This window comes from Arachis stenosperma, chromosome 7 (genome assembly GCF_014773155.1).
Source record: "Arachis stenosperma cultivar V10309 chromosome 7, arast.V10309.gnm1.PFL2, whole genome shotgun sequence".
NCBI classification, from domain to species: Eukaryota; Viridiplantae; Streptophyta; class Magnoliopsida; order Fabales; family Fabaceae; genus Arachis; species Arachis stenosperma.
Window position 1 is genome coordinate 5,178,401 of NC_080383.1, and position 65,405 is coordinate 5,243,805.

The 65,405-nt window shown below is 28.3% G+C and overlaps 4 protein-coding genes across 5 annotated transcripts; all 4 read left to right on the plus strand.

Moving 5' to 3' along the window:
• The first annotated feature begins 3,723 nt into the window (after positions 1-3,723).
• On the plus strand, positions 3,724-6,257 carry LOC130940202 (protein LATERAL ROOT PRIMORDIUM 1). The gene is given in 3 exon segments (XM_057868272.1): positions 3,724-4,750; positions 4,753-5,443; positions 5,832-6,257. Coding segments are annotated over 3 exon segments (1,185 nt in total). The 5' UTR covers positions 3,724-4,654; the 3' UTR covers positions 6,230-6,257.
• An 8,173-nt stretch (positions 6,258-14,430) lies between these two features.
• On the plus strand, positions 14,431-16,983 carry LOC130941382 (uncharacterized). 2 transcript variants are annotated; one of them, XM_057869861.1, is made up of 4 exons: positions 14,431-14,591; positions 14,886-15,043; positions 15,332-15,436; positions 16,000-16,839. In XM_057869861.1, exons 1-4 carry the CDS (start codon positions 14,541-14,543, stop codon positions 16,454-16,456), a joined length of 771 nt encoding a protein of 256 aa, XP_057725844.1. In that variant the 5' UTR covers positions 14,431-14,540; the 3' UTR covers positions 16,457-16,839. The 2 variants fall into 2 exon arrangements, with proteins under 2 accessions (XP_057725844.1, XP_057725843.1); XM_057869860.1 differs by having other exon boundaries at positions 14,441-14,591; positions 14,838-15,043; positions 16,000-16,983.
• Positions 16,984-22,519: 5,536 nt separating this feature from the next.
• On the plus strand, positions 22,520-24,426 carry LOC130940564 (uncharacterized). Its single transcript, XM_057868736.1, has 2 exons — positions 22,520-22,743; positions 22,972-24,426. The coding sequence occupies exon 2, from the start codon at positions 22,973-22,975 to the stop codon at positions 24,323-24,325; it is 1,353 nt and encodes a 450-aa protein (XP_057724719.1). The 5' UTR covers positions 22,520-22,743; position 22,972; the 3' UTR covers positions 24,326-24,426.
• Positions 24,427-49,936: 25,510 nt separating this feature from the next.
• LOC130939261 (AT-hook motif nuclear-localized protein 17-like) lies at positions 49,937-50,878 on the plus strand. The gene has a single exon (XM_057867379.1). The coding sequence runs from the start codon at positions 49,937-49,939 to the stop codon at positions 50,876-50,878; it is 942 nt and encodes a 313-aa protein (XP_057723362.1).
• The last annotated feature ends 14,527 nt before the right edge of the window (positions 50,879-65,405 follow it).

Sequence of the window (65,405 nt, forward strand, 5' to 3'; positions counted from 1 at the left end):
TCTTCGCGCACGTAGATTTCTTCTTCTTCTTCTTTCGTTATAATCATCACCAACAACACCAACATTTTGCTCGATTAAGTGGAGATGCTCATTTTGATTCACTTGACTGTTAATGTATTTAGTTGAGTCTTTGTGCATGCAGAAATACTTTTCTTATTGATTGAATTCTTATCACGTTTATTCACCATATGATTGGTGTTCGGTTCAATGGCATTGACCATTTCGGTTAACCTAATTGTACTCAGTGAACGAAACATAATCTATTAAAACGTGATAAACATTCAATCAGTAAGAAAAATATTTCTGCATGCACAAGGACTCAATTGAATACATTAACAATCAAGTGAATCAAAATGAGCAACTCCACTTAACTGAGCAAAATATTGGTGTTGTTGATGATGATTATAACGAAAGAAGAAGGAGAAGAAGAAGAAGAAGAAGAAGAGGAGGAGAAATAATATTCTTGTTGATTGAAAGTTGATCACCATTTATTCACCACATGAACATTGTTCGGTTCGATGGCCTTTGTGATTTTGATTCATCGGATGAATGGTGTTCGGTTTGGTGGTCTCCTTTTACTTTGTTCAGTGTATAAGATTATTGTGATAGTATGTAGTAATCATTCTCTAACTGTCTCAACGTAAGAACCTCATTCAACTGATTTGAAGTTGAATTATTCATTGTTTCCATTCAGAAGTGTAGATCGAAGAAGAAGAATGACGGAGCTTATTACGTTGAATTCAATACAGATCAATAATAAAGAATGCGAGTAGAGAAGAAAAACGCGAACAGAGAAGAACGACGAATTTTATTAGGTTGAAGAAGAAGAAGAAGAACGAAAACGCGAGAAGAGAAGATAATGTATGCATATATTTGAAAGAAGAAAAAGAAAAAGAAGAAGCGCACGGGAGAAGAAGAAGATAAAATGTGTGTTTTCACTCCTCATTAATGGACATAACTCTATTTGAGTTTGTGCCAACTTGGTTACATGATTACATAGATGTGTAGCGCGCCCACCAATTAAATAGCTTAGATATTATGTATATTGTCAAGTAATATTTTACAACATTAATTTTTGACAAAAGTTATTAGTGAAAACAAATATAATTAATTTGCAAATTTTAAAAAATCAATTTATTAATAAATCTATCCCAAACAAATTTAAGAAATATTTATTTTTTTAAAATTAATTTAACTATTAACCTAATGAACAAATGTGTGAAAATTGGTTTAAGAATGAAGAAGTTAGAAAGTAGTATGAGAGAATGAGAAGTACAGAAATTGAAAAAAAGAAAAAGAAAAAGAAAAGGAAAAACAGAGATGATCAGAAGTGGAAGATTAATGTGTTCAAAACGAGATCTGACAAAGACAATCTAAAGAGAAGAATTCATAGATATGGGTTGGAAGTTCTACTATCTTAGGAAAAAGAGGAAAAGATATGGATGACACCTTCGATCATAGACTGCAGTATATAGCTGAATGCTACTTAACACATTCAAATCCAATTCCCCCTAATTACATCACTGCCACTCAGCGTTTCTTTCCACGCGCCTAACTATACCCTTCCATGCATGCTATTCGTATTCAAACATTTAGAGTGTGTTTGGGATTCACGTTGAGAAAGAGAGAAGCTCGTTTGAGCGTCTTGAACGTTCCACTTTTATGTTTGGCAATCTTTTAGAACTCTCAACCTAAAAGTGCTTATACCTCTAAACGTACGTTTATCAGAAGCAAAAATTTCAAGTTTATGCGTTCAGGTTAGAAAAGTTTGGTTATCATTAAGAAATTAGATGATAATTTTTTCCTTTTCTACCAATTTTATCCTTTGTTTTCTTCTATAAAAAAAATGCAAGTAACCATATAACTTTTACAATAGTTCTTTATGTATGTTTTTCGTTCCAATTTTTTTTCATGCAAATTTATTTCAATCACGGTCCAGATAAAAAAAATTATTATTTTTTATTTATATAAATTCTTTTTTCTATTCTTTATTGTACTATATTTATGTTGTGTATAAATTTTTTTATTTTTTATTTGGTTTTATTTGTATGAATTTTATTTACTTTTTATTATATTTTTTTATATAATATATGTTGTTGATCGTAATTATTATATACGATGTTTGCATGTTTTTTTTCGTTTTTATTGTACTTCTGACTGTACTTTATTTTCGTCTTTATTATATACTAATTATAAATAACAAAAGAGTCATAAATAATAAAAATTTATAGTCTAAAATGATACTAAATTAAAGAGTACTAACGGTACTAAAAAATTGATAGAACATTTTCTTTTTCTTTGACATTATAAAATGTATAATACTATCTTTCATATTTTTATTTTTTATTATATTTATTTTTTTATGATAAATATTTTTATATTATCTTTTAATGTTCTGTTTTTTCATGTATATTATTATTTTTAATTGTTTTCTAGTTCATATGAATTTTTTTTTATATGAATTTTTTATGATATCTCGTATTATTTTTATGTATTTTATTAGTGTTTTCATGTCTCTTAATAAGATCTATTCAAATATCTAAAGTAAAATAATAGAATAATATAAAAAATTATTTAAATTGATGTCTCTTTTAGTAATTTTTCATCTAAAAGTGATTTTGAGTAGTATAATCCAAACAACATTTATTTTACTATAATCCATTTTGATATAAAGATTGCCAAACATAAATCACGTTAACACAAACTTACTTTTCATCAAAAGCAAGTTTGCAAAATCAATTTTATACAAACTATAGTTTGCAAACTGTAATCCAAACACACACTTAATCCATTTAACCCTACCTTTTTAAACTTTAGTTTTTTTTTTTGTAATAGTTTTTAAAAATAAAATAACAAATAAATTTTTGACAATTTGCTTTTTAAATAGATTAATTCAAAAAAAATATTATAAAATATTACAGAATAATAAATATAAAAAAATTAGTTTAAAATAAAATTTTTATCTTAATCATAAAAATTAATTTAAAAATAGTGTATTTATTCTTAAAAAAATTTATTGATATTTCTTTCAAAAACTAATTTATTTAAAATATAAATTTTTAGAAATTTATTTATCATTTTACTCATTTTTTGAACTTAATTTAAAACGAGATTATTTACCTAAAGATTATTAATATTTATTTTAAATAATATTATGAAATTAGTATAATTTATTATTTTTAATTAGTAATTAATTTTTTAAAAAATATTTGTTAAAAGATAGTGTTAAATTATTAGTTAAAAATATTAGTAAGCATAAATTAAAATTGTTGATATATTAATTTTTTATTTATTATTAAATATTTTTTATTAAATTATCATCTAATAGTCACAAAAAAATAATATATTATCTAATGATTTTTAATTAAGTTGATACCTTAAATTATTTTATATTTTTATTTTTGATAGCAAATTAATTTTAAAAAATATTACCATTATTTTGATGCATTATAGATTTGAATTTTTATTCCCAAAATTTTATAAAAAACAAAAAATAATAAAAAAATATAATGTAATTATTTTAAATTCAAAAGATAAAAATACGAACTAAATAGTAAATACACCTAGCAATGACCTAAGATTACAAGTGTTAGTAGGAATATTGATTACGAGTGAAGAAGGAAGGACGCGCGGTGGTGAAGTATACGCGCCGAGCCCACAAGTAATGAGTGGCGCCATGTGAGTGTTTGAGGCTTGAGAGAAAGAGAGTCCATAAAACTACAAAAACAAGAGAACAAAACTCTTTATGCCCTTCTTCCCCTTCTTCACTACACACACCACCAATAACAACCACTCTTATTTGTTCTCTTCTTTTTTCTCTCTTCTTCTTCATTTTCATATTCTGCTACCTATCTAGACTTCTACTTTTACTCCTACGCCTATAATTGGAGAGAGAGAGAGAGAGAGAGAGATTCAAGTGTGCTGTTTGTGTTTGTGTGAGTGAAAGCTGAAAAGTTTTGAGAGCGAGACATAAATAAATACAAAGAAGAAGAAGAAGAAGGAGGAGGGTGTTGATGGTGATGGTAACGGTATGATGAAGTTGAAGCTGAAGTTGAAGAGCTAAGAAAGAGAGAGAAAAGAAAAGAAAAAGGGTGTGGGTGTGTTGTGTTGACAGAGTAAGAAAGAAGGAAAGAAAGGTCGTTATTGCATTTTCTCTCTCTTTTAGAATTAAATATATTAAAATTGAATTGGCTGAGAGTTGAAAAAAGCCAAAGTGAGAGTAGTAGTAGTAGCCACAATTGCAGCAGAAGCAGAAGCAGAAGCAGAAGCAGCAGCAGCAGCAGCATCAGAACCCCAAACAGAACCAACAGAAGAACCTGCACATTCAGAACCTAACCTTGTTCCTCCTTCTCTCTTTCCCCTCCTTCCTTCCTTCTTTCCTTCTCTTACCGGAGAACCATAACAATATCCATTCACACACACAGACATTTACACAAACACGTAACCTGCATATATAAATATAAAGAGAGAAAGAGAGAGAGGCTTATCAGTTGTGGCTACTACAAGGAGGTTGCCATCAGATTCTGGAGCCTTCGCAGACTGGTCAGCCCCTTCTTCCTCCGCCAGAGTTGCTGCTCCCGTCGACGACCTCTCTCTCGGTTTCAATGCGGGACCCCCTACCACCGCCGGACCCACCGCCGCCGCACCTCAAGGAATGTGGCCTTCCAGGTCCCTCAACTACGGCCTCGCGCCTCCCGACATGCCTCCAGGAATGGTTGGACTCCGCGACGTCTTCGTCGTCGCTCCGGCCTCCTCCTTCCACACCACCACCACCACCACAACGATGCCGTCTTGTCCTCCTCCGATCTTCACCATCTCAGCAACAATTCCTCCAACAATCCCGCAACTGCACTCGGCGTTGGAGTTGGAGTCGGTGTCATCCCTCTCCTCACCGCAACGCCGTGTCTCGATCAGGAAAATATTCTCACCGGAAGAGCCAGAACCGCCGCCTCTGGAGGTACTACCGGCGGCGGAATTCAATTCTGGCAGGAACAACAACCGCATCATCATCAGTACCTGAAGAAGCAGGGTTTTATAGACCACAATATCGGAGCCAATTTGGTTCCCGGTGGAGGCAGCGGAAGCGGCAGCGGCGATGGCGGTGCTTCCAACAGCGGCGGTGGAACAACCACGTGTCAAGATTGCGGGAACCAAGCGAAGAAGGATTGTGCACATAGGAGGTGCAGAACTTGCTGCAAGAGTAGGGGTTTTGATTGCCCTACTCATGTGAAGAGCACGTGGGTTCCAGCTGCGCGCCGGAGGGAGCGCCAGCTCATCACTGGCACGACTCCGTCGACGGCCGCTGCGGTTGCCGGTTCCAGCGGTTCAACTTCCGGCGCCAAGAAACCTCGGTTGATTTCTTCACAGACAACAACAAATTCTCACACTTCAACTTCCAACACCACTCCTCCTAGAAGCTTCGACACTTCTTCTAGCCATCAAGGTTTCTCTTCTTCCTTCCTTCGCTTTTTAATTTCATGGCGGGATTATTAACCCAACTATGTTAGATATTAGGGATCTAATACCATGAATTTGCAACACCAAACTATGCATAACTTCATGCAATGATAACCTACTTTTTATTGCGGTGTTTACTGCTACGAAAACATTACGAAGTTGATACTGTGAAGTATGAACCATTAATGGTTGACATGTTTGACCGAATCGTCTTCGTGGAAGTAACTGCTTTTTGTTATACCTTTGTTGTTACGGTGAGATCGTACCAGTGCTAAAAATGCTAAAGCATTAGGGTCAAGTTAGTATTAGTACTTTTTATTTGTATGTTTATGATGAACGAAAGTTTGAGGTTGGAGTATGGTTTGGAATTACAGATGCGAGTTTCAAGGAGAAATTGCCTGGTCAAATAAGAGCACCAGCAGTGTTCAAGTGTGTGAGAGTCACGTCAGTGGACGATGAACAAGATGAGTATGCATATCAAGCCGTTGTGAAGATCGGTGGCCGTGTCTTCAAAGGCTTTCTCTATGATCAAGGCCATCAGAATCATAGTAATAGAGATAGCAATAATAGTAATAATAATGTGTATCCTAATCTTTCTGAGCTCCATTTAGGTGGTGGCGGCGGTGGTGGCAGCGGCGGTGGTGGTAGAAATGGGGTTTCATCATCCTCCCCAATGCTTGATCCTTCTGATGTTTATGCAGCTTCAGGTGGTGGTAGTGGTGGTGTTGGGGGGTTACTGGGAGGTTCAACCTATGGTAATCCAATAAATTGATTATATATATTATGAACTTTGTTGTGTCTTTCTTTTTTGTTTTCATTTCTAAGTGCAAAATATTAGTATATGGCACTTAAAAAAAAAGGGGCTTAATTTAACTTTATTTTATTGTAGTCTCTAATTCAATTCTCTTTCTTCTTTTGCTTATTAGATATTATTCTCAAGAAAGAGTTTGGGGATTGGGTGGTATTATTATTAGTCTGATCTATTGATTTTTCTTTCTTTCTTTGTAGGCTTTGTATTTTTTTTAATCTCCCTTTTTTCTTTCCACCTATGTCACTCTTTCTTGCATCATCATCTTCTTCCACTTTTAGTTATTTTGGTTTCTATTCTTTCTCTCTTCACCCTTTTAATTTGTCATTTCATGAGATGATCTATGTCTTAAAAGATATATGGTTGATGTACCAAATTAACCTGAAAGTAGGAACCAAAAAAAAAAAAAAGAAAAGGAGCATTGATGATTAATCTTGTTTTAACTAGTCTCTACTACTAGTTATTCAATCTTAAATTATCATTATTATCATCATAACATTATTTTACTCCTTTCTGAAACTAATTAATAGGGCCTTTGTTTTTTTTACTTTACTATATTTATTATTTGCTTTTGTTTTCCTTAGTTTTGTCATAGGTGAAATCTACAGTGTGTAATACCCATGGCCATAACCATATAGTATTATCTACAATGTTAAATAAATGCATGTGACAATGATGAAGTCTTAAATCATAGTATTTTATGCTTATTGTTTATTTCTTCTTCCAGCAGAATGCACTAATTAATATCTTTACCATGTTCATTGTTCTCTTCTCTGTATATTATTCTAATAATATATTATTATATTGTGACCTTAGCAATAATATATAGCATATAGTATTGAATTATTTAAAAAGTTTATAGAGTTCTACTACTATTTGATGTAGGGGTTTTAGTTTTACTAATAGTTGGGTAGTGCTTTAGACTTAGAGCATGAGAAGTAGTTGTAACGTCACCATCATATATGGCTGTCGTTTTCGGGGTCTATAGTTTATAGGGTCTTCACATCTATCTCTGATCCGTAAGCAACCTGCAAAAGTTTCTGCATTCATCAAGACACCGTGTACCCTTAACTTGTTTCTTTATTTGATTCACACATTTTTACTCTTCATCTTCATCTCTATTTAAATCTTCTAATGTGTACTATCTAACATTACATTGATGAAGATATCTTTGGTATTAACTATTAAGTGATAATGATATTACATGTATTCAAGATTAGTGTTATATTTTATATTAATACAACTAAGAGTGTCTAGTTTTTCTTTTCAAGAATAAGTATGTGATTACGATACTATTTTAAGAGGTTGTTAAGGTGTCTTTGATTTGCATGTTCATTTTTTTTTAATTTTGTTTTCTAGTATTTTGTGAAAAAAAAATAGAAGAAAAAAATGAAAACAAGTGGTGAAAATAGAAAATGAGTTTTTTTTTTTCTGTTTTAACAGTTCTTTTTCCAGTAAAAGATTCTAAAAATAGAAAATGAAAATGCAAAATAAATAAGTTTTTGAATAGTTTTCTAAGCTGTGATGTCCTTTGCCTCTTTCTAGTGTCAACTATTTCTTCATTATTTAAAAAGGGTTAGTGTGTATTATTTCTAGACATATAACCATTCATCTTGCTTGCGAGGGGCATGATTTGATTTTTTTTTTCTTTTCTCTGATTCATGCCTCTTTTGCTGCATTAGTTTTGTGTTTCATGATGCTTTGCTTTAACCAGCAATGTGTGTGCTGCTTTCTTTTAGAAATATGGCCATAATACCACATTTAAAATAATACCACTACTTTTTTGTAAACTATATATATTATTATCAGTTATCATGTGTTTTTGTGTATGTTGATTATCATAGATGTTGCTTGGTATTGGAATACATGTTCATTATTTCATCATATCATCAGGATCATGTATTGATGGATTGGCTAATCAGCCTTTTGATATTGTTTATTTCCGAGGAAGCTGCAGATTATGCGTGTCACTTATTAATTTTTGGCTAGATTCTTGGTTGCCATTTCTGACCATAATACTTAAACAAATATTGATGGGATATTGGTCTCAATCCATTGCATGTTTTTTGTCATCTTTTCCTGCACATGCCAACCCCATTCCTTTGTCTGAACATCCCTTTTTATTTTAAAAATATACTTTTGTTGCAATTGTGTAATTAATTGCTATACCGTTTTGTCTATTTCTGCTTCCTTTTGCTTGTCTTGTATTTGGTATACATACAAGTAACCATTGCTTTGGATTACTTGTGCATGTTATTTTTTAGTATGTTATTGTTTGGATTAGTATTGTCTCAAAGAAATCTCCGTGTAAAGAGTCTCACGGTAAACAAGATACATGATAGGACTTAATGGTATTGTTTGATCCATATAGGCGATTCCAACAAACGGGTTAAGACTTTGTTATTGTTGTTAGTACCTGTCTCAAGACAGAATCAAAATGTTTACCCTAAGACAAAATTCGTTAGGAAAATGTTTATCTTATTTCTATCTCTTGTTTGAATACTCATTCTAAGATGTTGATTTAGAAAAATGTTAGAAGTTGTGTCTTTATCCTTTGTTACTATATTTTAGCCTTTTTTCCCGGGGGAATTTGTCAGAATTGTTGTCTCATATAATTAGTGTTGAACTGTCCCACACTACCTATCATGTCAACCATAAAGTAGTCTTTATTACAATACATGTACATTGTTTGGATTATCAATTATCATGTTTCTTTTGTACAGGTAAATATTAGTAGTGTTGCATAGGAAAACTGAATGGTGTTGTTTTGTGCTATAGATCAAATAATATTTTTATCATGGAGATAACTGATAATGTGTGTGGGACAGAGGTTATTTTGGGTGCATATGATAAAAAAATAAACTGTGATTGTTTCAACTCCTTCGTTTGTTTTATTCTACAATTTGTGAAATGATTGGATCGTATGCTTGTGTATGCATTGAGGCCCTTCCTTTGTACTTTGGTGTTTTTTGTTGTTTGAGGAAGAACAATATATTACAAACAACACATGGTTGGTTTAATAATGGTGGTGGTGCTTGTCTCACTGGTGGGTACACTCCATTTTTGAGAGTTGATTAATTGATTTCAATTAATTAATTTACACGTGAATTTCATGTCATTAATTAATTTGCTTTGGTGTTAGCATTTTGCAAGTATGTTGTTGGTTATTATAATTTCTGGTTCAAATTGTTTTACTTTTTCTATTTGAAAATTCAGATGTATTTTCTTGTGTATGCATGCAAATTTCTGCCGTGGATTCCATTGCAGTTTGAAACTCTGATTTTTCTATTAATGTTTAGCAATGTTTATGGTGATTGTATCAAAGCTTTTAGAGCAAGGGCTCTGGAGATTTATGTGTTGTGTACACTTGCAAAAGAGATTGCTGAGTGAGATATAATTATTTACATAAGAATTAGGATGTATATATACAAAGCCTCTGATTAGGGTACTCAGCAGAATTCTAAGATCCAATATGAACACTTAGGAATGGTCATAGACAAAGGTTTGGTACTAGTTTTTGAAACTTAAATCAGTTATTTATTGGGATCAAGCTTACCTTTAAACTCTGAATTGTTGAAGATATTTTAAGGTCTTGCCTTCCCTGTGTTTTATAGGTTGCCTGTTGTGCATAAATTACACCCTCCATTTTTTTTTTGTTTTTTACGGTATCCACATAACTAATAAAATTTGAAGCACCAAGATTTTTCAACAAACTCTAAGGTGTTTAATCTGTCAGGTTGGGGAATACGGATGAAAACCCTCTCTCTCTTTAATTATGTCGTTTTCCACATTATAAAACAATCAATATTCAATGGACTATACAAATAAAATCATAAGGTAGCAACATTTTCCAATGGGTTATATCATTCCAAGTCTGTACCATTGTAAGAGAATTCATCATTGACATGATATCTGTTTTGAACAAAATTTGCTTATCATTTCAGCAGTATCAACCATCTTAATGAATGTCTTGTGAGCATTATTAGGTCCATTGTCCACAAAAAATAAAATATAACAGGTTTGTTTCAACATCAAAATCAAAAGTTTTCACCATTTTCCAAAGCTATATATTTATATTCCTCAAATGGCCATGTGCTATCATATCCGGGCATAGTGTCATTTCCTCCATATAAGGTACCCTAGAAAATTATATAATAATAGGGGTAGATAGTTACCTAAAAACAATAGAGCTATTTTCCTAGCTAATTTTTTCTTTGTCCCTTAAATTCCATTACCAAATGTTCACATGGCATCAATCTCCATGCCACTAACTTGTACAAAGAAGAAAAACAAGTGGAAGAGTTTGAATTTTGTTAATGGGAGACAAACTTTCTTTTTGAAGAAGTCATCATATAAACATGGCATATGATGTTTTAATTTTTGGAGAAAATTAAAATATAGTTACAATATTGGAAAGAATAATAAAAGAGGGTTATAGACTTGTAGGGGAATGGGTCTTGTACTGTCAAGAACCAATAATTAGTTAATGAAAGTGGTAGGGTAGGAATATAGGGATGTGAATTAAATAAATGATAGAGGGCACAATACAAGAATGTTTGGTTATTACATGATTGACAATGCTACTAGCTAGCAACGTTTTTACAATTTTTTGTTAAAAAAAAATCATGTTATGTGTGCAAAAATAATTAACTATTAAATTAATTATTTGTATAAAATATATATTATTAGAAATAACTTAAATAATGTATATATTTATACATAAATATATAATAGTTGATTGATGACTAATTTTCACTATTGGTATGAGGTTGCTTTAGAGGTATAATATATAAATACTTTTTATTTTTTATATTGTATATGCTTAAAAAGTTTGAATTAAGAATCTTTGCTATAATGAGTTGATTAGTGTGAAAAATTTAAAACTTTTTTTAAAACAAATAAAAAAAATTTACACAATTATGTCACTAAATATATTGGAGGCACTTATAGATGCTTTTGATTGAAATAGAAAGTAGTAATACCTTATTCATGCAAAACTACTATTTCCACAAACAAAAATATTGATAGACATAGAAATTAGAATCATAGCCTGTGTGGAACCAACTTCCAAATTTTATAAAGTTGTATGGGTGTTTAGGTGATCAAAATAGTGAAAGATATTGCATTCATATTTAACTTCTTCACTTTTTTTTTCCCTACTATAAATGTTATTTTACTTTTTCTGTAGCTATGCCATGTTTTATTCGATAGGATTATTTGTTCATCCATCTTTAAAGCATATATGTATTTGTATTTAAGATTATTTTCTTCTTAGATTTTTATGTACCTTTTATTATGTTTATTGACTTGATCGTCGGAGTTTCTCTTATATTCGTTGGTCGACAAGTTCGAAAAGAACTCTCCAATTGTTAGGTTTTTGCAGCCTAATGTTTGGTAACATATTCTAGTTAGTTTTTCTATTTTAAAATCCTTTAGGTTAAATGCAAAATAAGCCATAGCAGAGTCAATGGTGAAGGTCTCAAATCTATGATTTAATAAATGCACTGAAGTTCAAGGTTAAGAGAAATATTTATATTCAATAACTCTTTGAATTTTCATAATTATTTGAGTTTGATACTTATATTATTTGCTTGATTCAATTTGTGCATAATTTTGTTAATTTTGTTGCAACTCATCACTTGTAATATGCCTTTTTTTTTTTACGGGTTTTTACGATTTTTTCACGACATCTTTCAACTTAGTAGGTCAAGGATTAATTCGTTACAAATTTAAACTTCATTTAAATGTTACCAGCCAATAATTTGATGCATACATTATGCCTTTGAGGCTTTGACATCCAAAACACTCACCTTATCAACCCAGTTCATTCTCTCTTACAAAAAAATAAAAATAAAAATTTCAATAACCGTACTTGATGACATGATTCGAGTTTAGAATCATTACTCTAATTTCATCTTGATGGCAATATTAAAGGGTCATATGATGAGATTTTTCTTTTTTGCATTTCTGCTTTTCTGTTTAATTTTTGTTTGGTTGTTACTTTTTAAGCACTTTGTGTTATGAATGTTCACTCCTTTGTGGTTAAGACCTTCAAGTCTTCAACCATATATAAAAAAATGTCAACATTATTATTTAGGATTTAGGGTTTAAAGGATCATATTAGATGTACATTAAGATTAGCTACTAAATTTGATCATCGATGTTGAATAAACACCGAAAACAAAATACACATTAAAATATTATATATATACAAATATATTATAGCTAATTTTTAGTGTATATATATAGCATTTTGGGGTTTAAAAAATGTTATTGTTTATCAATCTCCTAATCTAAAATCATTATTGGGGACGTGCATGTTATCATGAAACAAGCTTTTTGCACCATCTATCAACACCTCCAAATTAATTTTTTTTTAATAGTATTTTTGTGCACCAAAGCGAATCATCACAATTACACTTAATTCTTTTTAAGCTCTATACATTAATTAACATTATACAATTATTTACAGGGAAACTAATTAAGAATTGTTGCAATACAGAATCTCTACTTGCGTGACTCGAACAAAAGACTTTCTTATAGAACACAAATGGAAAAGAAAGAATTGAAAATGAATAATGTAATAATAATATTCATTATTATTGGTGCGGAAAGTCTTAATAATTGTGTCCATTAGATCAATTAAACAATATTCTTTATAATAACAATATGCATGCACACTAATAATATTTTACATATATATAATTAATTAAAAACAAGGTTAGAAAGCAAAGAACATTCGATGGAGGACCCTTATTCCAGCATCTTGATTTAATTTGCTTTATATATAAAACTTAGTTGTCTCAATCTTTGAGGGAGGAGAATCAAAATTAGCTTTTGCCGAACATGCATGTGCACTAAATTTATATATACTACTACTCGAGTGTTATACAAATCTTGTGCTTTCATTAGAATCCTTCTAAAGTTTAATTTCTTTATGTCAAGTTAGTTTATTGATTGACTTTTATGTTAAATTGTACCCATATTCCATTGCTAGTAGGTCCAACTATCTTCACAATGCTCAAATTAAAGTGTATTGTATAAGCCAAATGGTTTTTTCTGCTACTCATTTTGTTTCTCACGTTGAAGCAATTCATAGTACAACTTCACAGTTTAAGAAGCTAAGGTAGTGTTTACTTTTAAAGACTAGAACTGAGATGGGGAATTGAGATTCGGTATTGTATTTGGTAATCAGAAATTAGAACTAAAATTTTAATTGATAGACATAAAATTTCAATCCCTTTAATTCTTCTATAAAGTGGAGACATAATGAACTGAAATTTTTGAGGATAGACTGAAATTTTAATGATATTTTTTTCTTAAAAATACTCTCGTTTAATTTTTCAAATTTTAAATTTACCTTTCAATCTCTATATTTATCTTAAACTAAGCATACTACTAGCCATAACTCAGTATAATACATTTTATACCAAATACATTACAGAGACTTAATTTTCGATCTCCAAATCTTAGTATCTCACTCTCAATCTTCATTCCAAACGTAGCCTAAGGTACGAAACCCATCTCGCCTGATTTGGTTCTCTATAACTCAACGGTGTGTGTCGACTTGTTATACAAGACAAAAAAAAGAAAATAGCAAGCAACATATCACTTTGTACATATAATTCTCACTAAAAGTTATGAGAATTTTTATTTGAATTTTTTTCCCCGTTTTTACATAGGTATTCATTTCTCTTTTTTGTTCATTGTTGTAAAAGAATCTTACATGTTAGCATTTCTTGTAAGAATGGACACGATACCTTTTCATCAATTAAAGATGTATCCAGAAATTGAAATATTTTCAAGTTAAATATTTTATAGCATATCCATGTGTTAATACGTTCAAAACTTCAAATAACGTTAGTTGTTTTTTGGTCGTTAACAAAAGTTTTATTAAATACCTAAAACTGAATGGAAAAAATCTTTAAAGTGGGTTGGAAAAGTTAGGACCAGATCCAACCCAAATCTCTAAAGAGAATAGGCCGGCCCAAAAGTGGTTATTAGATTTGTTTCAGACTTTTATTTGGTGTGTAAGAGTGGTACATAAAATGGGCTTGAATTGGGCCGTAGCTGGTTCATAAATTTGGGCCCAGATAACATTTTGTGGGTCGTGTTTGTGTAAGTCGGTACTCAATAAAAAAAGAATAATTCTTTCGCATCTTTGAATCTTTTGTTCCTTTTCTTTTCTAAGCAAAAAACCCTTCATAACCTTCAGCTTCTGCTCATTTTTCCCCCAATTCGGATCTCTCTCTTCTCTCTCTCTCAATCGCTCACTATGTCTGCTCTTCTCACCAACGATCTTAACGAACTTTCCCTCAAGCCCCAGGTATTGTTCTTTTTTCTTTTCTTTTCTTTTCTTGTTCTTATTATTGTCAATTATTCAATTCAATTCAATTCCCAAAAGTTAGGTTTTAGGGCATGTTCAGATTTTTCTTGAATTAATTTTGAATTCGGGATTTCTTTTGGTTCTTGATGTTTAATGGCGTTGTGTTTTGGCTAAATTGATTGTGGATTTGTGTGGTTTTTTCCCCAATCATTACGGTGTTGAATTGAATGGAATGGAATGGAATAGAATGTTCCTGTTGGTGATGTTGCTGGGTTTGTGTTGTTGTTGATTCAGATTCAGAGTGAAACAGGAAGTGAATGTGAAGGGGAGATTCGTGGGGTGGAAGGAGGTGGCGGGAACCATGTTCATCGTGAAGGTCTGTGCGCCATTTGCTTGGACAAGATTCTGCTTCAGGATACTGCTCTTGTAAAAGGTTGCGAGCATGCATACTGGTTTGTCTATGCTATTTCTCCCTCTTTTGATGCAGTTTATTATATTTTTATGTCCATTTCACTTGAACTATGGTTTTTGCTTGCTGTTGTTTGGTTTGTATGACTATTTGGACCTTATGACTGAAGGGAATTCACATTTTTCCTTCCCCTTCAAAAAATGACTAAACACAAATATGATTTATGATTGGGTAATATGGCTTTGTTCGAGTGGGATAAGATTTTGTTGTTGTTGTTGTTGTCTTGTACTTTTTTTAATTCACGGGCTTGATTATGTTTTGTACTTTGTAGCGTGACGTGCATCCTTCGCTGGGCTACTTACAGAGAGAGAGTTACCTGCCCTCAGTGTAAACATCCATTCGACTTCCTCTTTGTCCATCGCTCGCTTGATGGCAGGTATTTCTGCGGGGCTTTGTTTCTTTCTACGTTTTTCAACATTTGAAGTGAAATAATTGTACTATTATATTTGTTTGATTGGACATCTTATCATTAGGTGTAGTCTCAGTTGTCTAGTAGAAAAATGTAGAAGATAGTCTTAGCTGACGATTATGGTACATATGACACTTCTAATATAGAATGTGAAAAAGATGGATTAGATATCTCTGATGTTATTTTGGAGATAAATGAGCTATTGATGCATAGTTGTTGAAGATGGAAATTCTTTTTTCTGTTTTGAGATTTCACTTCCTCAGTTTTCAGGTTACTTGATTGCTGAGTCAACGCGCAGTGAAAGCTAGAAATACAATGATGTTCTTGATCTTCAGGAATCGGCTCTCTTATTGAAAATGAATTGTACAAAATTGTCTATCAATGCTGTCTTGCAGTTTCCTTTTTCCCATTGCTTTCACACATACTAATTGAATGTGATCACTGAAGTTATGTTTATTTATGTCCTCTATCTTTTGAGGATGAAAGCCAATATTGTTTTCTACTACTAATTTTTTTGTCCCTTTTAACAGCATCCAGGACTACATGTTCGAGGAGAGTGTTTGCCTACTACTTAGGGCTGCATGGTTTCAACCTCTGAAGGTCAAAAATCACGTGGAGCATGAAGATGCCTACGATCCTATTGAAGATTTTTATCAATATCAATATGATTATGAGTATGATGACCAGGATGATGATGATCTAGATGAAGTTTACTATGGTAGCTCATCAAGTCTTCGCATTGGTAACCGGAGATGGGGAGACAATGGTTATGTCAGATCTGGGCGGCTCGAAGCAAGGCCAGTCCCACGATCAAACTTCCAGGATCCAGGAGGCGCAAGTTCATCATCTCGCCAGCCAAAAAAGAAAGAGGCAGCTGAAAAAGTCGCAACAGGTAGACGGGCTAAAAGGGCATTGAAGCGGGAGGCTGCTGATAAGGCAGCAGCGGCAAAGCATCAGCAGCATCTAGTGAGGTTGGGCAGGAAGTAGTGCAATACTTATGCCGAAGTCATACCAAATCAAGCCGGGCCTTGAGCACTCCCCTTTGCTTAAGAAAAAAAAAAGTATTTTTTACTTAAATTTTTTTTTCAATCTTGTACAGTGTTTATTCATTGAACTAGTGTACTATAATATGGGGGGTAAAAATGATAGACAATAATGTGGCTTGGTATGTTGTTAGTAGTTCCGTGGGTTTAGGTGGAGATGGAACTCATACACTCTCTTAGGATTGAACAATTTAGGTTTATAATCAATTGACATACCCTAAATGCAGATTTTAAAAGTTGTACATAATTCTTTGTCATGATTCATGACTCTATTTCGGGTTATTCATTTTAAAAGTTACAGATTTGGTATTAATAGAAATTTCAAAATCTCAAATGGCTGACTTACAGATAGAATAGAAAGTTGTGCTGAAGCTTCCAAAGGAATTGCATGCTTAGCTGGTGAGTGGTCTCCCATCATTATCACTGTGTACAGAGATATTTGACCTACCAATTGTGATATAAAATCATCGAGAAACTATTTGTCTTATGGGCCGTATATGCTATCTTGTAACAATATCAAACTATAACAATATCTTGTTAGTGTCTGTAGGTGATATGTTTTCATTTACTATGTACATTCACTAGAAAACTAGCTTAGAAAAAGTTCCTATGGCAAGAATCTAGAAAAGAAAAAAATCCATGTCAACCGATATGTCCTTAGGCATGACCATACATAACATAGAAATCACACTCGAAAAAAGGTTAACAATTAGCTAGAATAGCAGAAATTGCAGCGAAATTATTTGCAAAAGATGGAAAATCTCTTTCACTTGGAATTTTTGGTGACATATGGTTTTTCTACAAAAAACTATGTAAACTAAGTCGGTGCCTAAATTCAGTAAATTGGCTTGAATCTAATCTTAAGTGATAAGCATACACACAAGAGATAATTACTTTCACACAAGCAACTTTTTGTGTGAAATCTTCATAAGTTTGTTTTATAATAATTTCCCTTCATGATTCTCTTTACTTTTCATTTCTCCCTTATTTTTTCAATTTTTTTATTATGTATTTGCTATAAAATGACCTATCTTCTCATTAAAAAGAAAAAAAAAAACTTTTGATGCTTTAATCTATAACTTTTTTGGACTAATTCCTTAAATTTCAATATGAGTCAAATTATTGTTATTGGCACATTTTTCTTTCACAACCATAAACCTTTTCATTGGGAAAATTAATTTGTGTGATTATAAGAAAAAGTTGATATGTAGCATTGGATTCAAGTCCACAAGAAGTGGCTTCCATTCAACATGAGAAGAGAAATCATAACCTTTGACCACTAATTCTTCCTATATCTTTCTTTACTCTTAGTAGTAGCCTATGATAAAACATCATTCACAAACATGCATAACAGAATAAAATGGAACAAGAAAAGAAGAGAAAAAAATAAGGAAAACTTGGGATACATCATTGTCAAATGACTCATCAAACAGCACATGCATGCAATGCAAGATATTGATAAGACATTACAAACTTCATTTCTCTTATACTCCATAGTGTGTGTGATTTATTGTGATTTCCCTTAATTCCCATTTCAAAGTGGAACACAACTGTTATCATCTTATTCCTTCCTCAGTTTGTGGTTAGTTTATTAAAGCTACATGTAACCTAACAATAATATATATCCTCCCTTTTTGACTTTTTGGTCCTCAATAGGTTGCAATCACATTGTAATGTGGCCGATTTTCCATCTTTTGCAAATAATTTCGCTGCAATTTCTGCTATTCTAGCTAATTGTTAACCTTTTTTCGAGTGTGATTTCTATGTTATGTATGGTCGTGCCTAAGGACATACTGGTTGAAATAGATTCTTTTTTTTTTCTGGATTCTTGCCATAGGAACTTTTTCTAAGCTAGTTTTCTAGTGAATGTACACAGTAAATGAAAACATATCACCTACAACACTAATAAGATATTGTTATAGTTTGATATTGTTACAAGATAGCATATACGGCCCATAAGTCAAATAATTTCTGGATGATTTTACATCACAATTGGTAGGTCAAATATCTCTGTATACAGTGATAATGATGGGAGACCACTGACCAGCTAAGCATGCAATTCCTTTGGAAGCTTCAGCACAACTTTCTATCTGTAAGTCCAAATATCATTTTCAGCCATTTGAGATTTTGAAATTTCTATTAATACCAAATCTGTAACTTTGAAAGCAGAACACATAATGAATAACCCTTAATAGAGTCATGAATCATGACAAAGAATCATGTACAACTTTTAAAAATTTAGAGTAAGTCAATTGATTACAAACCTAAATTGTTCAATCCTAAGAGAGTATGAAGAGTTCCATCTCTACCTAAACCCATGGAACTACTAACAACATACCAAAGCCACATTATTGTCTATCATTTTTACCCCCCATATTATAGTACACTAGTTCAATGAATAAACACCGTACAAGATTGAAAAAAAAAAAGTAAAAAATACCCTTTTTTTTTTAAGGAAAGGAGAGTACTCAAGGCCTGGCTTGAGTTGGTATGACTTCAGCATAAGTATTGCATTACTTCCTGCCCAACCTCCCCTAGATGCTGCTGATGCTTTGCTGCTGCAGCCTTATCAGCAGCCTCCCGCTTCAATGCCCTCTTTGCCCGTCTACCTGTTGCGACTTTTTCAGCTGCCTCTTTCTTTTTTGGCTGGCGAGATGATGAACTTGCGCCTCCTGGATCCTGGAAGTTTCATCATCCTCGTCATCATACTCATAATCATATTGATATTGATAAAAATCTTCAATAGGATCTTAGGCATCTTCATGCTCCACGTGATTTTCGACCTTGAGAGGTTGAAACCATGCAGCCCTAAGTAGTAGGCAAACACTCTCCTCGAACATGCAGTCCTGGATGCTGTTAAAGGGGGGAAAAAGAAATTAGTAGTAGAAAAACAATATTGGCTTTCATCCTCAGGTAGAGCACGCACATACATAAACATAACTTCAATTAGTATGTGTGAAAGCAATGGGAAAAAGGAAACTGCAAGACAGCATTGATAGACAATTTTGTACAATTCATTTTCAGTAAGATAGCCGATTGCTGAAGATCAAGAACATCATTGTATTTCTAGCTTCAGCAATCAAGCAACCTGAAAACTGAGGAAGTGAATTCTCAAACAGAAAAAAGAATTTCCATCTTCAACAACTATGCATCTCCAAAATAACATCAGAGATATCTAATCCATCTTTTTTCACATTCTATATTAGAAGTGTCATATGTACCATAATATTCTCTACATTTTTCTACTAGACAACTGAGACTACACCTAATGATAAGAAGTCCAAGCAAACAAATATAATAGTACAATTATTTCACTTCAAATGTTGAAAAAGGTAGAAAGTGTTGGGTTTTTGGGCTCCCTTCCTATGTGGAGAAAAAATCCAAATACTAGTATCCAAATCATGAATAGTTGAAGTGGCTGAGGTGAGTTAGGATCGAGTGAGAGAGAGGTCATTTGCAAGAGAACACCAAACACTATAGAAAAGAGAAGAGAGAAAGTTATTTTCGCACATACACAAAGCTGTCTCTGTAAATTGGTCACTACAGATTCGTTAACCGTTAGATCGAGCTCAAATTTGGACAGTGTGTTCTACACATCTGGTTCTTTGATTTCACCGTTCGGATTTTCAATTCGACATCTGTAGCTGGAGATATTGGCCACGCACAGCAGCTCTGTTTTTGTGGTATTTTCATCTTCTTGTTCTTGTTTTGTAAGTTTTGAAGTTAGGGTTGTTTAGCTTGTTGTATGCACGTTTTGTGCAGTAATTTGTGACTCTCTTGTACCCTATTTTTCATCATAGTGAAGCTATTTCCTGGTCTTGGTGACTCGTGGTTTTTACTTCTCTTATTGAGGAGGTTTTCCACGTTAAAAATCTTGGTGTGTTAGCTTGTTTTTAATTTCTGCTTTATGTGATTTTTCCGCTGCTATTAAATATTATTGTGCTGGTGTTAATACTTGTTGAGAGTGAATTGTTGGTCCTCTAATTCTTGCAAGTAGGAAATTGTGTGTTTTATTCCTTTCAGGAAGAAACAAAGAGGAAGTCGAATGGATGTTTAAGGAATTAGTCCAAAAAAGTTATAGATTAAAGCATCAAAAGTTTTTATTTTTCTTTTTAATGAGAAGATAGGTCATTTTATAGCAAATACATAAAATAAAAAATTGAAAAAATAAGGGAGAAATGAAAAGTAAAGAGAATCATGAAGGGAAATAATTACAAAACAAACTTATGAAGATTTTACACAAAAAGTTGCTTGTGTGAAAGTAATTATCTCTTGGTGTGTATGCTTATCACTTAAGATTAGATTCAAGCCAATTTACTGAATTTAGGCACCGACTTAGTTCACATAGCTTTATGTAGAAAAACCATATGTCACCAAATATTCAAGTGAAAGAGATTATTAAACCAAATGGGAAAGTTTGGAAAATTTGCATTTAAAAAAGTGGATTCATATGCTGAAAATTGCTTTTGGAAATTGTGTTTTTTATATATAAACTAATCATATATCATATATTAATTAATGAAAAATGTGGGTGGATATAACATATAATAAAGGGGGTTGAATTTAGTTCTTCTCTTGATGTCATATAATAGGACTCAGGACTACTCTATAGTGTTAGGTTTGCCTAACATGTTCAAGAAAACATTAAAATGTTTAGAAATATAAAACCAAAGCAATATCTCCATGTTTTGACAAATAAATGCCCATAAGACTACAAGAGATTGCACTTTTTGTGTTACAAATAATAATAGAGTAATACTCTACAATCAATTTTTTTTTTCATTTAACATTGAATTTTTTAAAATTATTTTATTTATATTAAATGATAGTTCTAAATAAAAATTTTTTAATTCTAAATCCTAAATTATAAACTTAAACACTAAAGTTAGCTAATAATGACTAACTAAAAATTAATTCCACATAAAAATATGATTGTAAAAATATTGACTTAGTTATTTATTATTTAAAAAATTTTATAAATACATACATATATGTTTATGAGAATAGTAGAACAAAATATTGAAAATAAGATACAAGAGATATAGACATAAAATTTTGTATTTTTGTATTCTGTTTGATAATAAACTAAAACAAATTATAAAAATCTAATTTATTCTCATTTTTTTATTAAAAAAAATTGACAAGAAAAATGTAATATTTATGAAAAATTAACAAGAATAATAAAAAAGAATAAAAAATAAATTGCGTCCTTTTTTAGTGTTTCTATATTCTTTCGGTTAGGATGGACACAAAATACACTAATTCAGTATTTGTGGACACACAGTCTCTATTCATGTCTCATCTATGAAACACGATTTTATGTTTCTATATCTATGTCTCAGTGTCCCATCCTTATAAACAAACGCAGCCTAAATAATAATAATATATAAAACTCTTTTTATAGTTTTGAGTGAATAGAAACTCAAAGGAATTTTTTAAAAAAATTGATTAATGAATATAAAAAAGAGCAAAACAAAAGGAAAATGATTATCCATAGTCCTAATAGGTAGAGAGAAAGCTTGATGTTTGTGTTAAAACTTAAAAGCTTTCATTTGAAAGAGTGGGGGATGAGTGATAATGAAGATGGTGGCTAGTGGGACCTTCCCAGTATGAGTAACTATCAGTGGAGCAACTTAAGCACTCTACAAATGGAAGCTGCATTGTCAAGCAAAGCAACAACACCCTCTATTCCCCCCACTCAACACCAAAACTAAAAATAAAAAAATAAAAACAATTTTTATATACCAATTTTTGTGTCAACACTCATTTTAAATTTTTTAATTTTTTATATACCAATTTTTCTATCTTTAAATTTTATAATTTCATCTGATATCTATAGACATTTAAACTTTACGTATAGATATCACTATTCAAAACTAAAAAAAGGACAAAAACATTACATCACCTTTTTCCTCTATTCATATTCATGCCTCACTAACAATCATCCTTCATATATATATATAATTTTTTTCTAATATAATTTCTTCCTTCCACCTACTACCACACATAAAGGCCTTAAAACTTCACAACTTTTCTCCATTTTCACCTAAAAAGGAAAAAAGCCATTTCCATTGAACATTAGCTTTCTCCTTCACTCTATATTCATGCTTCTGCCTCAATTCATGGATTGATCTCATAAATACTCTTCAACCAACAAGATCCTACATATATACATATATACATATAATAGAATAAGGTTAACTAAACCTCTATCACCATTCATTCCATTAGGTAAGGAAAAAAAAAAAAAACACTCTCTTCATGTTCTTTTCATGCTAGTTGCATAATTCTTTGTTTTCTTTGCTTTGATCATCTCTTCATCCAAAAGGGTATTAGAAATTAGACAACTTTTTTTTTTTAATTTTTGTCTTAAGCAGTGATGATTGATGAACTAAATATACATAACTCTGTTTCTGTTCTGTTTTTCTTCTAACTATGAATACCTTTATGGTTGATTAGAATGGATTCATTCAATGAAGGTCATCAAAGTAGCAGCTTCAGGTACAATCCGAATTTGAACATGGCGAATCATGCGGCCGACGATGATAACGAAGAAGAAGATGAGGCTGGTGAGTTCTCTGGGGTTTTAGAGATCTTTGTTCACCATGCAAGAAACATTCACAACATATGCATCTATGATAACCAAGATGTGTATGCAAAATTCTCTTTCACATACAACCCTGATGAGACTTTATCCACAAGAATCATCAATGGAGGTGGAAAGAATCCAACATTTAATGAGAATCTAAGGATGAAGATCTCCAATGTGGATGATGCAGTTCTAAAGTGTGAGATTTGGATGTTTAGTAGAGCAAGGAATCACTTGGAGGATCAGCTTCTTGGATTCTCTTTGGTTCCAATTTCTCAAGTTCTTATTGGAAAAGGAAAAGGAAAAGTGACTCAAGATTATAGCCTCTCTTCCACTGATCTTTTCCATTCACCAGCTGGAACAGTTCAATTGACACTCTCCTTAGACACAAACAATTCTAATTTTGATTTGATATCATCCGAATCTGCGAAAACCTCTTCGATTTCTTCAGAAGTGGTGTTGCTTGACAGAAAAGTAACAGAGGTTATGGTTGATCCGGTTGAGTATTCGAGGATTGTGTTTCCTGATATTGGCGTGGCGAAGGAGAATCAAGAAATGGCAACTGATTACTTCAATTCTTGCTCTTCTAGAGGGCTGCTACTGCCATTCCTTCGCCTCGGCGCATCCAATGACTGTGAAATGAATCCTGTTTCTCCAAATGAGAGTATTCATCAGAACTCAGGTTTCTTAAGCTCCACAACTACAAGCCTAAGTGATGATAGAGATAGAAACTCGTCTGCAGATTCGATTCAGAAAAAGAATAATTCTTGCAATGTTTCAATCAGTGTTATAGAAGGCAGTATTAGTAACTCTCCAGATACACCAACTTCCAAGAAAGAAGGCGAATCCATAGACGAAAAAGAAAGCGAAAAGAGTGATGATAGTGAGAAGAAAGTTGGGAAATTTGGTCAAGTTTTTTCAGCTCCATTAGGGAACATGGACATGAATATGAATTTGGAAGCTGAACAATCTGCAATGCAGAAACAAATAGTGGATATGTATATGAGAAGCATGCAACAATTCACAGAATCCTTAGCAAGAATGAAGCTACCTATGGAAATTGACAAATCTGAAAGAAAAGATCAAGATTGTGGTGATGTGATTCAGAATCATGAAAGCAGCAATAACAACAACATCATATCAGAAATTGATGATGTTAGTAATAATAGTAAGAAGAAAAAAGATGGATCAAGAGTGTTTTATGGTAGCAGGGCATTCTTCTAAAACCATTATTCATTACTCAGAAATTAGTACTAATGTTGTTACTCTTATTCTTATTATCATAACATAAAGTACTCTTGATATTTGTTTATGACATATTTTTAGTTCATAATGTTGTGTCTTTTATGGATTGATTAAATGTTTGTTTGTTTGTATTTACTAAACACTTTTCCATGATTATGTTTTTTGTTACCTTGATGCAATCATAAGCTATGTCTGAATATCAATTCATCACTACTATGCCGTTCAAATTCTCACCATTATTGTGAACTCTGATGAGGATCAGATTAGGTTAGATAATATTATTGCATATTGCATTCTTTGATTTGTTATGTTTAGTTAGTGACTTAGTGTTACAAAAATTCAATTTTAAGAGACAGTAGTATGTATATATTATATCTTATATTGCTTAACTTTAAGTGAAATCAATATAGTTTGTGCTAAAATATTTGTTCACAATTAAATTAGGTATTTTATTGCAGAGGATTTTAAGAGATGAAAATATACTTTAGATATTAGTTTTAGGATACTGTTTTTTAATGTGTGAAAATGTGAAATAATCAAGTATAACTGAGGATTTTAGTTAGGTAAACAGAGAAATTGTCTAAAAATTATGAGAAAAAACTGTGTATATGATTATGAATTTTAGTTCATATAAGTAGTGAATTTCAGGATTCTAAATTCATGCCATGTATATATGTAGAAGACCTTATATTGGTAATCCACTCACAACAAAAGCAAAAACTTCCCTTGCTTTTTCAAAATTTTAAGGTCTTTACTTTCATGAAAAAAAAAGGTGAGTTTTTTTTATTTACTCGATATATTATGTACTTTTTGAATCTGTAGGTGAATCACCACCAAATTTAAGAAAGGTTATATTTGATGGCATTAGGATGGGGTTTGATTCCTTTTGGGGTGGCTTCCATTTCTTGTCCCATCAAACCAATATGTAATATCTTATATATCTTTTGCGAAAATGTTTCTTGAATATTTGTCATTATATACAATATATAAACCAAGGACACTTGGTTGAGTTATGTGTTTACATATTGTTCGGTTGCTCGTTAGAAAGGTGAATCGAATGGTTGGCGGGTTGAGAACAATGGGTTGATCGAGTGTATTTCTGGATTTGGGTGCAAATTTTACGGAAAAGCATTGTTTCTAGCGTTGGTGGGTTAGATGCTAAAGTGAGCGTCTATATAATGAGGCGGCTAATTAGGATAAGAATAAGGTATCTTTGGAGAGGAATACGTCCCTCCCTATTTATACCTTATATTTCGGGTGGGTCCTTTGCTCTGGACCTATCCGTCTGGAAGCTTCTATCAGCTATCCAGATCTCCATCAAGGTGTGAGGCGACATGCGGGTCGACGACCCGTTAAGTCGGCAGTCCGTATAATCGATCCCCGGCTCTTGTTGGATTGGGCTGGAACACATATTGAACATATTTTAAATACGACATTCATCTAATATATTTAGACATATTTAAATACTTTCACGTATTAGCGCGTTTAATTTTATTCTTAATTTATATTTTAGAGATGAATATACAAATAATATATATTATTTGTTAAAACTAAAAATTATCTTAGATACTTTATATAGTCAAATAAAACATTAAAAACACTTTAAAAATTATTTTGTACTTTAATATCAATAAAATATCTAAGATTTGATTATGAATTATCTAAAAAAAATATTTTATATTATATAATGTGTATGTCATGTGTCTTACAAAAACTTGAAATTAGTTTGTTTGCGTGTTCTAGCTGTGTTATGTTCATGCTTCATAAATACCAACACTTATTTTATTACTTTTAGAATTTAGAGTGACTTTATTTCTAACACTTAAACTCCTCTTTTTATCTTTTAGGTGTCTAATTATCACTCATTTTTAAATATTATTCAAATAACATCAATTTATTTATTTATTTTAATATCCTCTGAAAACAAAGATAAGAAGTTTTGTGTCATGATCAAAGGCTGAGAAATAAGAGCCAAAATTTGTTATCGTGGGGGAAGATATGCACCAATTTTGTCAACCCAAAATGGAGCACCTTCTGAACAAAAAAAATGCTCTTAATCATAGAGGGACAAAGATATCTAACACAAGCAATCCAAAATCCACATCCATATTGCTGTTAATTGAATTTCTAACAATTATTCATGATTTTTTTTTTCTTTTGAGATTGCTAGTTGATAGGTTTTTCTAAATATATTCTTTTAGAAAATTAATAAATCAAATTATTTTTAATTATTTTTAGGAATATATTCAATTGATGTATTACTTTAAAAAATCCCTCTAATTTGATGTGGCCTATCACTTATGCAGTTTGTTAATGTTGGCTATAAAGTTGCTTTATTGACCAAAAAAAATGTTACTTTAATAGTTTAATTTATATTGTTACATTACAATGTAGTGAACCCATCAGTGATTATATTAAGGGGGAGATTATTTCTGATTTTCCATTTTTTAGGTGCTTCAGATAACTTGTTAGATTTTATTAATTAACACTTACTACTTCTGCTTTGAGGCGGATAATTGGGATTACAAAGTGAAAAAACGAATTGTTATGAGCATATAAACATAACAAAAGAAGGTAGATTTAGGCTTACGAGGGAGAATATAAATTGAATTATTGTTTAATTTTTATATACTGATAATATAAAATATTTTATATAATTATTTAATTATATCTATTTTTTAAATGATTATTTAGATTGTCAATATAAAAAATAATTATTTTTGTTTATGTGACGTTAGACTAATTTTTTTTATATTGAAAAAATTGGTGTATATGTCTTTAATATGGAGTTTTTTTTTAATTATTACTAAACAAATTGGAGGATCAGATTGTTAAAGAGAGAAGAGGAAAATAAAATTTGGATCCAATTTGAATGAGGTACACAAATCTAAGAATTAAATTTGTGCATTATAAAAATTTTAAAAATTCAAATACACAAATTTGATGTCAGATTTGTGTTTTAAATAACAAACAGTAATACTACATGACTAATAAATATTATTATTTTTTATCATTAATAATTTGTATCCATATTTACATACATTTTGTATATAATCTATTCTATTATATAAAAATCGGATGTCTGTACTTAATGATGGAGCTGACGTGGCATGCTCCTGAGAGTGTTTTCCGATTTAATTATTTTAACTCATTCAATACAATTTATTACTATGACTTAATTATATCAGCTAATTGATTTGATTAGATATTTAAATATTAATATAATTTATTATAATATATTACTTAATTAATTTTACTACATTAATTTTAATTTATTATATTAGTTAATTAATTTATTCATTTATAAAGTCTGAAATAAAATAAATAATTTGTTATTTATTCTAATTGAATTTATTAAATTTAATTATACATTATATACGAATTTATAATAATTTATAAATTATTCTAATTTATAATATTCAATAAAATAATTTGTAAATCACTTTATATTATATATATTTTAATGTGTTAATTAAATATTATATATGCATAGAAAAATAAATACAAAGATGATTTATATAATATTGATAATATTATATTAGCACGGTATTTTTTTTGTTTTGATATCATATAGTATAGATAATGATAATATTATTATATAGTATTATATAAACTTTCTAATATTAGTATAAAAAATTAGAAAATTATTCCTTATAGCAATCATTCTTAGTGGAATAGTGTGTCCCTTATATAGTATTGATAATTGTTGCTTAATTTAAAGTAAATTATATGTTGGTATCTTAAATTTATTTTTCAATAATGGCCTAAATAGATAAATCTAATTAAATTGAATGATTATATAAAATATTTTATATTATTAATATAATAAAATTAAATTCATTTTTCGGTACAGAATTTTATAGGTAAATTTTATACAAAATTTAGTTATTTTTTATTTTTTATTTATTTTATCTGTATTACTTTATTTAATTTTAAGTATCGTCATATTTACAATTACCGCCAGTATGATATTTTATAAAATATGAAAATAATTTTTTTATAATTTAAATATCAATGTTTCAGTTAATTTTAATTTAACTTTTTTAAATTAATATTATCTTTCATTTATATCTTAATTAATTTAAAATACAAAAATACTAATATATTTACTGTCTCTTTAAATAATAATAACTTTAATTTATTTACCGTCTTTTTTCTTTTATATTTTGTTTAGCAAAGATAATATATGAATTAGGATGGAGTTAAAAAATACTCTATGTGATGCATGTTTGGCACTGATAAATTCATATGAAATAGAAAAGAAGAAAACAGAAAGCTAAAGAATACTGAGTTGAATGGTGTAAACAGATTCATTGAAGCCAAGTGTCTGTGGGTTCTCATGTCTCATCTCATTTTTCAAAGTTCAAACACATTTTAAATGTATGAATTTTAATTATATTTGTTTTTTTCCTCTTCAATAAATACTACAATCTCTTCCTATTTTTGCTATAGGCTTGTCTTTTATTTGAAAAAACACACAAAAAAATGTAAAAAGAAAAATCAAAGAAATTAAAACCGTTATTATATTTTAAAAAATTAAATGCTCTTTTAATTAAATATCTATGTAATTCTTATCTAGATATATAAATTGTATTTTAATATATTGAGTGGTAAATAAAAAAAAATATGTAATAGATAAGTTAAAATAACGAATAATGAGATATCTATCTATTCTATTTATTCTATTATATAAAAATTGAATTCTTGCACTTAATGATAAAGTTGATATAGCATGTTTCTTAGAATATTTTCTGATTTATTTCTTTTAACTCATTAAATACAATTCATTACGGTGGATTAATTATATCAACTAATTGAAATATTTAAGTATCACACAATTTAATATTATGTATATCAATTAATTGAATATATTTGTTAGAGTATAATTAGGATCAATTAGCATTATTTAACATATCTAAATATTTATTATAGAATATTACGTCTTTATTATTTAAATTCTCTTAGCACCTATAAATGCCCTTCTATATTGTATCATTTTACACAACTTGAATACACACAAACCTTTTTTCTACTGCTCTCTCTTACCCTTTCTAATAATAACAAGTACAATTTAATTTAGTTAGAAGTTCATTATTTTATAGTCTTCTATAAAATAATCTTTTTATCACTTTGGATATTTTAACTCTTTTTTCTTTTTTTTCTCTTTACATGTAATTTTTTTGTGCATTAACTTTGTTTATTTAATGATGAAATATACTCATGTTAATTCTATCATATAATAGTTTATTTTTCTTCTATATATTTTGAGTTGTATAGTTATTATTAATCTTACTGTTTTCGATCTTGCTACTTTTGTTTTCTTGAATTGTTCTTTTTATTATGACTTGATAATTTAAAAAAAAAAGACAAAGAACAGAAAAAAAGATGGCCAAAGACGAAGGTTAGAAACCTAAAGCAGTAACATCATTCCTCAACATTATTATTAATATGAACTTTATTATTTATTTTCTAACATTCTTTAATACAAGTTTCGTTTCTTTTTCTTAATTATTATTAATACTTTTATTCTTTTCTTCTCTAATTATAAATCTCCTTATAATAATTTTTTGATCAGATATTTTTTTGGTCTAATAAATTTTGTTCTCTATTTTTTGTCAAAAATAATTTATATTAGAAAAAAATAAAAGTAAATTTTTAGGATTCAAATTTAAATAAGATGTGCAAAGAATAACTATTGAATTCATTTGGTCGATTTAAACACTTTGTAATATCGTCATTGAAAATTTCAAATACTATTATAAAATTCTGAATATTTTTATTTTATTGTTCTTAAATTATATATTATACCGTATATTTGAAGAGTTTCATCTTTTTAAAAATAAAGTGTGACATTATATACTTTTTTAGATGCAATAAATGAATAATAAGGTTAAAGTGAGTAACAAAATTGATTATATAATAAGATACAAATTTTTAGAATTTCTAGCACAATTAACAAATTTTTAGTTTCAAAATAAATGTTTACTCTATTTTTTATATTTTATTTGATTTTTTTATAATTTTTCTTGATTTTTTGAATTAATTATGATTGTAACAACTCATCATAAATTTGTGTTTTGTAAAAAATATTTATCAATCATAAAACACAAAAGACTTAACCAAAAAATTTAAAAAATATTGATTAATCACAAAATAAAAAATTATGATTGTACTTTAATTATGTTGTAAAATACAAATATGGATTATTTAAAATTAGTTTTTTACCATTAATGTTAACTTCAATCATAATAAGGTAAAAAGTAAAAATTGTATATAATAATTTATTTTATTATTTATACTACTAAAATTATTCTTTAATATATTATATCTATTTATTTTTATTCATTGATAATCTTTAGTTCTCTATTTTCAATAAAAATTTGAATTTATTAAATAGATTATTTTTCAACTAGTAATATAATTATTGTGATATTTACTTTGTTGAGTAATATTTTTTTAATTTATTTAATCTGATTAATCATCTCTTTCTTATTTTATGCTAATTTAACTAATTAAAGTTAATAAATTTTAGTTATTTTAATTCTTGCAACTTTTTATTATAATAATGTATTTCTATTAATGTATTAATATAATTTTAATATATATGTCATTAATAATAATAATCTCATTTTAAAGTGATGTTTTATTCCCAATATATACATGTGTAATTGTAAAAAATTTACTATTTTTTATATGATTAGATTAGACATATTTATATTCAATTTATTTGATTATTTAATTAAAATTAATTATATTAAAAGATTATATTAAGATTATGGTAGATTAATTATATTATTATTCATTAATTATATTAAAAGATTAAGATTATGATAGATTATCATTATTTTATTATTTTTTATTTTTTGATATTAATTTAGATGTTTAGCTTCTTTTTATTATCATTTTTTATTCTCTTATTCTATGTGTTTATTCCCATAAATCTTGCTAAATTAAATAAAGTAATGTATATCTTCTTTTTATTCTTTTTTTATATACACATAAAATTTATTAAATTATTTCTCTTCCATCTAATAATTTTGTTTCTCTTCTATTTATATTTCTTTCCTTCAATATTTTATTGGTTCTTATTTTTCTAAATTTTATTTTAATTTATGTATTTGTTCTTACTATACCTAATTTTTTTATTTATGTGTAATATACATTCTTATATATGTTATAGAAATATGATTTGATTCCATTAACTTGCCAAATTTTTTTTGAAAAATCTAAAGCTAAAGCACAAAAATATATTTATAGATATTTTACTTTAATTTTTTAATAACTAAAAAATATAATATTTTTTGTCATATTTGTTAGAATTCTAAGTTAAATATGAATATTAATTTTTGAAATAGAATAAATATATTTAAAATTTTTTGCATCTAAAAATAATATTCTATCAATATTAGAATTATTTAGATGGATAAGTAATAGTGAATATAGAATAATTTAGGATGGATAGAACTAAGTACATCTTTTTATTGAAAATATAAATTTAAAAATATTATATTCAATTCTCAATAGTCAACCTCTTATTGAACCATTGTATTTTCAAAAGATTTTTGAAAAAATGAAATAGTTTTAGGTGTATAATTTTTGAAAAAATTTAATTAATTTAAAATATTTATTATCGTTGATTAAAAAAGTAAATTGAAATGACAATTTAATATTTCTATACTTTTAAAATATTATTTATTTATTTTTCTAGCATTCTTTATCATCTAATAATCACATTAATATAATTTAATTTAATAAAATTATTTATTATCATTTGATTGAATAAATTTTTTATTTTAGTTGAAAATTTTAAGATTTCTCAGCCTCAAGATCATCCATGTTAAATCATTAAAAAATATAACTAAGAGCATAGAAGCGTTTCTTCATTCGAGAGTATGATTGAGATCAGAGAGCTTGGCTCTTGTGGTTCTTTGATCTTTGTCAACCAAAACTTTCTGTATTTTTGATAGGGCTGAATCACAATTTTACTGTGGGAAAAGAATTATGAAGGCGAGTTTGATGTGTTGGAAACCAAAATTCTAAAGCCATTATTTATATTTGAGTGTGACACTCATTAAACCCTAAAACTCAAATAAAATAGTATCTATGATTTTAATCTCATTTATCCAAATCAAAAATAATAATGACTTATTTAATTTAACATTTATGACAATAAATGACATCACCGTCATATAAGTCATTTAATGTGAAATTACTTAATTTACGATTATAATTAATATATGTATTATCTATAAATATATTAAGAAATAATAATTTCCTAACAATCTTCTACTTGGGTTATAAATATATATTTTTCTGAGATAACCTCTTATAAATTTTACGCGTAAATCTGAATGTTATTTCTCTTATTACTTTAATAATATGGTCTATCTCATATATTAGTTATGAAATTACCGAAACTTTTATCACATTAGTGTCATAACAAAACTACGATGATCCCATACTAAAATACTCAACCCACATAGATCAAATTTGGATGAAAAAATTTAAAAATTACATGCAAAAATGATCTCATGCATGTCTATTTTTAACTTGAATAAAAATTCTATTTTATTCGGTGACAGACTCAGATGAAACTGCAACGGCAACGTCCGGCCTCATAGCGAAGGCGACTAAGTGATGAGTCTGTGGAAGAAGAAGAGAAGAACTTAACAGACTCACAATGAGAGAGAGAAAGAGGAAAATTTACCTAGAGAAAAGAAACTCGGCAGGAGAATGGTGGCGACGGGCTCAACAACGACGGTAACGGGATGAGCAGCGATGATGACATAAGGTGTGAACAATGACGGACCCAGAAAAATTTAGTAATGGGGATAAAAATATAATAAAATTTAGGTAAAGATATTTTTTTTGCTTCCCACGATATTCAACAAGTTAAGGACTAATCCGTCATGAATTTGAATTCCATTTAAGAATCTACAATTGGTCGGCAACGAGTTACTATACATACGAGACAGAATTTGAACCCTCAATACTTACTTAAGCGGATGACTAAGTTGATCACTTGATCAATCTAAATTGGTTTAGATATATTCAAAATTTAAAATTAGAACTATCTAATACATATTGATAAGAACTAGAAATATACGCACAATCAGTATTATAATATTTAAAATAATAAAATATAATTTCATACACATAGTATAATATTTAAAATAACAAAAAAATATTTATAAGGACTTTTTTTATTTTTAACATGATTAAATATTATTTTTTATATATATTTTTAAACAATTATTTTACTTAATTGTCAAATTTACTTATTATAATTTTTATAGTATAAATAAATTTTTTAACCAAAATAATTATAGTATATTAATACATAGATAATATATTTTTTTATCTTAAAATTTTTTTAAAAAATCACTAATAATTTAAATTGTATTTAATTAGAAAACTAAGTTTTAATTTAATTATTAATTAATTAACTAATATAATATAATTAATTATCACTAATTTTTTAGTGTATTTATTTATTTTTCATACTAAATAAAATTTAACAATATAATTATTATTATGTGTTAAGTTTAACAAAATATTTTTTAACATAAAATACAAAAGAAATATTTATATTTTATTTTGAGACAAATATAATATAATAAGTGGTATATATGTATATAAGTTTTACTTTTTAAAAAAAAATTTGTGGGGGCAAATGCCCCCTCTATATTAAACGCGGATCTATCTCTAGCTGTGAAGGAAGATGGGAGTTATGAATAGGTAAGCGGTGATGGACTCAGCAACAACATAACGGGAGCTATGCGATTTTTTTGTGAAGAAGTCGAGAAGAAGAAGATTTTAGGTGAGGGTGACTGAGTTTATCTTGCATGGCTATAGAGTATAGACTGAAGCTATGAATCATGTGTGATGTGAGGCAAATCTTAATTCCTAAAAAGTGTTTATATATATATATATATATATATATATATATATATATATATATATATATATATATATTTGGGGCGGGTACATCCTAAATCCGACTATACCCTGTCTTGAACAAAATCTGCCCCGATTTGGGTCAAGTTATTACCCTTTTCATCCGGGTATGGACAGATCGGATACCCGCGTATTCGAAAACTTTTGTCAAGTCTAACCACGTATTGATACTCCATTTATTAAGGGTTTATCGCTAGCCAATGAACTGATATATACACAAGGCGAGATTCTAACTTCTAATAGTTGTTTAAGCGGACGAGTGAGATGATCACTTAACAAACTCAAATTGATTAAGACAAATACTAATTATTTGTAATATTTTAATATTAAAAATTTTGAGAGTTAGATTTTAATTATAACTTTATAAAATATTTATAATAATAATTATTATATATATTATTTAATTTTTTAATAAAATTTTTAATATAATTTTATGTATTATCTCGTACAAGATACGGGAACATACACTAGTAAATATATAATTTACATTTATATTTACTAAAATTTTGCACACATAAAGTGATGCAGTTTGCACCTATAAATCAATATGATTTGCATTTACGTTCTTTAGAATTTAATGATAATTTAGTATTTGTGTTGATTAAATGATGACTAACTTCAGTCGTGTTAAAAGGCTAACAATAGCATATTTTATGACTTATAACTATCAATTAAATATCATTAATATTTTTAATAATGAAAGATTATATCTAATAATATAAAATTTCATATTTTTTTTAGAGTTAAATGCTAATTAAATTAAATTTAATGAAAATATCGATGCTGAGACTTTCTCTTATTGTATTTTTAATGGTCAAGATGAGAGTGCTTCTCTTGTTTTTGAGCTCTCTTAACCGGTGCATATAGGGATTGTTCGGGTGAAATTCTAAAAAAAGATCTTTTTTCAAGTTATCTTTTTTTAAAAGATCTTATGGAGAAGTAAAAGTAATTTTATGTTTGGATATCTCATACAAAAAGATTTTTTTATCTATCAATTATGTTTGGGTATAACAATATAAAAGTACTTTTTTGTTTATTTATTACATGAAAAAATCTTTTTTTTAAAGAAAAAAGATCTTTAAAAAAAAGATGTAAATTACAGCTTCTCAAAAAAGATGTTTTTTTTTATTTTTCTAGTGTTTTTACTTTTATTACTAGAAATTTACCAAACATACTAAAAAATAAAAAAAGATATTTTTTCATTAAAAAAAAATATTTTTTTAACAGAATAATGGCACCCAAACAAGCACATAATCTAATACTCTAAAGCATAAAACTATATAATTATAGTGACACTAAAGATAACAAAACCCTATTTAACCAAAGAGATATATAACAACTACCTGTTTTTGTTTTAAATAATATTTTACTTTTAGCTAAAATTATAAGTTTTAATACCAGAACCGTTGGTAATCTCTCGTTAAAATTTGACTAATTTTACTGACAGTTAGAATATTTGTATAGAACGATTATATAATTAATCCAAAAAATAAATAATTATACCAGCCTAACTGTTGGTAATAATAAATTATTTTTTATTTGTCGACGACAAGATCGTCTGTGATAATCAATAATGTATCTTTTAATTTTATTATTACAGACAGTCCAACCGTCAATAATATTTAATTTATTTTAATATTTTAAACTTATTTTACTATTTGAAATTCAAAAAATTATAAATACAAATGAAATTATAATTATTTATCACTAAAAAATATTAAAGACAAATAAAACTAATACAAACTTTAAAAATGTCACTAATTAACTAATAAAAACAAATACATCAAAAGTAGTTATCGTCGAAGAACATTTGATCGTCATCATCGACATCGTGCTCGATGTTAGAGGGTCATCATCTGAGAGGAGGGCTACCTAGATCGTCAACTCGAGGCCTGTGGCGGCTACCATCGCCAATGGCTGATGTGAAGCAAAAGGGTGGGAGCAGCTGGGCATTGCTAGAAAAATTGTCCTGCATCGACTGCATGAAGCTGTTAAGCTAGCTAAATTTTTTAAATATATATTTTGACAGAATTTTGCCAATAATAAAAATACTCTAAATTTTAAATTTTATTTCATCTCAAATTTTTAAATGGTACACGTTATTATATCAGAACATTTAGTTAACAAAATTTAACAATATGCAATTACCTTTATCATTATATTCTTAACCATTTCAATGAGAGTTAAACTCAAAAATCATTTTTGAGATTGGCGTCATGTACTAAAATTGTCCCTAAAATTTCAATTGTACTAATTATGTTATTAAGATTGACAAAAGTGTACCATATTAGTTTCTGACCTATTTTTTATTAACGACGTCATGATATGGCTTGATGACGTAGACTATAAGTGGCACGTGTCACTCTATGATTTGGCCACGTGTAATGATATGATGATGTGGTAACCAGTAACACGTGACATGATATGGATGGTTGTGCCACGTGTCACAATGTTATTTGGCCACTGTCCATTTGTGCCACGTGTAGTAACAATATTCATCCACATGTCGTCCATTATGTCATCATTGTAGATGCATCAAATTAGTCCCTCACTTTGCATTAAGTGACTAATTTTAGTTTCTGAAATTGAATATTGTGCACCAAACTAGTCCTTTCACCAATTTTTTTCTCATTTTTTTTTATAAATTCAAAATTCTCAATATTTTTTAATGTATTAATTTCAATTCTATTTTTTCTCTTGTGAATACTCTAACCACCGACTTGGAGTTGACGTGAAGCCGTGAAGGCATTTCAAGCACCTTCACTACCATCTCCGATCTCTTTTAGTGCTTTTATAAATTTTTTTTTTTGCGGATACCTCTAACCGCCGTTTTGGAGTTGACGTGAAGGCATTTCAAACTTCTCTCATTAACATCTTTGACCTCTTTCGTTTAGACTGCAGAGATCGGAGATGGTAGTGAGGGTGCTTGAAGTGCCTTCAATCTAACTCATTTACATATAATGTGAACGTGTATTTTACGAGAACAAAAAAAGATGTTTATTTTAATTATTGAATTCTTGTTAAAAACACATGTTTTTTTATGAAAAAAAATGTGTCTAATCAATCATATAATTATTTTTTTATAATAATATACTTATATTACAAAATTTATCAATGTTAATTTATTAAAAAAATTATATAATTAAAACTAAAATCTTAAAACTTTTTATGAAAACACTTGTATTTAAACGATATATGAACAAATAGAAATGAAATTAGTGTTTCAAGATATTAAAAATTTTAAATTTAAAAAAAATGAGAAAAAATAAGTGAAAGGATTAGTTTAGTGCACGATATTCAATTTTAGGGATTAAAATGAGTTATTTAATGCAAAGTGGGGGACTAATTTGGTGCATCTACAATGATGACATAATGGACGACACATGGACGAATACTGTTGCAACACGTGACACAAACGGATATGTGGCCAAATAACATTGTGACACGTGGCACAACCATCTACATCAGCTGCCACGCATCACTGGTTACCACATTATCATATCATTACACGTGATCAAATCATGGAGTAACACGTGTCATTTACAGTCCACGTTATCAAGTCATGTCATCACGTCGTTAATGAAAAATGAGTCGGGAACTAATATAGTGTATTTTTTTCAATCTCAGGGACGTAATTAGTGTAATTAAAATTTCAAAAACGATTTTAATGCACGACACTAATCTTAGACACCATTTTGGTTTAACTCTTCCAATGACTTCATTCCATATATTAAAAAAAATACGGATAAATTTTCCTAGCAAACAAACGACAAGAGCAATATACTTGTATAAAACATTATTTTATCTTTTCTTCTTGGCGACTTTTGATTATAATGTTTAATTTTAATTATTTTTTAATTGTGATTATATGTTATGTAGATTGAATTTGATATCTTATATCTATTTTTTAAAAGAATATCTAAAACATTCTGGAATCATATATGGAGTATATTTTTATTTTTCTGTGTGTAATTAATAGTTTAAAAAATCGATTTTGAGTTATTTATGTAATTAAATAAATTTGATTATAATATTTGAAATATATTATAATTATATAAAACTGAAAAATAAAATAAATATCATATATATAGTGACAGATAAAAATATTTAACAATAAAGACAATATATATATATATATATATATATATATATATATATATATATAACATGATAATAAAGTAATATTTATAATAATCTAATATAATAGAAGTAAATTTAATAATATAGTAAAAACAAATAAATATATTATTATTATATACTATGAATTTTTTTTTTAAATGCAGTGGAGGTACTTGCCCTCGCACTATTCCACATATATTATATATATATATATATATATATATATATATATATATATATATATTAATTTTACAACTAAAATATGTAGTATATATGTCATTTTTTATTATAATTAAAATCAAATCTTTTTTTCGAAAATTAAATAATTTTATCCGCTTTCTTACTAATTTTATAACAAAATATGACACATGTCACTCTTTCATTGTAATTAAAATCAAATCTTTTTCACCAAAATTAAAGAGTTCTTCCTTCATCTCTACTAATTTTACAACCAAAATATGCCACATATCATTTCTTTATAGCAATTAAAATCAAATTTTTTCTTCCAAAATGAAAGAGTCTTCTCCTCCTCCCTCTTTTTTTATCTATCACTCTCATTCCTTCAACCACTCTATCTATTTTATTTATATATCATTATCAATATCAATAACTAATTACTAATTTGACAATCAAAATGTGTAATATGATATTCTTTAATTGTATTAAAATTAAAATTAAAATATTAAAATTACTATCTAATTTAATAATCAAATGTGTCACGTGACACTCTCTTATTAAAATCGAGAAAAAATATTTTTTTTTCAAAATTAATAAACTCCCTTTCTAAATTCTCTCATCTACCTCTCTCAATTTTTCTATTTCTCTCTACTATTTTTACTCTATATATAATTTATATTTTATATTAGTACGTAATTTGACAAATCAAAATATGTTATCTGATATTTTTTACAATTAAAATAAAAATTTTTCTTTTAAAATTAACAAACTCTCACTCTCACTCTCATTGTTCATCTTTATCTTTCTCTCTCTTTTTTCTCATTCTCTATTTTTTCTATCTTTCTCTTTTATAGTAAACAAAATTAACAAAATAATATAATTTAAATAAAAAATATTATTATTATGTTATTATATACATAATTTTTTAGTTTTTTATTTAGTTTTAAATTTTCACCGCTTATCTTTTTAATCTATATTTTTATTTCTCTTTTTTCAAATATTTATTATATATAATTTGGAGAGAATACTAATGTTATAATTAAAAGTTAGAATCAAGATTTAATTATTTTCAAAAAATTAATTTTGAGTTAATTTTATAACTATCAGTATAATTTTTTATACTAATATCTAATTATATTTTTATATACATAGAGAAAAATATTATTTTTAAATAGCAAATATAAAAGTTAATTATTTTTATTTGTGCAACAAACTTAAGTTAACACCTAATTAAATGTAAAAGTATACACGCTAAATTATTTTAAATTTTAGATAACGAATATTAAAATTAATTATTAATAAAAAATTAGACTTTTTCATATAAAAATAATAACTAAAAATCTTATTATTTGATTTTTTATCTACAAATATCTTGGTCTTTTTAGTTATAGACTTTTGTTAACCTAGGACATTTTTTTTGTAAAAGTAGTTTGATTTTATAAATCTTTTGTGCCATGCATAATCTATACTGTTAAAACAAAGTGGATCGTAATTCTAAAAAATTTATATTCCTATAATGTTATTACGGATAAAAATACTAGTTACTGTCTAATTTAATAACAAAATGTGTCACATGACACTCTTATTAAACTTAAGAGAAAATATTTTTTTCCAAAATTAATAAACCCCTTTCCTAAATTCTCTTATCTACCTCTCTCCTTTTTTTTTATTTCTCTTTGTTCTTCTCATTCTATATATAATTTATTATATATTTATATATTATTATCTAATTTAATAACCAAACGTGTCATATGACATTCTCTTATTAAAATTAAGAAGAAATATTTTTCTCCAAAATTAATAAACCCCCTTCCTAAATTCTCTCATCTATCTCTCTCATTTTTTCTATTTCTCTCTACCCTTTCCACTCTATATATAATTTATATTTTATATTAGTAATTTGAGAAATCAAAATATGTGACTCGATATTTTTTTATTATAATTAAAATAAAATTTTTTCTTTTAAAATTAACAAACTCCATCTCTCAGTTTTCATCTTTATCTTTATCTCTCTTGTCTCTTATTCTCTATTTTTTCTATCTTTTTGTTCTACAAAAAATAAAATTAACAAAATAATATAATTCAAATAAAAAATATTATTATTATTATATACATAATTTTTTAGTTTTAAATTTTTACTATTTATATTTTTAATCTATATTTTCATTTCTTTTCTTTTAAATATTTATTAAATATTCTTTGGAGAGAATACTAATGTTATGATTAAAAGTTAAAATTAAGATTCAATTATTTAAAAAGAATAATTTTGAGTTAATTTTATAACTGTCAATATAATTTTTTTATGCTAATATCTAATTATATTTTTATATATAGAGAGAGAAAAAAATATTATTTTTAAATAACAAGCATAAAAATTAATTATTTTTATTTATACAACAGAGTTAATACTTAATAAAAAACATACAAGTTAAATCGTATCAAATTTTAGATAACGAATATTAAAATTAATTATTAATAATAAATTAAACTCTTTCACATGAAAATAATAACTAAAAATCTTATTATTTGATTTTTTATCTATGGAGAACCTGATCTTCTTAGTCGATGGAGACTTTTATTCTCTACAATCTTTTTATAAAAATAATTTGATTTTATAAATTTTTTATATCATAATCTATAATATTAAAATAAAATTAACATAATTTTAAAAGATTTATATTTCTATAATATAATTACAGGTAAAAATACTAGTTATTTATCTTTTAAATACACAGAGGAGCATACGTTGCGCTTGCCATTGACGAAAAGTCAAAATTGATGAAATAAGGATTCTCTTTTAAATGTTTAGTTCAATATCTATCATTAATATTGTAACAAAAGACAGATTCTTCTTAATTTAAGAGTGCCGTGACTACGCATGGATGCATGCATTCAAAAACATAATATATTTTAGGAAATCAAATGTTAGTTTTCAACAAACATTTAATGACAATAAATGATAAATAGAACACATATATCTCTAGATGTGAAGAAGAAGCATTGGCTACCATTGGATTGCATCCAACGATCACAAATAACCTTATCAATAAAATAGTCAATATAGCCATTACTTTTTGAATATGTGTTTGTTCATTGTTTGTTGACCTTAAAAATAAAAAAATAGAGAAAATGATACTTTTCTCTTTTATTAGAGGTTTAAATAATATTTTTTTTTCTTTTTGTTTATAAAATATACCTATATTATCTTGTTCTATAAGATTAAATTAAAATAACATACAATTTAATTAGTATATTTGACCAAAATATTTGTTAATAATTATTAAAATTATATATAAAAATTTGTGATAATGATCGGTTGATAATAATAATAATATAAAATATACATTCATTATTATAATTGTTTTATTTATTTTTAATATTTTATCACATAATATAAAATATTTAACTTGTTACAAAAATATGTAATTTAAACTTTTGTATATATTTTATGATTAACAATAAAATATTAAAAATAAATAAATTTAAATTAATAATCATGAGATATATAAAACATTTAAACTAAATATTTGTGTGATAAATTAAAATATTTTATATCAAGTCACCAAAAAAAAATATTTTGTATCAAGTGATAATATATCAAAAATAAATGAAAATTATTTCAATAATAATAAATATATTTTATATTTTATATTATTATTATTAGTATTATTATTATTTGAATCAACTAAATAATTATCATTAATTTATATATAACTATAATGTTTGTCAGGAGATATTTTAGTCAAATGGACAATTTTTAATCTTACGAAAAAAATATCCATTTTATAAATAGAAAAAAGAAAAGAATCAGCTAGATATTTCTCAAAAAATGAGAGTGTTATTTTTATAAAAAATTAATATAAAAAAGAATTTAATTTCAACCACTTTTAGTATAAAAAATTTTACACAAAAATAATCAATTTTATTGTCAACAACTCAACATGATTAAAAGTAATTAATTTTTAATTCTTTACTTAAAATTTTTATTTGAATATATAAATTTAATTAAATAATTATGTAAAGCCTTTTACATTGTTATTAGTGCATCAAAATTAAATTCACAAAACAAAATTTCATAAAATTTTATTAATACTAGCGTTGAGACCCATTAAATACCTATTGGATTACTTTTTTATATTTTAGGTATTAATATAATTTATTAAATTAAAATGTTAAAAGTATTATTAACTTATACTTTTTAGAAAAATAATAATGTCACTCACAGATGTTAAATTAAATTAGTTTTATAAGAGAGAGAGAGACCAAAAATAGGTGGAAAAAAAATAAAAAAGTAGTTACCAAAATACAAACACCTTTAATTCTCTTTATAATAGATATATATTAGACAGTGTTGTATATCTCACTAACTCACTATATAGAATTCGTATTATATATCATGAATATAATAATATATTGAAGAAAAAACCTGATAAGAAAATAATAAATAAAAACACAGTCGTTAACGTATTAATTTATTACTTAATTTGAAGTTTATATTAAATAATACTTATCAATTATTTATAGATATAGTTTTATTATTTTAAGAATTTAATTTTAACAGTGTATATGCGTAAAACTATTTTATATGTGTATTTAATCATATAATGCCATATTAGCAAAAATAATTACTTTTATATTGACCTCGTGAATGATAATCTAAAAGAACAATTATAATTATACAATTGTATAAAAAAATGTATACTATTAATGTATTAAAATTAAACTCTTATTTTAAATAATATATACAATACTTTGTGTTCTTATTAGTAAAAGGTGTTTCTAAAATATAGCTCGTTACAAAAGGAGAGACGTTATATTGTTCTCTCAACATATGAGGTATATAGAAGATTCCAAAATATAATAAAAATAAATATATTCTATGAAATAGTTAATTTAAGGAAAAAGTGTATTTTTTGTTATTAAAAATTTTAAAAATATTTTTAAGTTTTATTTTATTTTAGTTTTGTTTCAAAAGTTTTTAATTTGCATCAAATATATCTCTGATAGTTAAGTTTTCAAAAAAAAAAAATACAATAATGCATGACAACTATCTCTAGTTTATTTATTGCTGAATTAGTCTCAAGTTTTTTGAAAAATTAGCCGTCAGATGTATATTTGATGTAAATCAAAAAAGTTTTGAACAAAATTAAAATAATAAAATAAAATTTAAGGATATTTTAAAATTTTTAGCAAATTTCAAAGATAAAAAAATATACTTTATCCATATTTAAAAATATAATGTTAATATAAATAGTTAAAAATATATTAATGTAATTGAAAATACTTAATTCATCTTAACTTTTTATTAATTAACTATTATAACTGACATTGAAATTTATTTATTATCTATTACTCATATATTTAGTAAGTATTCTATCTTATATAATGAAAGTATGTTAATCTTATTTATTATTAACATTTTACATTTAATTTATCATTTATATTTTTAATACTTTTTAATCATCTTTTTTAAATTTTATTTTAGATATTAAATTATTTTTATTTACTTGTTAAATGTATGTGTGTCAATGAAATCCTCCTCCATTTGTTACTATTTGTTTAATTATTTAATAACAATTTTAAATATACAAAAGTTAGTAATAATATTTTATCAGATTTTTTTAACATTGTTATTTACTTTTTAGATATTAGAAATCATTAATATTTAAGTTAGATTGGACTTTTATTTATACTAGACTAAATATTAAATAATTTTTTAGAAAATTAAATCGTATTTAATAACTTATTACTATTAATCTTTTTTTAAAAAATGTTAGGGGAGAGGCCTCCACTCGCCTCCCGTACGTCTGTCCCTGCTTAAAGGGATTGTTCAATCCCCCACTCTCCTAAATTATTTTTTTGTGAAACAAAAAATCAATTTCGACAGGTAGAGAGAAAAGTCAGGCTTGTGGCCACTCTAATTGATAAATTGTTGATCCTTCTAATAGTGCGGATGGACTTGCGTTGGCATGAAATGATGATTTTGTTGTTCAAATTTTCAGTTGTTATGAGTTTTATATTGCTGCCTTGATAAAAGATGTCCCTCTCAACCTTGAATGGAACTTTGTAGGTGTTTTTTTAAATTGTAATGAGAATATTCGGCTTCCCAATTCCAAGAAATCTCTTTGGTGCTCTCCCAACTTCAGGGTAAATCGGTTATTGTTGTTGGTGATTTCAATTCCATTATTGACCAAAGTGAGAAACTTGGTGATAATCTTAAATCTCATTCTTCTATTTTTGCCTTTAATTACTTTATTGGAGATAACTCATTGATTGATTTGGGAATAATGGATAAACCATTTACTTGGAGTAACAGACCTAGGAAAGGTGAACTAATTCAGAAAAGACTTGACAGAGTGCTTGTTGATAAATTTTGGTCCTAATTATACTCTCATCTACAGTCTTTAGACTATTAGAGATAGGTTTTGTGATGCTCCTCCTTTTGGACACTAACTACCAATCGGAGAGATAAAAAAGGAGATTAAAATTTCAATCCCGCTGATGTGGTGAAGAATAAATTTGTAACTTCATTAGCAAGGTCTGGAACTCAGATATAGAAGGTTCAACGATGTTCAAATTATTTCAAAAGTTTAAATTGGTTAGATACCGATTGATTCTCTAGAAAAAGAACAACTCTACTAATTCTGAAAAGAAAATTGTTCAAGTTTCTACCTTTTTAGAACAAAAACGGGCATCAGACATCATGGGAGACACTGAATTACTTGAGCTTGAACAACGATTTCAAAAAGCATATTTGGACAAGAAACTTTATTGAAAAGACAAATATAGAATTAAATGGTTGAAGGAAGGAGATTAAAATACAAACTTCTTCTATCGAAAATTTAAATCTAGAACCAAAAGAAATAAGATATGGTATCTGCAGAGGGATAATAGGAATATGGCAACAACCAATGCTAATATTGCTAAGGTAGTTGAGGACTATTTTAAGAGTATTTTTATATTTTCTAATTAGCTGAATCCTGTGCCTTTTTTCATAGACTTCGAACCTAAGGTTACGGCTAACATGAACCATAGGCTCAGAAAACCTATTTCTATGGAGGAGATAAAAAGAGTTACTTTTAGTATCCATCCTTAGAGTGCACCAGGAGAGGACGGTATAATGGCTAAATTTTGAGAGAAGACGTGTTCCAAGCTGTGAGAAATTTCTTTGTTAGAGGTAGACTTTTGAAAAGTTTTAACCACATCAATATCTGTTTAGTGCCAAAGGTCCCAGATATGAGCGATATGACTCAAATAAGGCCCATCAGTTTATCCTCTGTTGTCTACAAAATCATTTTGAATATACTGGTCCACAGACTCCAAAGGTGTATGAACAAGGTAATTAGCTCTACACAAAATGCATTCTTGAAAGGTGAATTTATTTCTGATATCATTCTTATAGCACACGAATGTATGCACTACTTTAAACAAAAGAAGCTAAGCTTGAAATATGAAATGACACTCAAGGTTGATATGAGTAAAGCCTATGACAGAGTGGAGTGGCATTTTCTATGGTTTATTATAGAGAAGTTGGACTTTGAATCGAGATTCATTGATTGGATTTGAGAATTATTGATAACTGTTTCTTACTCTATTGTTGTGGAAGGTCAACCCTATGATTTTTTAAACCAAATAGAGATATCTGTCAAGGTGACCATCTATCCCCTTTTCTTTTCTTATTATACGCAGAAGGACTTTTATTCTTGCTACATAAAGCAATTTGAGGGATTCAGATAAGCAGAAGATGCCGAACTATAAATCACTTGCTATTCACTGATGATTCCATTCTATTTGGTAAAGTCTCGAAAAATAGTTGTGCCTTTATTTTATAATTATTGGAATCTTATGAGAGTTTCAATGGGTAAAGAGTTAATCTTAATAAATCGGTTCTATTCTTTAGTAATAACACTTTAGAGCTGATTAGAATCTCTCTAATAGCCCAGTTGAATATTTCTCACATAGGTGTACAGGATGAATATTTGGATTTACCTTTCCTTGTCAACCGCTCGAAGAAAGCCACCTTCAACTCAATCAAAGATAAGGTTCTCAAAAGGACAAAAAGATGAAAAATGTGCTTGTTATCTAATAGAGAAAGACATATATTACTTCGAGCCAGGGACGGATGCACTCTTCAGCCAGTGAGGGCAAGTGCTCCCAGTGAAATTTGAAAAAGTACTGAGTAGTTTTTAATGTTATATCTTATTTGCCCCCACTACCTAATTAATTTTGACCGCACCCCCCAAATTTCTAACCCTTTCCTTTCTCCCCGTTTTCTAATTTTCTTCCCCTGCTCCAGCCTCCGTCCTCCAGAGCTACTGTCGCCAGTGCCACTACCCCGTGTCTCCGCCGGTGTTGCTGGCTTACTGCCGCTAATGGTGTTGCGCCACTGCCCCTCGTTCAGCGTTTCTTTCACATGGCTCTGTGACTGTATATAAATCTCCTTGCATTGCCTTCTTCTAATGCATGGCTCAGCTTCTAAATCTGCCTTCTTCTTCCGCGTCACTGGCTGTGTACCTGTGTGGTTCTGTCGCTCCCGTCGGTATCTGGTTCTACCTTCTTCTTCAGCGTTCCACCGCCTCACTGGTTATCTGGTACACACTTTGGTTCTGCCTTTTTCTTCTGCGTTCCTCTTTTGCGTTCCTCTTCAGGGACTTCAGTTCTTCTGGTTCTGTCTTCTTCTTCTGCTATCCATCCCTCGGTCCCTGCTCTTCAGTCTTCAGCCTTTCGCCTTCGTCTTGCAATCCTGCTGCGCTGGGCTTGGGCACCGCACCGCTGATGTGTTCTGCCTCCTCCTCTCCTAAATTTAGCAGTTCAGCCCAGTGAAGCAATTGAATAAAGCAATACTAAAATTTTAAAATACTAAAAATCTGCCTCCTTGAACTCTTGTCTCTTGGTACATTCATTTATGATTCACTAAAAGCCTAAAATACTGAATGTTTGAATAACTGATCTGCTTGCTTCATTACTTTTTTGCTTCATTGTTTAATAATTGTTTTAGTTAGTTTGTTAATTTGGTTTTATTATTCTGATTGTTAATTATTTTTGTATATTGACTTGTTTTAAGTTAGGAATTTAGGATATTATTATTGGTTGTGGTGAAAAATTAATTTGAATGAGATATGCTTGTCAATTTTGTATTTATAATTTTATACTGGACTTTTAAATTTGTGTAGAATAGTGAATTATTTGTATTAATTAATTAACTTAGCTTTATAATTTTATCCTATTAGTAATGAAGAAATATTTTAAAAGAATTTCGTTATTGGAGATTGGATCCTAAAATAATTTATCGACCTCTTCTAATAAAAGGAGGTTTTTAGAATTCGAAGTAGAGAGTCTTGTATATATTTTGCCCCCAGTGACAAAATTTTCTGAATCTGTCAATGCTCTTTTGGGTGAACAGTGTTGAAAAATCGTGACTTAACCTAACTCTCTTCTTTCTAGAATACTTAAAGATAAATACTTTAGATTTAATTTTATCCTTACAGCAGAAGTAGGAACCTTACCTTATTGGGGTTGGCAAAGTATTCTTGAAGGGAGGCGAGTTGTAGAGAAAGGCATTAATTGAAAAGCAACTTTTGCTGATATCCGAATCTTCAGTGAACCATGGCTCCCTCCTCCTTACTCCTTCACTGTTCCACCATCTGCGCACTACTATCAGATAGTTACCATATGTTATGGGTGAAAGATGTGTTTTTGTCAAATAAACAGTGGAATCAAGTATTAATCTCAAATCTTTTTCCTCCAAAAATTACTCAGTGAATCCTCTCCATAACCCCAGAAGAAGGTGAAGACATAATTCAATGGGTAATGAATAGAGCAAAAACATATGATATTATATCAGGGTATAAGATTACTTACCAATTTTACCATACCTCTATTGAATTTTGTCCGAACTTCATGCAACAGAGGCCAGTTTGGAGCCATTTATGGAAGTTGAAAATCCCTCACAAGATTTTGATCTTTACATGGAAAACCCTCAATGGTAAGCTTCCTATTCTGCTTTTCATCCACCAGCGGTTCCTATCCACTCCGACAACTTTTTCAATTCGCAAGTCAGCTCCAAAATCACTCACGCATTGTCTATTTTTCTATGGAGACGCTAATCTAGTGTAGAAGAAGAGTCTTTTGGCTTACCTCATTTCAAACCATATATGTTCCTTGTTCTTCGATTGGTAGAGGAATTCAGTGTTACAAACTGAACCTCAAGGAACAAGTCCTCAAAGAGTTCGACTAGTTTTAATTATAGTTTGGAATATTTGGAAGGAGAGGTGTCGGTGAGTCTTCAAGTATGTCTAAGAGCCTCTGAAAAAAATTCTAGCAATATCGCTTAAGTTGAACCAGGAGTTTATCTATTTTGCCTTATGTATAGTACCGTAAGATTTCTTCCTTATCTATTTTTCTATGTTATTTTCTTCTTACAATTTTATCTGTTCGTGAATATTTGGGAATTCTCTTTTTCTATTTTTCTTATCCTAATTTTTTGACATTATATTTATTTTTTTATTGAATAAAATATCACTATTATCTTTAAAAAAATTCATAATTATATATTTATTACATCTAATATTATATACTTATTCTAGTAATAATTAATAAATACAAACAAAAAACAAAAAGACAAGTTATGACTATCTTTAGCGTTCTAAATTTTGGCCTCAAACATTTTTAAAAATATTCACTTACAAAATGAGTAAAGTATAATTTTTTTATTAATAATATAAATAATAAAAAATTATAAATTCAACAATGACGATGTCATTTTCTCATTTTACCGAGCAATCTTATATTTTATTTTCATCCTTTGAACAACGTTAAACATCAGAAATAATAAAATATTCATTTACGAAACGAGTGAAGCGCAAATAAGATTAAAATTTTTTTATAATTTATACATAAAAACAAAGTAAATAAATATTTTTTAAATGAGTAATAAATTAATCATTTCCGCCATTAATGCTCTTAGAAAGAAAGGAAAATAAAATAAACTTTATTAGGTAAATAATGGTTTTTATGAACAATGTGAACAATAGACTTTAAAATTGGCCCAGTAAAGTAAAAATACACTACACCCCAAAATTACCCACATAAAATCTTAATATTAGGATAATCATTTGCACACCTAGTAAATTGAACATCCGTTATATTGATTATTCACATTAATTAGTATTTTCATTGTCTACCTATACTTTTCCAAATAAAATACACAAAAAACTCCAATAAATAAACCCTACATATTTCAAATCTTTGACAACAACCACTATAAATACACCCCAAAAGAATGAACAACTCGCATCAAATTTGCAATTCCTTGCTTCTTCTTATCTCCCTCCACCAATGGCTAATGATGATCAGAAATCCATCCTCTCCCAAACCCCTCATGCTTCTGAATCCGAATCCTCAGAGCACCATAGCCCCGGAAGCTTCGCTACGCCACCCGGTAGCGATTCAACAAACTCAGCCACTAAAAGTGATGCAAACCAAAAAGAAAACAAAATATCTACCTCTGAGGTTGAGAGATACATTCTCGCACCCCGTGCCATCATTGCTAGTGATGGCAATACCCTATCAGGATCAAAAAGGCCACGTGGCAGGCCACGTGGCTCCAAGAACAAGCCAAAGCCACCGATCATCATAAGGCAAGTAAATGACCATGGCATGCGGCCGGTCTTCATCGAGATTGCCGAAGGAGTCGATATTGTGGAAGGTTTAATCGACTTTGCTGTGCACCGTCGTATCGGAATCTCAATCCTAAGCGGTTGTGGGTCCATCTCTGAGGCCGTAATTCACAACGTACTATCCAGTTCTCTTGACATACCCATTCATGGACCATTTAATTTGATGTCCCTTTCTGGAACATATTTTGATGGCCATGTCGCACATCCTCCATGCACTGCTTTCTCGATTCTTCTTGCAGGATCACATGGCCAAGTTTTTGGCGGGATCGTTGGAGGAAAGGTTTTATCAGGTGGAACTGTGAAAATCATGGCTACCTCATTCGAGAGGCCAGAGATTCACAAATTGAACCTCAATGCAAAAGGAGTAGTGCATCATAATAATGATACTGAAAAAATGAAAAACAACAATAATAGCAATAATCTTGTTAGGATATTTGCCTATAAGGAGGATCCTAATATGGTTACTCGATGTAGTGTGGCTAATCCAATTCTTCCTCTTAAAGTTGCCAACCATTGTGGTCGCGCTGGTGTTGGTGTTGGTGTTGGTAGTGCTGGTGTGAAGAATGAAAATATGGTGATAGAAGATAATCATCAAGCATAAGGGTTCTTTTATGTAGCATTTTATTTTGTTGAATCAAATAAAATCATATATTAAAGTGATAATTCATGTGAAGATAATAATTGAGTTCAATGAATATTTGATCAAGTTATTTGACATATCATATGTTAATATCTTAACTATTATTTTCTTTACATAAAGTCGTTTTTATGCGAGTAATCACCTTACTAATGTATTATCTTAGTATATCTATAGTAAAGTATTTTGTTTCAAGCTTTTATGAGTTGTTATTTCTAATGGATTTTATAAATCCTCCTATATAGCTTCATCAAGCTTTTTAGAATTCTACTTTTTATAAATTATGCTTCTATATAGCCTTTTCTCAACGATAGCAGGTAGTAACAATGACATCTCTCCCATTTTCTCAAACGACAATACTTGATAATGAAAAATACACACTTTAACAAAAATATTAACATTTAACACAATCCAAAAATTTCATGACAATGGAGAGAGAGAGAGAGAGAGAGATTTGACAATGAAGTAAATCTTGGATGGAGGATGACAACAAACAATCAAAAAACAGATCTATAGAAGGTGAAGAGGAAGATAACATCGGTAAATAAAGGAGGAATAAGGTAGATCAGATCTATCACACGAGAGAAGGCAAAGATAATGACAGCGACGAGAGAAAGAAAACCAATCATGACAGTGAGGCTCTACAACAATGACGATGTGACAAGAAAGGCGATGACAAGGATAGAAAGGTGGTAAAGGTAGATGCAATCGACAAGGAGAAAAAGAAGAAAAAGATAGCATCGTAAGACAGTGGTAAAGTCAGAGAAAGACACAGTAGCAGAAGGGGGAGAGAAGGCTCAATGACGATGAGAGATGAAGGAAGAAAGAAGGAAAAAGAGGAGAAAGATGAATCTACAATTACAAAAAGAAAAAAATATTACAAAATTGCCACCATATTTTCATTGTTTTTAATAATGTGTTCTCAATATTTTAGGAAAACAATGAAGGACAAGGATTTGGTGGCCTTCTTTGAAGAGAGGCTATTGATAACCATCCATTGAATAATTGCAAATGTTATTCTTTCTTAACTTATGGCAAATTAAAAATAGAAAAATGAAAGAATAAAGCAGAATGATTTGTACACATTTAAGTTCTCCGATAGTTAATACCAAACTTGACAACATATTCATGTCCTCACTCCATGTTGAAAATTATGATTAAGAAAATGAAAAAATCTTATATTTGTTATGGTTCTAAGGCATAATTAGATAGTTTTTTTTAAGAGATATTTGTCTCCACACTTAGTTATTATAGGATTAATAACAATACTTTTTTAAGATACAATGAAATCAATAAATTTTTTAGTTAGCAATAATAAAAAATTCTCAACTCTCTTAAACAAAGAAAAACTTTCAATAATTAAAATACACACTTAATTAGTATCCTTTATCAAAATAGTGGACAAGAGATTATTTATTTATATTGCACACAGTAATTATAATTTGTCATGTACATAAATGGTTGTGACTCTTCTATTATCAATAGGTATATATAATATTTTAAACATATACAATTCTTTAAAGGGTTGTAGTCATTTAGCCAAATGGTACTATATATACCATTATTATAATTCACAATGTATAAACGGTTAGTAACTGTTTATTAATATTAATAATAACATCAATAATAATATTAATAATATTAAATTTGTAAATCCTTTTTAATTCTCCTTTATTTACAAAATTTAAATGTCATATACAAGCACTACAACGAAACCTAATTTCAGCGGCTATTTTAGGAGAGCGGTCAAATAGAACCGCCGTCGCTGCTACCCTAATTTCACATACCAGCGGTTGAGAGCAACCCGCCTCCGAAGAACAAACCCGGCGGCGGCCATCATTTTCACTCCACGGCAGTTTATGAAATTCGCGCCATTCTATGCTTAAACTGCCTAATTTCACTTTCGTTCGCACTTCTCGCTAGCTCCACTACCCACTATCCGCCATTATCTCAGTTCTTCATTCTTCCAAAACCTAGTTTGGCACCCAGAACCCCGATTCCAGTGAACAAAACCTCTTCGTGCAGAACGAAAATCTGCAAGGTATCATGGCTTAGCAAAACTATACGCATTTGTTCCTGTCCCTGGTAAGCTAATTGTGTTTTTCTTTGTTCTTTTCTGATTCAATTTTATCCTTCTTCTAGTTAATAATCAATGATACCCATTATCTTATTATCTAGTTGTTTCTCCTTCTTGTTCATCACTTTGAGAACGCACGAATTTCTCTCCTGGAAGTGCAAATTTCTGCAATTTAAGATTACTCTGTCTCTTTCTCTACTATTAGGAATTTAGGGATTTATAGGATATAAATTGTAAAGAGGAATTTGTACTTTCTTTTTTTGGTATTAGAATGAATTCGTACTTATTACTTAATAATGTCTTAATTAAAAGACAATCTAGCTTGAAACTAATAACAAGAAATTGTCCGATGAAGTAGTGTGCTTGAAGAATCTCTTTATGTGTTTTGATTTGTATTCAATCTGTGTAATTTCATTGATGAATTCATCATTGGGATCAGAGTTGCATATTTGATCATATTTTCTGTTTAAATTAGTTCTCAATTGAGGTCTAAATTATGAAGTAAAATGAGTAACTAAGAGAAGAATGGAGAGTGTGTTTGTTTATTTGTGAGCAAAGTAAAAATTCTGTAGAGAACAATAATCATCACAAATAAAAAAAGAAGCAAAATCTGAGATATAAAACACAAGAAGAAATAGACCCAAAACTGATTGCAGGTAGAAATAGACCCGGGTCGTGTTAGAGGTGTAGGATTTGGTGTTTGTCCATCCCAAGTGATGAAATCTTCTAATAGTTTAGGAGGGGTATCTTCTTCATGCAATCATGACTTTGATATGGCTAAAGTTCGCTCTATGAAAGTAGAATTACAAGACAATAAAGTAACAATTTCTTTATTACAAGCCCAGGTGACATATTTCATTAATCATTGTATGGGTGGAAAAGTGTCACATGACTTTCCTACAGTTACAAATAATGAGGTAAATATTATATATAGGTTTTTTTCCTGAATCTTTCATTGTACATGATTTAGTAAAATAATGATTTAGTTATTGTTCATTTTCTTAATTTGTGCAGATGGCTTATGCCTTTTCATGTTAGACTTAAATTATTTAATGGCATTTTTTTTATTCTAACATATTTTTATTTATTTTTAATTCTAAGTTGCAGCTCTCCAATAGAGACAAGGCCACCTTCTACTATTCCATGAAGTAGTTGTAGAATTTTATGATTGAAGTGACTGAAGACTTTTATTATCAAAGTAACTCTTTATTTTAGGCTTTTAGCTTAGTTAAATATTAGTAACAAAATTCTTTTCTAATTCAATTTTAGGATTGCGTTATTTGAATTTACTTTGATATGTAAATATAGGTGTTAAACACTGATTGTGTCGGATTTATGATTATGTAAGATTTATTAAATATATATTATATTTTTAAATGCAATGTTCATATTATTTTGGTCAATTTTTCTATTTTATTTTGAATTGTAGATTTTAATATTTGTAGTAGTTATTTTTTTTATTAGGATCGAAGCATTAAGAAAGAGTTTATATATAAATTTGGTTATTTAAAAAGTTCAACGGTAACTAGAATTTTGAATTTTGCGGCGGTTGCTAAACCGCCGTTATACACCTACTCTGCCTGGTTCATGGGCATAGTGGCGGTTTTAAACCACCGCGATTCGCCAAGGGACTTTGGCAGCGGTTATTCCTGCGGTTCTTCAAAATCGCCGCCGCTGCTGTGCTAACGGTTGACCTGGCCGCATTTTGCTCACCGCCAGGAGCTGATTCTAGCGACGGTTATAACCGCCGCAACCCTTCAAAATAACCGCCGCCGCTGCGCTTTTTTGTTGTAGTGAAATATATGCATAATGAATGTGTCACTAAAAATAAACATTCTTTTAGTGTAAATTTTAAAGTTATAATGAAGTAATAGGTGCCTAGTCGATTAAACCTATACTTTATATGTTAGTACCAAAAATCATACATGTTATTTGTATCCTTCAAGTTCAAGCGCCTATAATTTTAAGCACTTGCACGGCCTTGTGCTTATTTTGGTGTCATGAATATTTTTACGAGAATAAAACTTCTAAAATTTTTCATTGGAGGGACACCGTTCTTATATTTATATAGGTGGAATCCTTTGATAAATAATATTATCATTTCACTAAGAGTTTTAACTCACCCTCCTAATTTATTGTAAATAGTACTAAATTCTACACATTAGTACTCTAATTGTTAAATAACTTGTTATTACCCATTAAACCTCGAAACTAGTGATCTACTAGAATGAGGCTGGGTTTCCATAATTTAACAATAATAGGTTCTAATCCCATTTTAGCCGTTGTCTCTTTGATTTTATCCCTTGACAAATTTTTAGTCAAAGGATCTGTTAAATTCTTTTGAGATCTTACAGAAGTGATGGTAATTACACCATCATTCATTAGTTGCCTCACAAACTCATGCTTGAGATTTATATGTTTAGACTTTCTATTATAAACCTTATTATATGCTTGAGACATGATTGATTCACTATCACAAAATATTGAAATGGTTGTCGTCTACTGTGGCCACAGCTTTATATCATATAACCAATTTCTGAGCCATTCCTCTTCTTTATCCGCGACTGATAAAATTACAAACTCAGCCTCTATAGTAGAATGTGAAATACACATTTATTTTTTTGAGGCCCAACTTATTGCTCCACCACCTATAGTGAAAAGCCATCCTAAAATGGATTTGTTATCACTAAGATTTGTAATTCAACTTGTGTCGGAATAACCTTCTAAAACTGCGGGATAATCACTATAATGTAATCCCAAGTTTATGGTTTTCTTGAGATAACCAAGAACTCTTATTATAGCTTTCCAATGTTGATTGCTAGATTTTTCTGTAAACCTTGATAATTTGCACACACCAAATGCTATATCAGGTCTAGTACAATGCATTACATTCATTAAACTTTTTATAGCACTAACATATTCTAATTATGCTATAGGTCTTTTCATATTTTTTTCTAATTTAAAATTACGATCATAGAGTGTGTTAGATTCTTTAATTGTAAGATGATCAAATTTTTTCAATACCTTTTTGATATAATGAGATTGACTTAAAGTAAAGTCAACTTCATTCTTATGCACCTTTATACCTAATATTGTATCAACTTCATTCAAATCCTTCATCTTGAATTTAGAAATTAGATACTCCTTCGTTACACAAATTTCTTCTAAATTTGTTCCAATGATTAACATGTTATCAACATATAGACAAATGATTACTCCATGATCCTTAGTAAATTTTGAGTAAATACATTTATCTGCGCTATTATGTGAGAAGCCATTTGACAACACCACTGAATCAAATTTTTCATGCTATTGTTTAGGCGTTTATTTTAGGCCATACAAAGACTTAATAGTTTACAAACTTTTTTTTCATTTTCGGATAGCACATAGCCTACCGGTTACTCCATATAAATTTTTTCATTAAGATCCCTTTAAAAAAGTTATTTTAGCATCCATTTGATGTATATGAAGCATGTGAATGGATGCCAATGCTATAAGAGTGCTGATATAAGTCATTCTTGCTACAGGTGCGTAAGTATCAAAATACTCTAGAGCTTCTTATTGTCTAAACTCCTTAGCCATTAACCTTGATTTAAAGATTTGTAATGAACCATTCGTGTTATATTTTTTTCTAAATACCCATTTACATCTTATAGGCTTTAATCTTGGAGGCAAATTAATCAAGACCCAAGTATTGTTTAATAATATTGAATCCATTTCATTATTTGTTGTTTCTTTCCAGAAAACAAAATCCCTTGAAGGCATAACCTTTTTGAACAATTAAGGATCACCCTCTATGTTCATCACAATAGAAATCTTTTTTTGTCACTCCTAGCTCCCTTTACTAAAATGGTGATAGCTTGAGAAGAAATAAAATCTGAACCCAGGTCATTTTTTTTCTCACTCTCAAGCTCTTCCTTGGTTCAATCAATTCTTTATCGCTTAGACGTTTATTATTTTGATTATTTATTTCTTGTGAAATATTAGCATAATTTTAGGGATATTCTAAACTAGAAGTTAAGTTACTGGTAAATTTATTTTCAATAAATTTTACCTCTCTTGCTTCAACAACTACATTAGACACTAAGTCTAATATTCTACATGCTTTATAATTTTGAGCATATCTTATAAAAGTACCTTTTATAACTCTTGACCCCAATTGATTTTCTTTTAATTAGGAACTCGATAAAAAGCTAAACACCCCCAAACTTCCAAATAATTCAAATTACATTTTCTTCCTTTTGATATCTCATAAAGAGAAATCTTTTTTGTGTATTGATAGTATCCTATTATGGATATGACATGCTATCAATAATGCTTCACCCTATATATTGTAAGGCAATTTTATATTTAGTAACATTGAATTAACCATATCCAATAAGGTACAGTTTTTTTTTCCGTCAAACCATTTTGTTGCAGAATATACGGAGCAAAAATTATGCACAACACCATGTAATTCACAAAAGTTATCAAAATTATTAGAAAAATATTCTCCACCTCGATCACTACGAAAAACTTTTATTTTCTTATCATGCATATTTTCTTCTTCTATTTTATATTTTTTAAACATTTCAAAAGTTTCATCTTTATTTCTAAGCAAATACATATAAGTAAATCTAGAACAATTATCAATAAAAATGAAATATCTTTTTTCTCCTCTAGTAATATTGTCATTTAATTCACAAATATCACTATAAATCAATTCTAATTAATGTGTATTTCTGTCAACTTTAGAAAAATATGTTTTAGTAATTTTAGATTGTATGCAAATATCACATTTTTTATTAAAATTCTTGTTACTAAGATCAATATAGTTATTTTGACGCACATATTCAATTAATTTGTAATTTAAGTGTGCTAATCTACTATGTCATAAATCACAAGAATCAATAACATGCAAAGAAATATCCACTTTATTATTAATATTAAGTTTAAACATGCCTTTAATATAATATCCATTTCCTATGAATACATCATTCTTAAGCAAGATCATTTTATCAGATTCTATTACAACTTTAAATCCTTTCTTACATAAGAGATTAACATAAACTATTTTTTTTCAAATTCAAAACATGAAGTACATTTATTTATTAAATTTATTTTTTTAGATGTAAAATTTAACTCTACAATTCCTTGACTATAAACTTTGGCTGAGTTGTCATTGTCCATTAAGATTTTTCTGTTGTTCACTTCTTCACATGTTTAGTAGCCCCAAAATCTAACTACCATTCAAGTAATTTTTCTTGTGTTACCATGTTGAGTTCTGTAATCATACATACCAATATGCATATTTTGTACTTTTTCTACAACCATAGTAATTAGGTCATTTTTTTCCACTAAATTGGTCTTTAATGCTTCTTTATTTAGAAGCCTACATTCTTTAATGTAATACCCTTTTTTGTGACAATGCTAACATTCTCTTTGTCTCTTCTTGAGTTCTTGTCTCACTTAAAATCATTTAAGAACTTTCTTTTCTTCTTATTGGTGTTGTCTTTACCAATATGATTCACTTTAGAACTTTGAGAAGGATACACAACATCATATTTTCGAGTTTCCTTCTCTATGCATAAATGCCTTAGTAATTTCTCAATTGTGAAGTCCTTACGAAGATGTAAAAGTTTTTTTTAGTAATCATTTCAAGATAAAGACAATTTTGTAATAATTGCTCCAATTTGTAATGCTTCAAGGATCACCACTTGTAGATTACGAAGTCTACTTACAAGGATTTGTAATTCATGAATTTGATTCATAACATGCATAGATAATTCATAATAAATTCAAAATATTTTATCATAATAAATTTATCTATTTCTTATCGTTCAGTATTGTACTTTTTTCCAAAGACTTCCAAATCTCCGATGGTGATTGAATTGATATGTAGAGTTCATAGAGTTGATCGGATTAAGTATTAAGAATATGACCTCGACATGCAAAAGTATCTTCATCACGTTTCTTCTTTAATTGAGTAATCTTTTTCTTCTCTTTTGGTGTGGTATTTTTAGCGGCATCGGTAATTGGTGTAGTCTTTAGATCAATAACATATTTAAGATTGAGAACCGTAAGAAGAAACATCATCTTATCCTTCCAACGGTTGAAGTTCGTTCCATCAAAGCGATCTAACTTGACAAACTCTTGATTCATGACTTTGAATGTGGTATTTTAATCTTGAGCCATCTTCAAGAATATCTGTAACATCCCAATTTTTTGAATCATGATTATTATTCAACAATTAATTAATTAAAATTATAATGATCTAAAGTTAAATTCATAATAAAAAAAAGTTAGAAAATAATACATTTAAAAAACTAACATATCTAATTTAAAATTTGAAAATACGAAACATTAGCTGTAGTGAATTCTTAACCAATAATAAACCACCTTTCAAGATATAGTCATAACTAATTTCATACTTATTGGATTTGAATGATCTTTAGCTACATGAAAAGATAAGAAAACTAGATTTATTCTTTAAGTTCGGTACAAAATCAAATTCAAATTAAATTAGGTAGATAAATCTGTTACAAATTCATAGTAAAAAATTACGTTATTATCAGCCAGCCTGATATACTAACAGTATTTTGGGAATATCTCAAGCTGTGGTTATCTGATTGACTTCGTTTAAGATTTGTTTTAAAGTTAACTCAATTCTCTATAAATTTTTATCTAATATCTATTTCTAAATTCCAAACGTATAAAATTTTATAGGACTTGAAAAGTGATGTTTCAATTTGGTAATTTCACCTACACACGAGTTAGATTCTCCAAACACAATTTGTACATGCCTAAGAACTATTTGAGTCCTTCCTTTCTTATTCTATTTCCTTTTTCTTATACCAAATGTTATAGGTTACCTATCTTCTCTATCTTCTATTATCTCTATAAATTGTCATTCATATACTTTCTCCACTTCATTATAAGAAAAACCATTATTTCTTCTCACTTTCTTACTCACTCTAAATCCTTCACCAAACTATTCACAAATCTCACTCATATATTGTTCAGAAAGATATCCTCTTTGAACTATGCAACTATGGAATATGGAGATTTCCTTTCTATCTAGTCAAAGATTCATACATACATGAAAACATACGCAAAGTCTAGCCATGGATCAAGGCTCTCTTTGCTGACGAATCGTATCTATTTGCGTTAGAATATATATAGGATTTTTACAAACTTTACTCGATGTAGGGGTTTTATACTACCTTTTTTATATGTCATATCTTAAATATTTTTTATTATAGATGTTAGCATTGCATGTCATTATATAATGTCTCTTTAAGTCATATGCATTATGCATTATAATAACAATCTTATGTGCATTAAAGAACTGAGAGAATGATCTTTTGGTAAGGAAAAATAACCCCTAAAGACAAGATAATCGAAATGATCCTTCGGTAGAGGAAGGTGATCGGCAAATTTTTGGGATAAAAACTCGGTAAGGAAAGGGGACTCCCATCAATTTTATATAATAATATCTCTTTGTTGACATAACTCCCTTCTTGTGTATGTCTAAATAACCTTGATTGTAAATTGAATTGAGAAAATGTTCCTTCAATAAGAGAAGGTAATCCCCAAAAACAAGATATCGATATGATCTTTCGGTAAGGGAAGGTGATCGCCAAACATTTGGGATAAGAACTTTCGGTAAGGGAAGGGGACTCCCACCTTTTATACCGGTTTGAGCTCAATACCTCTTCCATAAAAATTACGAGAAAAAGTAATAATTGAACATTGCATCATCACTGTTTTTATTTTAAAATTTGGAGTGACTGGAGATGGATACGATGACACCATATATAGATAAACTACTGAAAAAATTTTATTTCTCACTCCTCTCTCCGTACCATCTTCAGAAACGATGCAGTACAAAGCAATACATTACTCGATTGAGGTGAAAAGACAAGTGTACTATTATGAGCAAGATATCAAGGACGTAGATACGAACGTTAAGAGCTTACCCAAATTCATATTAAGGAAGAAGAATTGGCAATTATTTTAGTCATAGTTATACAAATAAGAGAAATTAGAATTTTCTGTGTGTCTTGTTTTATCTTTATTGAGTGATTTCAATTGTGGCTATGATCTTTTTTTATGATTATTTGATATGAATTAAGTTTATCATTGTTTGTGCCGTTATAGTTTAGCATGTTCGTTTTTCATGTTAGCATCTCTAAATCCACTTATATTTTTTAACTACTAACAATTCTCATAAAAACTAGTTATTCACTATTTTTATATATTTAAATTATTTTATATAAAGATATTTATATTTTCTTAAAAATTTTGCAATGTTTGAATATCAATGACCAATATAATCCAAATAAGGCCTAAACCTAGCTTAAAAATATTTGGATGTTACAATATCTCTCTAAAATTGTTGGTAATTATGACTAAAAATATGATAAAATTTTATATTTGTTATGGTTCAAGGCACGATTAGATCGCTTTTTTTAGAGAGATATTTTTTCCCACACTTAGTTGCTATAGGGTTGATAACAATACTCTACTAAGATATAATGAAACAAACAAATTTCTTAGTTAGCAATAATAAAAAAATCCTTAACTCTCTTGAACAAAGAAAAACTCTCAACAGTCAAAATACACACTTGATTAGTGTCCTCTTTCGAAATAGTAGACAAGGGAATATTTATTTATATTGCACACAATAATTATAAGTTTTCACGTATATAAATGGTTGTGATTCTTCTATTAACAATAGGTATAATATTTCAAACATACACAATTCTTTAAAAAATTGTGTCCCTTTAGCCAAATAGTATTATATGTATCGTTATTATAATTTACAATGTATAAACAGTTAGTAATTGTTTATTAGTATTAATAATAATATTAATAATATTAAATTTATAAATACTTTTTAATCTCTTACTATTTACAAAATTTAAATATCATATACAAGTATATGCAGGGATGGACATAAGGGGGCGAGTGACGGCCTCGACCCCCCAACTTTTTTTAGTAGTAATAAGTTATTATATATAATTTAATTTTTTTAAAAAAATTATTTAGTATTTAGTTTAGTATAAATAAAAATCCAATCTAATTTAAATATTAATAATTTTTAATATCTAAAAAGTAAGCAAAAATATTAAAAAAATTTGAAAAAGATATTATTACTAATATTTTTTAATTAAATAAAAATTTTCAAATCTCATGAAATGATTTCTTTTTCTTTTTGTCTTTTTTTATTCATTTGGTATTAATTCTCTCTGTTTCAACTGCTACAATTAAGATATCTTTTTCAACTATGAATATTGTAAAAAATAACTTAAAAACAAAATAAAAGATGAATTTCTTACTAATTATCTTTTAATTATATTGAAAAGAAAATTACTAAAAAATTTGACACAAATTCTATTATCGTTGAATTTTACGATACGAAAAATCGACCACTTCGTTAGTAAAAAGTATACACATATTTTTTTACTTTAAAATATATTCTCTGTCGATATATTTTTGTAATACATTATACATCTTATATTATATAATTTTTTTTACATAATTTTTTAATATTATATGTGTTATTGGCCCCCCATAATATCATTTCTGGATCCGTCCCTGAGTATATGCATAATGAATATGTCACTAAAATTAAACATTTGTTTAGTATAAATTTTAAAATTTTAACGAAGTAATAGGTATCTAATCGATTAAACCTATAATTTATATGTTAATACCAAAAATCACACACATTACTTGTATCCTTTAAATTCAAGAGCCTATAACTTTAAGCACTTATATGACGTGTCATGAATATTTACGAGAATAAAACCTCTAAAATTTTCGATTGGAACGACACCACTCCTATATTCATATAGGTAGAATCCTTTGATAAATAATATTATCATTCCATTAAGAGTTTTAACTCACTCTCCTAATTTATTGTAAATAGCACTAAATTCTATACCTTAGTACTCCAATTGTTAAATAAATGAGATTAGGTCTTCACCATTAAACAATAATAGGTTTTAATTCCATTTTAATAGTTATCTCTTTGATTTTATCTTTTGATAAACTTTTAGTCAAAGAATCTACTAAATTTCTTTGAACTCTATAGCAAATTTATCCACGATGCATCAAGGACCAAAGATTTTGATATAGTCATGTTGGTTGTATATCAAAATCAACTATTAAAATCATTCATTATTAGTATAAAATACATATTTAAATATAAAATGTATATTGACAATAAACTAAACAATACATATATTTATACACAAATATATAATTATTAATTTTGGTATACATATATTATTTTTTATCCAAATATCTCCATCCTACCCAGAAGTGGAACTAGCTTGTGATCGATTCTATGTTGTTACCTTTTCTTTTTGTCCTCTATCTCATATTCCCTCTTTTGTAACCACAAATAAAATAAAAAAGTATAGAAATTTTTGCTAATTTGTTATAATTTTTTTTTTATAAATAACAAGACGCTCTTATCTTATTCGAATGAATTGAGTCAGATTGAGTATCTGCAGATAAAATATCTGTGAGTAGATATATATTATCAGCGTTGGCAGAGTCCTAATTTATCGTAAATTGATATGGATAACATTCATAAATCGTAATTATTTAATAGAAGGCTATTAATAACCTTTAGAGAGGGTTACCAAATCAACAATAAAAACGTGAATTTAACGTTTTCAAAATTTCAACTTTTTCATAAAAATATTTTGTAAAACTGTTTATAAAAATGAATCAAACATATTTTCATTTGTGCTTTTTGTTTTCACTAAAAATAAAAACAAAAAATATATGAATGCATAATTAATTAGATGACCTTAGGGAAGCCTAGGTACTAGATTTTTTTTTTTTTTTTGTTAGAGGCTGTCAATTAGATTCTCATGAGTCTACCCTCGTCGCTCTGCTCCATTGGGAGTAGCCCATTTACAAGCCCAAATAAATTTGCAATAATAAGTAATTATAGTTGTAGCCAGGGTAAAGAAAGAAAAATATTAATAGTGGTAGCGACGGTTTTTTCCTCTTAATAATGGAGAAAGATATATTTCTCATGTAGAATGTTTATGTGCCCTTGATATGTGCACATTTTCGGTAACAATGTAATTCATTTTTGAATTGAATCAATAATTATAAAATAAGTAAAGAAAACCTTTTTTTAATTAGTTAATTTTTAATTATAAAATTATTTTTTAACCCTTATTTTTTGAGAAAAATCTAGAGTTTAGAGTTAAGATTAAAATTTTCAATAAAAGATTAATTTAAAAAATTAACTGATATTAATGGACTCATAATTAAAATTTACAGATAATAACTCCATAGATATTTCTTTTTTTTTAACAAAAAAAAAAAACTAAAGTTGAGATGGATTTAATAGTGATTGATCCACAAAAGTTGGGAGCTATACCGAGAATAAAAAACCCTTAAATCTATATTATTTATTAATTAATTATATGTATAAAATAATAGATTAATAGTAAAATTAATCCTTGAAAGATGAGACGTTCTTTAAATTCGTCTCTGAAATATTTTATCAATCAAATTAGTTTTTTAAATATTATAAATTAATCATATTTGTCATTCAGTTACTCAATTAATAATTTTTGTCAACAATGATGATGTAGAATATTAATTGATAACATATATGACACCTAACATATTTAATTGAATGCTGACCAAATATATTTTAAAAATTTATCAATTTAGTTGCTAGATCATATTGGGAATAAGGTTTATGTAATTGAAGAAAAGAACTAAATTAATAGATTTTCATAAACATATTTAGTTAATATTCAATATTTAGACATATCAGGTATTATGTATGTTGTTAATTAATATTTAACAACAACATCTTTTAACGAAAATTATTAATGGAGTGACTGAAGAACAAATATGATTAATTTTTTAACTTTCATATGTCAATTTGATTGAAAAAAATCTCTAAGGATAAATTTGAAGAACACTTTATCTTTCAAGAACTAATTTGATTATCAACTCATAAAATAATATAATCAAATTTCATGAATATTATAGTTAAATTAGATTCACATTTATAATTGGAACATAAATAAAAGTATAAAAATATAGTAATAAATAATAATTGATTAATAGATAATTTTTAATGTTTATAAGAAAAAGTTATTCTGCTATATATGAAAAAATAATAAATAATTTATTTATTTTTGCTTAAATAATGAAAGAAAGCAAAAATGTAAAATATCCTAACAGAACAAAGCACATGCATATGATCTCATAAGGACACAGTAAAGAATCCAAAGTAAAATAGACAGAATGTACTTCTCATACACTTCTTGGCTCACAGTCCCAAAAGATATTTATGCATGTACAACATGGTCAATTCCAGTAATGTGTCAAATTCAAATATACCATACAACATGTAGTTTACTATTTAGATAATTACAAACAAACAAA

Coding starts and splice junctions, on each gene's coding strand:
- LOC130941382 (XM_057869860.1), top strand. CDS start 14,541: ATGTCTGCTCTTCTCACCAACGATCTTAACGAACTTTCCCTCAAGCCC. Junction 14,592..14,837: donor AACTTTCCCTCAAGCCCCAG/GTATTGTTCTTT, acceptor GGAATGGAATAG/AATGTTCCTGTTGGTGATGT. Junction 15,437..15,999: donor CATCGCTCGCTTGATGGCAG/GTATTTCTGCGG, acceptor CCCTTTTAACAG/CATCCAGGACTACATGTTCG.
- LOC130940564 (XM_057868736.1), top strand. CDS start 22,973: ATGGATTCATTCAATGAAGGTCATCAAAGTAGCAGCTTCAGGTACAAT.
- LOC130939261 (XM_057867379.1), top strand. CDS start 49,937: ATGGCTAATGATGATCAGAAATCCATCCTCTCCCAAACCCCTCATGCT.